This window comes from Emys orbicularis, chromosome 2, assembly GCF_028017835.1.
Source record: "Emys orbicularis isolate rEmyOrb1 chromosome 2, rEmyOrb1.hap1, whole genome shotgun sequence".
In the NCBI taxonomy this organism is placed as follows: Eukaryota; Metazoa; Chordata; order Testudines; family Emydidae; genus Emys; species Emys orbicularis.
In genome coordinates, this window is record NC_088684.1 from 146365087 (window position 1) to 146436436 (window position 71350).

The window sequence follows — 71350 nt, forward strand, 5'->3', positions numbered from 1 at the left end:
CTTAGATTACTCAAACTGCAAGAAACTGTAAGAGTCCGACTTCCTATTCATGCTATTTACTTTTTCTTTGCATTTCAGTTCAGATAATAAGAAAAGACTAGTCAGTTACACATTAGTAACAAATCAGTTTCAAGCCAATTGCATCTTCAGGTTTTCAATTCCCTAGACACCAGTGCTGGTTGCAAATACTGCAGGAGCTGGTTTATTTGCTTATAAGTACCCTCCCAAAAAACCTGTTTCCACTGGAATTTTAAAAGAAAATTTTTTTTTCTGTTGATATTTTGTAAAAAAATATTTAAAAACCCAGAAAACCTAACAATATTAGAGGCAGGAGTTGATCTAACAGTGTCCCTATAAATGATCAGGGAATAAAACTATATGTATAGTGCCTAAAGTAATGAGACATCCCATTGTGGCTGGTGCCTCTAGATGCTACCGTAATAATAATAATAATAATAAATAAAACTGAATTAATATGGAATTAATGCTAATGTTTAAAATCAAATTTACACAAGTTAAGAGGGAAGGTACTGTACATCTGGGGTCAGGCTTGAGTTATGAGAGATTACAAGTATTGGTTACAAAGTTCACAAGATACATATAGTACAATTCAATTCATTAATTTAAATTAATAATTTAATTAATAAATTAATTTTAAAAACAGAATTAATAAAAGTGAATTAATATGGAATTGCTGAGATCCCATAAATAGTTATGCTCCTACTGTATGTAGTACATACAAGCATTTAGTTCTAAACCAGTAACTGCTGGCTAGGGATTAGATTTCAACCAAATAAAAATCAGTGATGTCCCGCTCTCCGGTTTGATTCACCATCCTGACGGATTTGTCGTTCAGTTTTGAGGTGCTGAGGAACCAGCCTGGATGGGCAGCTGATTCAAAGCTGCAAGTGGAACCAGAACTGGTCTTGAAAAAGATGAAACGCTCCTTATCCCCGGTCCTGATGTCTTTCATAGGCCCCTTCACCTTCTGTGAGAAATAAGAGAGCCCAGTTAGAAACAGGGATGCTCTTTGGAAGGCTTTCATCCTGCAATGGGATGAGTATGAGAAGGGGCTTCTACTTAGGACACAGAGCTAGTGTCCACTCTCACTTGTGCCTGTGCAACTGTTATGTGGGTATCTATCCCTGAGCAGAATTTGCTCCAAGGAAGCACTGAGCTTGACTCTCCCCTGCCTTCCACTTTGGGCTGTCATTTACACCAGTGAAAAGTGGGTGTGAAATGCTGGCCCTCTGAGTGTACTGAAAACACCTGGTGCACATAGACAGGAGAATCTGGCACGGACACCACAGGTGTTTCATACACCTGAGAAAGACTGTCCACCAAACAAGGAACCTATTCCTGCTCCTATTGAATGGGATTTCAATGTAAGAGGGATCAGACCCAATGGTAGACAATAACTACATGGAAGCTGCAAAAGCATGGCTGCAGTTTTAATCCTTGATCACTAACGATACGTTTTCATTGCAGCTGGGAGCAAGCCCACCAGTACGGTAGACAGGCTTGCACTAGCTCTGCTCAAACTACCACTTTAAAAATAACTGTATGAACATGGCAGCACCTCAGAGACTTGGGCTAGCCACCTGGGCTCAGAACCAGGGGGGCAGCTGGGTTTGGAGGCCCGAGCTCTCTTTTTTAGCGGAGTAGCTCAAGCCCTGCTTGGGCAAGTCTGTCTACCCACACAAGGAGGCTCGCTGCCAGCTGCAGTATAGACATACCCCAAGGGCACAAGAGACTGGGATTCAGGAGACCTGGGTTCCTGGGCAAGTCACTTCTTATCTCTGCTTCTCCTTCCACTCTTTGTCTTCTGTATTTAGATGATAAAATCTTTGAGGAAGGAACCTTCTTATTACGTGACTGCATAGTGCCTACCACAACACGGCCTTGATCTCGAATGAAGAATCAAGGCGCTACTGTAACAGCACTAAATGATAATAGTAATCATAAACTGTATCGGAGGGAAAACAGTGACTCCCATGTAAAGGTATCAATAAAAACCAGAGATGTGGATTGAATTTCAGTCGCTGTGGGGTTTGTGATGATGCTAAAGGTCTGCTAATCCCACTCACCTCCAGCTGCAGCACAGGGCTGCCTTTATCCTTCACACAGCACAGATACAGATTGTTTTCCGCAGCGTTGCTTTCCACAATGTTCATAGCAACAGGACTGATGCGCTTTGGGGAGATGTGTGGTGAGCGATATAAATCCAGCTTTAATTTCACTAGGAAGAGAAAAGCAAGAAGAAATCCAGACTCAATTACAATAAAAAAGGCAGCCCGTCTGTCTGTGAAGATCTGGGAAGCACCATCACTTATAAATAGTGAGTGAGGAACCTGAAATCCATGCACAATAGCTGCCATATCACTTTATCGGTGACACTGATGGCTCTTTTAAAAATAACTGCACATCAGAGATTCAGTTGTGCACTTTTACTCACCTGAGTAATGCCATCCACTTCAGTGGGACTGTGCCTGAAGACAAAATACTCCCAAGAAATAGGGGTTGGAAAATCAGATCTTAATAATTACGTGCAGAAAATGACATTAAAAGAACATTAGAGGTGGCAAAGTCAAGCACTCCAAAGGTAGGAAATGCCAGAATGCCTGTTGCAATCTTAATTCGACCCCTGTGCCCATATCCCTTATGATAGGCTTTAATTACCTGATCACATACTATTTTTTCCACAGGAGTCTTGCCTCATTCAGTACACAGGATGGACCTACTCTGAAGATTAATCAGGGCTGTGAATGACCCTTGTCCAGCCAGACCTTACTTTCCCACAGGAGACTGCTGCTCAGATAGAAGCTGATCAGAGTGCAGCTGTGCAGCAACCAGGAGGTGTCTGAGCACCAGGTTGTTATGGACTGGGATATAGGCTGTCTGGCCTAGTAGTCAGAGCAGGAGTCAGGTTCGGTGGGCAGAGCAGCCACACAGGCTGGGGAATAAAGCCAAGGGCACCAGAGTCAACTGCCAGTTATCAGAACCAGGGGGTCAAGCCTGAGTCAGAACTGGACATCGAAGTTGAGGGTCAGAGCCGGGGTCAGATACCAAATGTCAGAGTCAAGGGTCAGAAGTCAGAGGCCAGAGCCAGGACTGGTCACCGAGGATTGGAGGCAAGGTGTGAGGGCAGGAACTGGAGGATAGGTGAGGATTGAGTGTGCAGCAGCCTGGCTGGGGAGCCAGGAGCAGGGCTTTCTTGTCAATTTCACGGCTCGGAGCCCATGTAAGGAACACAGTGTCTACACAGACACTGCGTCGCCCTAACGACACCGACATAAGCCCTACGCCTCTCATGGAGGTGGAGTTATTATGTCGGTGTAGTAGGGCACTTACGTCGGCGGGATCAAGGCTGTAGTGTAGACACTGACATAATTAGGTCAACCTAAGGCCTGGTCTACACTACACAGTTAGGTTGACATAAGGCAAGAGCAAAGGTAGGAACCAGGAGCAGTGCAGGAGACAGGCACAAGCAGTGTCCAATGTAGCCACAACAGGAAACCACCTTGTTTCTCAGACAAGCTTCCTGTGCTTCCTTCTGGCTTAGCATGGTTGGACCACATGGTGGAGCCAGCCGAGCCTCCAATCAGGGCTCCCATGGGTGGAGTCTTGGCTGAGCTTATAGCCCTATTAGCTCCTTGGCCCACATGGGTTCAGTGGACTCTGGGTGGAGGCCAGGATGCAGCAGCTGTCTGGGCCTCCCAGGCCCGGCTTTGAGACCCGGCACATCATAGATTAATAGATTCTAGGACTGGAAGGGACCTCGAGAGGTCATCGAGTCCAGTCCCCTGCCCTCATGGCAGGACCAAATACTGTCTAGACCATCCCTGATAGACATTTATCTAACCTACTCTTAAATATCTCCAGAGATGGAGATTCCACAACCTCCCTAGGCAATTTATTCCAGTGTTTAACCACCCTGACAGTTAGGAACTTTTTCCTAATGTCCAACCTAGACCTCCCTTGCTGCAGTTTAAGTCCATTGCTTCTTGTTCTATCCTTAGAGGCTAAGGAGAACAAGTTTTCTCCCTCCTCCTTATGACACCCTTTTAGATACCTGAAAACTGCTATCATGTCCCCTCTCCATCTTCTCTTTTCCAAACTAAACAAACCCAATTCTTTCAGCCTTCCTTCATTCTAAACAAGACCTTTAATCATTCTTGTTGCTCTTCTCTGGTCCATCTCCAATTTCTCCACATCTTTCTTGAAATGCAGTGCCCAGAACTGGACACAATACTCCAGCTGAGGCCTAACCAGCACAGAGTAGAGCGGAAGAATGACTTCTCGTGTCTTGCTCACAACACACCTGTTAATACATCCCAGAATCATGTTTGCTTTTTTTGCAACAGCATCACACTGTTGACTCATATTTAGCTTGTGGTCCACTATAACCCCTAGATCCCTTTCTGCCGTACTCCTTCCTAGACAGTCTCTTCCCATTCTGTATGTGTGAAACTGATTGTTCCTTCCTAAGTGGAGCACTTTGCATTTGTCTTTGTTAAACTTCATCCTGTTTACCTCAGACCATTTCTTCAATTTGTCCAGATCATTTTGAATTATGACCCTATCCTCCAAAGCAGTTGCAATCCCTCCCAGTTTGGTATCATCCGCAACCTTAATAAGCGTACTTTCTATGCCAATATCTTGCATTGCTCCTTCATCAATTCGGAGGTGAAGTTCTCCCTTGCTCTCTTAGTATTTCTCTGGGGAGCCCCACTTGGGCAAATACTTCTGTGAGTTCATTAGCATTGACAGCCACTATTGCTGGGAATGGGAATGGCCTCAGGGTAGCTGGTAGCATAGTCTAAAATTACAAGGCTATATTTGTGCTCCACTGCAGACTTCTCTAATGGGCCCCCCAGATCAGAGGGTACCCTACAATGGGTAGTGGTACTGGGGGGAACCTTTTTCTGACCCATCCACTGGCACTCATGGAATGATGCATAATAGTCCCACACCTCTGGATGGACGCCCAGCCAGTAGAACCTCATGGTCACTCTGTTACGAGTCTTCTGCCACCCCAATGACCCCCACATGGTGCTGCATGGCCAGTTGAAGCACCCCTCTTTGAAACTTCCTTGGCCCTCAGAGCTGCATTCTTACCTCCCCCGACTTGGGATCTTTCAATACCCGATATGCCCCCTCCTCTACCAGTTCGAAATGGGGCCACTGAACTTGGGTGAACTGCTCCATGACGCTCTTCCCTGCTACCTGAACCCCTAGGCATCCCTTGGGCTGGAGCCAGCGCCAGCCAACATCCTTCAGATTATGGGCGACAGTCCGGGGTCAGGCTTTGGCTGGGAATTTCTCGCTGCAGAACTGCTACTGGTAGGTTTCAGGTGAGATGTTAAGGGTGCCTAGGATGGCTGCCTTGACATGAGTGTAGTCCTGTGCAGCTGCCGCACTGAGGCCCCAGTATGCTGCCTGGCCCAACATGCTGTCAAGTAGTAGGCCAATAGGTTGGCCCAATTTCCCTTGAGGCATCGGGCTATGATGGCAACTCTCTCGAATGTGGCAAGGAATGCCTCTGGGTTGTCTACGGGACCCATTGTTGTCAGCTTTACTGGGATGGCTGGTATTGGGACAGCAGCTCCCTCTCCCATGGTTAGACTCCATGGCTGTAGGAGAGTCGCCATCTGCTGGATGAGCCGCTGCTGTGCTTCTACCATTTCCTTAATCAGCTGCTCCTCCCGCTGCTGGGCCACCTGCTGCTGATGGTTCAGGAAAACCCACTTCAGCAGTTTCTCAAAATCCACCTCTGGTTTTTGGTTTTTATCTCCCTCTTTCTCTGGCCTACCATCAGTGCCTAGTGTGCCTGCATTCTCCACCAGATGTAACAGAGTCCCCAGAAGACCAGGTGGCCTAGTGGGTAGTGCACCCAGTTTCCAGTCTCAAACCTCCCAGCAGGAAGGGGTTTCAGTCCAGTTCCTTACTATGGATGTGGCTTCACCTCAGGGTTTTCAACATCCTCACCCTCTCCTTTCTTGGCGGGGGTAGAAATGAGATTTATGCCCCTCCAGCACCAAATGCAGTTGGCAGGGGAGCCTGGGCCCTCCCACTCCCAGGGCCCCATGAGAGACAACAATGTCCAGAACTCTGGAGTGCCCTCGGAGCTGCCTGACTGGGTCACTTCCATCTCCCCCACACCTCCAAGTCCAATATAGGATAGCAAAAGAAAAGGAAAGATAACTAAAGCTTCAGCCCCAATGGGCTCAGCACACAGTTGTCTTTCTCATGGGTGGCTTCTTTGGTACCCTCAGAGTAGGTCCATCTTCCTCCCCAGCCTCCCCCTTCTGAGCTAAGTTGCGCCCTTGTATGTTTCCTCTCCAGTCGGCCCATGCTCTGGGCCCAGTATTGCCCTTTAACCCCTTCTGGTCCAGCATGGGGTATGTACACCTCGTCACATACCCCAAGGGGAGAACAAGAGGGCTGAACCCCAAAGAATAAGCAATTGAATCAACTGGTTGTGTGCAATGACATTGTGTGTAAATATATGTCAAGCAAGATCTTTTATGAAAGCCTGTAATGTTCCTAACTTGGTGGTCATTAAGAGATCTATAGCCAGGTTATGGCTGTGAATGTAACTGTGGTGCAGCTACAGCATCACCTCACCACATGCAGTGAAGCAAGCAAGCAGGGCAGGGCACAGGGCCAGCGCTTCCACTAGGCCACCCTAGGCGGTCGCCTAGGGCGGCAGGATTTGGGGGGTGGCATTTTGCCATCCTCGGCGGAAATTCAGTGGCGGGGGGTCCTTCCGCTCCAGGTCTTCAGTGGAAATTCAGCGGTGGGTCCTTCACTCGCTCCGGGACCCGTCGCCGAAGTGCCCCGAAGACACGGAGCGGAAGGACCCCCGCCGCCGAATGCTCAGAGGAGGAGTGCTGCCGCCTAGAGCGGCAAAAACCCTGGCGCCGCTCCTGGCAGGGCACCCCCCAGGCTAGTTGTTTACACAAAACCAATATCAAGTACCCATCCATTGTCCAGCCAGGAAGACACAATGGTGGGCCATTAAAGTCAATGGAAAGTCATTGAAGCCGAAAAGAAAATCATAGAATCATAGAATATCAGAGTTGGAAGGGACCTCAGGAGGTCATCTAGTGCAACCACCTGCTCAAAGCAGGACCAATTCCCAACTAAATCATCCCAGCCAGGGCTTTGTCAAGCCTGACCTTAAAAACCTCTAAGGAAGGAGATTCCACCACCTCTCTAGGGAACCCATTCCAGTGCTTCACCACCCTCCTAGTGAAAAAGTTTTTCCTAATATCCAACCTAAACCTCCCCCACTGCAACTTGAGACCATTACTCCTTGTTCTGTCATCTGGTACCACTGAGAACAGTCTAGATCCATCCTCTTTGGAACCCCCTTTCAGGTAGTGGAAAGCAGCTATCAAATGCCTCCTCATTCTTCTCTTCTGCAGACTAAACAATCCCAGTTCCTTCAGCCTCTCCTCATAAGTCATGTGCTCCAGCCCCCTAATCATTTTTGTTGCCCTCTGCTGGACTCTTTCCAATTTTTCCACATCCTTCTTGTAGTGTGGGACCCAAAACTGGACACAGTACTCCAGATGAGGCCTCACCAATGTCGAATAGAGGGGAATGATCACGTCCCTCAATCTGCTGGCAATGCCCCTACTTATACAGCCCAAAATGCCGTTAGCCTTCTTGGCAACAAGGGCACACTGTCGACTCATATCCAGCTTCTCGTCCACTGTAACCCCTAGGTCCTTTTCAGCAGCACTGCTGCCTAGCCATTCGGTCCCTAGTCTGTAGCAGTGCATGGGATTCTTCCATCCTAAGTGCAGGACTCTGCACTTGTCCTTGTTGAACCTCATCAGGTTTCTTTTGGACCAATCCTCTAATTTGTCTAGGTCCCTCTGTATCCTATCCCTACCCTCCAGCGTATCTACCACTCCTCCCACTTTAGTGTCATCTGAAAACTTGCTGAGAGTGCAGTCCACGCCATCCTCCAGATCATTAATGAAGATATTGAACAAAACCGGCCGCAGGACCGACCCTTGGGACACTCCGCTTGATACTGGCTGCCAACTAGACATGGAGCCATTGATCACTACCTGTTGAGCCCGACGATCTAGCCAGCTTTCTATCCACCTTATAGTCTATTCATCCAGCCCATACTTCTTTAATTTGCCGGCAAGAATACTGTGGGAGACCGTATCAAAAGCTTTGCTAAAGTCAAGGAATAACACGTCCACTGCTTTCCCCTCATCCACAGAGCCAGTTATCTCATCATAGAAGGCAATTAGGTTAGTCAGGCATGACTTGCCCTTGGTGAATCCATGCTGACTGTTCCTGATCACTTTCCTCTCCTCTAAGTGCTTCAGAATTGATTCCTTGAGGACCTGCTCCATGATTTTTCCAGGGACTGAGGTGAGGCTGACTGGCCTGTAGTCCCCAGGCCTTGTCTACACTGCCACTTTACATCGCTGCAACTTTCTCACTCAGGGGGGTGAAAAAACACCCCCCTGAGCGCTGCAAGTTTCAGCACTGTAAAGTGCCAGTGTAGACCATGCACCAGCGCTGGGAGCAACTCCCCTCCTGTGGGTGTTTTTTTTACAGTGCTGGGAGAGAGCTGGCTAGTCTTGCGACTACACACCCATGCGCTGCCGCGGCAGCGCTTTAACGTTGCTAGTGAAAACATTCCCTCAGTCTTGGAAAACTGAGAAAGCAGTTATTTCACGCTGAATAACCATGAGTCATCATGCCAGAAGGAAGAGAAAAAATGGGGGGGAAAGAGAGAAAAGACTGGGCTGCATTACACAGTTAGGTCGGTGTAAGGCAGCTTAGGGCATGTCTATATTAGAAACTTAAGTTGACCTATATTAGGTTGATTTACAGCCAGCACACTACCCTCCTTGGGTCAGGGGTGTGCGTCCTCACCAGGAGCTCTTCCACCAGCTGAAGAGGGGCAGTGTGGGGAGCTGAGAGCATGGTCTCTCAGCTCCACTGGCAGCTCCCTGCCAGGAGCCTGGCTGACCTACAGGCTCCTGGGCTCCCGCCCTCTTCCCTCCCCATCCCTGCACTCGCTCCCGCTGGGAGCCAGGCAGCCATGTCAATTTCAGGAAGCAGGGTCTGTGATGTTCTGTACCTCGTGGGAACACCCTGCACCCCATGTTCATCCTTATAAAGTGATTGTGGGATCCACCTAACAAAGAGAAGGAAGAGCTAGTGAGGAGGGCTTTAAACTAGGTTCGCCGGGTGATGGTGACCCTGAGGTAAGTGGGGAAGAGGGATACTGGGAGGAAACACAAGGAGGAGGGTACAGGACGGGAAGCCTCCTGATTCATACTGAGAAAGCAGGGCAATCGACTAGTTATCTGAGGTGCATGTACATGAATGCAAGAAGCCTGGGAAACAAGCAGGAAGAATTGGAAGTCCTGGCACAGTGAAGGAACTATGATGTGATTGGAATAACAGAAACTTGGTGGGGCAGTTCACATGACTGGAGCACTGTCACGGATGGGTATAAACTGTTCAGGAAGGACAGGCAGGGGAGGAAAGGTGGAGGAGTTGCATTGTATGTAAGAGAGCGGTATGATTGCTCAGAGCTCCGGTATGAAACTGGAGAAAAGCCAGTTGAGAGTCTTTGAGTTAGGTTTAGAGGCAAGAGCAACAAGGGTGATGTCGTGGTGGGCATGTGCTATAGACTACCAGATCAGAAGGATGAGGTAAACTTCGGATAACTAACTGAAGTTTCCAGATCACAGGCCCTGTTTCTAATGGGGGACTTCAGTCACCCTGACATCTGCTGGGAGAGTAATACAGCAGTGCACAGACAATCCAGGAAGTTTTTGGAGAGTGCTGGAGGAACCAACTAGGGGCCGTGCTCCTCTTGACCTGCTGCTTACAAACAAGAAAGAATTGGTAGGGGAAGTAGAAGTGGGTGGCAACCTAGGCAGCAGTGACCATGAGATGGTTGAGTTCAGGATCCTGACAAAAGGAAGAAAGGAAAGTAGCAAAATCCAGACCCTGGACTTCAGAAAAGCAGATTTAGACTCCCTTAGGGAACTGATGGGCAACGATCCCCTGGGAGGCTAATATGAGGGGGAAAGGAGTCCAGGAGAGCTGGCTGTATTTTAAAGAAGAATTATTGAGGGCGCAGGAACAAACCATCCCGATGTGCAGAAAGAATAGCAAATATGGAAGGCGACCAGCTTGGCTTAACAGTGAAATCTTTGGTGAGCTTAAACTCAAAGAGGAAGCTTACAAGAAGTGGAAATTAGGACAGATGACTAGGGAGGAGTATAAAAATATTGCTTGAGCATGCAGGGGTGTAATCAGGAGGGCCAGGGCATGATTGCAGTTGCAGCTAGCAAGAGATCTGAAGGGTAACGAGAAGGGTTTCTACAGGTTTCTGTAAAGGGAAATCGTGTCTTACTAATCTATTAGAGTTCTTTGAAGGGGTCAACAAACATGTGGACAAGGGGGATCCGGTGGACATAGTGTACTTAGATTTCCAGAAAGCCTTTGACAAGGTCCCTCACCAAAGGCTCTTACGTAAATTAAGCTGTCATGGGATAAAAGGGAAGGTCCTTTCATGGATTGAGAACTGGTTAAAGGACAGGGAACAAAGGGTAGGAAATAATGGTAAATTCTCAGAATGGAGAGGGGTAACTAGTGGTGTTCCCCAAGGGTCAGTCCTAGGACCTATCCTATTCAATTTATTCATAAATGATCTGGAGAAAGGGGTAAACAGTGAGGTGGCAAAGTTTGCAGATGATACTAAACTACTCAAGATAGTTAAGACCAAAGCAGATTGTGAAGAACTTCAAAAAGATCTCACAAAACTAAGTGATTGGGCAACAAAATGGCAAATGAAATTTAATGTGGATAAATGTAAAGTAATGCACATTGGAAAAAATAACCCCAACTATACATACAACATGATGGGGGCTAATTTAGCTACAACGAGTCAGGAAAAAGATCTTGGTGTCATCGTGGATAGTTCTCTAAAGATGTCCACGCAGTGTGCAGAGGCGGTCAAAAAAGCAAACAGGATGTTAGGAATCATTAAAAAGGGGATAGAGAATAAGACTGAGAATATATTATTGCCCTTATATAAATCCATGGTTCGCCCACATCTCGAATACTGTGTACAGATGTGGTCTCCTCACCTCAAAAAAGATATTCTAGCACTAGAAAAGGTTCAGAAAAGAGCAACTAAAATGATTAAGGGTTTAGAGAGGGTCCCATATGAGGAAAGATTAAAGAGGCTAGGACTCTTCAGTTTGGAAAAGAGAAGACTAAGGGGGGACATGATAGAGGTATATAAAATCATGAGTGATGTTGAGAAAGTGGATAAGGAAAAGTTATTTACTTATTCCCATAATACAAGAACTAGGGGTCACCAAAAGAAATTAATAGGCAGCAGGTTTAAAACAAATAAAAGGAAGTTCTTCTTCACGCAGCGCACAGTCAACTTGTGGAACTCCTTACCTGAGGAGGTTGTGAAGGCTAGGACTATAACAATGTTTAAAAGGGGACTGGATAAATTCATGGTGGCTAAGTCCATAAATGGCTATTAGCCAGGATGGGTAAGAATGGTGTCCCTAGCCTCTGTTCGTCAGAGGATGGAGATGGATGGCAGGAGAGAGATCACTTGATCATTGCCTGTTAGGTTCACTCCCTCTGGGGCACCTGGCATTGGCCACTGTCGGTAGACAGATACTGGGCTAGATGGACCTTTGGTCTGACCCAGTACGGCCTTTCTTATGTTCTTATGTTCTTAGGTATGTTAGCAACAAGAAGGTGGTCAGGGAAAGTGTGGGCCCCTTACTGAATGAGGGAGGGAACCTAGTGACAGCTGATGTGGAAAAAGCTGAAGTACTCAATGTTTTTTTTGTCTCGGTTTTCACAGACAAGGTCAGCTCCCAGACTGCTGCATGGGCAACACAGTATGAGGAAGAGGTGAGCAGCCCTCAGTGGTGAAAGAACAGGTTAAGGACTATTTAGAAAAGCTGGACATGCACAAGTCCATGGGGCCGGATCTAATGCATCTGAGGGTGCTGAGGGAGTTGGCTGATGTGATTGCAGAGCCATTGGCCATTCTCACTGAAAATTCGTGGCAATCGGGGAATGATTGGAAAAAGACAAATATAGCGCACATATTTTTAAAAGGGAAGAAAGAGAACCCGGGGAACCACAGACCGGTCAGCCTCACGTCAGTCCCCGGCAAAATCATGGAGCAGGTCCTCAAAGAATCCATTTTGAAGCACTTGGAGGAGAGGAAGGTGATCAGGAACAGTTAACATGGATTCACCCAGGGCAAGTCATGCCTGACCAACCTGATTGCCTTCTATGATGAGATAATTGGCTCTGTGGATATGGAGAAATCGGTGGATGTGATATATCTTGACTTTAGCAAAGCTTTTGATACGGTCTCCCACAGTATTCTTGCCAACAAGTTAAAGAAGTATGGATTGGATAAGCTGAGCTTCTAAACAAGGTTTGAAATCTAGAAGCTGTTGTTCATTGGCTGAGCCTTAGTCGGGGGCGGGGCTATCAGGAAGGCCAGGGCTTTATAAAGCCGTGAGCAAGCGACCAGGGGCCGCTAACAGGGAGTTTTGAGAGGGAGTTGGGAAGGGGGCGAGGTACACTTGCCATTCTTTAAAACTTTTAAACTAAACAATAAGCAAAACTTCTTGATTTAAACAAAAACCCTGTCAGTAACCTAGGCAGCTGTGGGAGAGAATGCAGGCAGAAGCCCAGCAGCAGAGTGGGGGCTATCCAGTTTATTGCACTTAGTGTAGCATGTATGATTACCTGCCCTGTGGGCGGGTGGCGTATGTGTGCATTTGGTGCAAGGAGCTCCTGGCCCTCAGAGACCGCGTGTGGGCTTTGGAGGCCAGGGTGGCGGAACTGGAGGAGCTAAAGGAGGCAGAGAGGTATGTTGATGAGGCTTTCCGGGACACTGTAGATTTGTCCCACCTCCGGTCAGACAGCCCCTGTGCTGTTAAGAAGGATGAAAGGCTCAGGGAAGGATAGCAGTCAACGGGAGCAGAGGGAAACCTTCCCATAGTTGGGACCCTCCTTCCAGATGATGTTGGGGTATCCTCTGGCACTGAGGTTACCTCTCCGGGGGAGGGAACTCCAGTCATTAGGAAAAGGCAGGTGTTAGTAATGGGAGATTTGATCATTAGAAACATAGATAGCTGGGTTTGTGATGACCGGGAGAACCATATAGTGACTTGCCTGCCTGATGCAAAGGTTGCGGATCTCTCAAGGCATCTAGATAGACTTATGTGTAGTGCTGGGGAGGAGCCGGTGGTCATGGTACATGTAGGTACCAATGACATAGGGAAGGGTAGGAGAGACGTCCTGGAGGCCAAATTTAGGCTGCTAGGAAAGAGACTGAAATCCAGTCTCAGAATGCTTCCAGTTCCACGCGCAGGGCCAGGTAGGCAGGCAGTGCTTCAGAGTCTCAATGCGTGGATGAGACGATGGTGTAGAGAGGAGGTGTTTAGATTTATTCGGAACTGGGGAAACTTTTGGGGATGGGGGGGGCCTATACAGGAGAGATGGGCTCCACCTCAACCAAAGTGGAACCAGACTGCTGGCACTAAACATTAAAAAGGTTGCAGGGCAGTTTTTAAACTAAGAGATGGGGGAAAGCCGATTGCTGCAGAGGAGCATGTGGATCGGACAGAGACTTCTCTTAGGGGAGAGTCTGATGATAGAGAATCTGTAAGTTTTAGTCAGGAGCAGAGGATAGAAGAGGATAATGCAGGGGTCAGACCAGATGAGAAACATTCACATAAAAAAGAATCGGACACATCAGAAAAGGGCAGACAAATAAACAGTGACAAGTTTTTAAAGTGCTTTTACACAAATGCTAGAAGTCTAAATAATAAGATGGGTGAACTAGAGTGCCTTGTGATAAAGGAGGATATTGATATAATAGGCATCACAGAAACCTGGTGGAGTGGGGACAATCGATGGGACACAATCATTCCGGTGTACAAAATATATCGGAAGGACAGAACAGGTCGTGCAGGGGGTTGGGGGGGGGGGGGGTGGCACTATATGTGAAAGAAAATGTAGAATCAAATGAAGTAAAAATCTTAAATGAAGCCACATGTTCCATAGAATCTCTATGGATAATAATTCCATGCTCTAATAAGAATATAACAGTAGGGATCTATTATCGACCACCTGACCAGGACAGTGATAGTGACGATGAAATGCTAAGGGAGATTAGAGAGGCTATCAAAATAAAGAACTCAATAATAGTGGGGGATTTCAATTATCCCCATATTGACTGGGTACATGTCACCTCAGGATGAAATGCAGAGACAAAATTTCTCGATATGTTAAATGACTGCTTCTTGGAGCAGCTGGTACAGGAACCCACAAGGGGAGAGGCAATTCTTGATTTAGTCCTGAGTGGAGCACAGGATCTGGTCCAAGAGGTAAGTATAACAGGACTGCTTGGAAATAGTAACCATAACATACTAACATTTAACATTCCTGTGGTGGGAAGAACACCTCAACAGCCCAACACTGTGGCATTTAATTTCAGAAAGGGGAACTATGCAAAAATGGGGAGGTTAGTTAAAAAGAAATTAAAAGGTACAGTGACTAGAGTGAAATCCCTGCAAGCTGCATGGACACTTTTCAAAGACACCATAATAGAGGCCCAACTTAAATGTATACCCCAAATTAAAAAACACAGTAAAAGAATTAAAAAAGAGCCACCGTGGCTTAACAACCATGTAAAAGAAGCAGTGAGAGATAAAAAGACATCTTTTCAAAAGTGGAAGTCAAATCTTAGTGAGGTAAATAGAAAGAAGCATAAACACTGCCAAATTAAGTGTAAAAAATGTAATAAGAAAAGCCAAAAAGGAGTTTGAAGAACAGCTAGCCAAAAATTCAAAAGGTAATAACAAAATGTTTTTTAAGTACCTCAGAAGCAGGAAGCCTGCTAAACAACCAGTGGGGCTCCTGGACGATCGAGATACAAAAGGAGCACTTAAAGACGATAAAGTCATTGCAGAGAAACTAAATGAATTCTTTGCTTCAGTCTTCACGGCTGAGGATGTTAGGGAGATTCCCAAACCTGAGCCGTCCTTTGTAGGTGACAAATCTGAAGAATTGTCACAGATTGAAGTGTCATTACAGGAGCTTTTGGAATTAACTGATAAATTTAACATTAACAAGTCACCGGGACCAGATGGCATTCACCCAAGAGTTCTGAAAGAACTCAAATGTGAAATTGCGGAACTATTAACTATGGTTTGTAACCTGTCCTTTAAATCGGCTTCTGTACCCAATGACTGGAAGATAGCTAATGTAACGCCATTTAAAAAGGGCTCTAGAGGTGATCCCAGCAATTACAGACCGGTAAGTCTAACAGTACCGGGCAAATTAGTTGAAACAATAGTAAAGAATAAAATTGTCAGACACATAGAAGAACATATAGTGTTGGGCAAAAGGCAACATGGTTTCTGTAAAGGGAAATCATGTCTTACTAATCTATTAGAGTTCTTTGAAGGGGTCAACAAACATGTGGACAAGGGGGATCCAGTGGACATAGTGTACTTAGATTTCCAGAAAGCCTTTGACAAGGTCCCTCACCAAAGGCTCTTACGTAAATTAAGTTGTCATGGGATAAGAGGGAAGATCCTTTCATGGATTTAGAACTGGTTAAAAGATAGGGAACAAAGGGTAGGAATAAATGGTAAATTTTCAGAATGAAGAGGGGTAACTAGTGGTGTTCCCCAAGGGTCAGTCCTAGGACCATTCCTATTCAACTTATTCATAAATGATCTGGAGAAAGGGGTAAACAGTGAGGTGGCAAAGTTTGCAGATGATACTAAACTGCTCAAGATAGTTAAGACCAAAGCAGATTGTGAAGAACTTCAAAAAGATCTCACAAAACTAAGTGATTGGGCAACAAAATGGCAAATGAAATTTAATGTGGATAAATGTAAAGTAATGCACATTGGAAAAAATAACCCCAACTATACATACAATATGATGGGGGCTAATTTAGCTACAGCTAATCAGGAAAGAGATCTTGGAGTCATCGTGGATAGTTCTCTGAAGACGTCCACGCAGTGTGCAGCAGCAGTCAAAAAAGCAAATAAGATGTTAGGAATCATTCAAAAAGGGATAGAGAATAAGACAGAGAATATCTTATTGCCCTTATATAAATCCATGGTATGCCCACATCTTGAATACTGCATACAGATGTGGTCTCCTCATCTCAAAAAAGATATACTGGCATTAGAAAAGGTTCAAAGAAGGGCAACTAAAATAATTAGGGGTTTGGAATGGGTCCCATATGAGAAGAGATTAAAGAGGCTAGGACTTTTCAGCTTGGAAAAGAGGAGACTAAGGCGGGATATGATAGAGGTATATAAAATCATGAGTGGTGTGGAGAAAGTGAATAAGGAAAAGTTATTTACTTGTTCCCATAATATAAGAACTAGGGGCCACCAAATGAAATTAATGGGCAGCAGGTTTAAAACAAATAAAAGGAAGTTCTTCTTCACACAGCGCACAGTCAACCCGTGGAACTCCATGCCTGAGGAGGTTGTGAAGGCTAGGACTATAACAGGGTTTAGAAGAGAACTGGATAAATTCATGGAGGTTAAGTCCATTAATGGCTATTAGCAAGGATGGGTAAGGAATAGTGTCCCTAGCCTCAGTTTGTCAGAGGATGGAGATGGAGCATTATTGTTATAGTAATGTTGTAGTAACTGTTGTTGTTATAGTAATGTTATAGGTTGTAATTTCATGTATCTAGTTATGAGGCTCAAAATGTGTCCTCATGGCTTAAAAACAGCCCAGGCAAAACTCTCCAAGAGCAGAGAGCAGTTCACACCTCATCAGGGCATGGATGGGACAAACCCAGCCCAGTCTCACAGGAACAAAGGACACTGGCCTAAGTAGCAACAAAAGATCTGTTGGACTCTCAAGTGAGTCACCCCCCCACCTTCCTTTGGTCAGTTTGGGACTACAATGAGGTAATGCTCACCTGACTCTGAAGGGGGCGGAGGGTGGGGGACAAAGCCAAGAAGGAAGAAAGAACATGATAAAAGGGAGAGATGTTTTCCATGCTCTCTCTCTTTCACCTACATGTACAGACACCACACAAAGCGACTGAAGCGCTGATCAAAGGGGAGAGCCTGGCTGAAGGGCAACCAGCCAGCCTGTGGTGAGAAGCATCTAAGTTTGTAAGGGAACAGAAAGTGTTAAGATCAGCTTAGAATGAGTTTTGCTTTTATTTCATTTGACCAAATCTGACTTGTTATGCTTTGACTTAAAATCACTTAAATCTACCTTTATAGTTAATAAATCTGTTTGTTTATTCTACCGGAAGCAGTGCGTTTGGTTTGAAGCATGTCAGAAACTCCCCTTGGGATAACAAGCCTGGTACAGATCAATTTCTTTGTTAAATTGACGAACTCATATAAGCTTGCAGCGTCCAGCGGGCATAACTGGGCACTGCAAGACGGAGGTTCCTAGGGTTGTGTCTGGGACCGGAGATATTGGCTAGTGTCATTCGGTTGCAAGTAGCTGAGAACAGCTTACATGCCAGAGGCTGTGCGTGAACAGCCCAGGAGTGGGGTTCTCACAGCAGAGCAGGATAAGGCTGGCTCCCAGAGTCAAGGATTGGGGTGACCTAGCAGATCATCGGTCCAGATAACACCAGGGGAACGTCACATGGTCCTACTAGAGCAACTGGGTTCTAGCTGCCCCACTTCCTTGTCAGTTTCAGGGCTCCTGCTGTGAAATTGACAAGACGACCAACAGCCAATTTAAGGCTGTCTTGAAGACACTGACATAATTAGGTCCACATAAGCTGCCGAGAGGCGTAGGGCTTATGTCGGTGTTGTTAGGGCGACGCAGTGTCTGTGTAGACACTGTGTTCCTTACATGGGCTTGGAGCCATGAAATTGACAAGAAAGCCCTGCTCCTGGCTCCCACTGCTGGGTCTCCGCTCCAAGCCAGGCTGCCACCTAGGGTCCCGGTTTGGGCTGCCGGCCAGGATCCCCACTGGGAGCCCTGCTGAGCACTGGGCTCTCGGCTCCCCGCCAGGAGCATGGCAGCCAACTGGACTCTGGATGCAGATCTCCCCACTGGAGGCGAGAAGCCCTGAGCAACTACCCCCCAGTTCCCGGCTGGGAGCAGAGAGGCAAGAAACCCAGGGGGCAGCTGGGCTCCCAGTGGGGAGCTGCATGGAGCTGACAGCTCTGGATCTCAACCCCTCCCCCATTGCCCCTTTTCAGTCAGTGATAGTGCTCCTGGTGAGGATGAACACCACCAACAGAAGGAGGGTAGTGTGGATATCAGCCACCACAACTGAAGGTAACATAGGTCGACTTAAGATTGTAGTGTAGACATGCCCTTTTTATAAACAGGTTTGGGTTTGAGGTTTTTTATCCCGAAAGGGAGGGCTAACATTTAAGTGGGGTGCTGTCCACGAAACACTGGATCCTTTCTAGGACAGAGGGCACACTGTGAAAATGTTCAGAGGCACCAGGTAACTTGGATTAGAAAAGGGAATTGAGCCAATGTAGAAGTATAAAGCCCGAGATTGCGTCTTTATGTTTGTTTTCTGTGTAACTTGTCTGTGTTTGCTTTTCCGCACTATTCCATCTAGGAAGCTATGATTTTTCTATTCCATAAGCTGTTTGTTTATTTCTACTCCAGGCAGGTCTCTGGTGTTCAAACTGTGTGGAGTGTGGGTGTCCCAGAGTGAACTGATAATTGGGGGCGAGTTTTCACTGGTTGATGAACCAGAGTGGAAAAGTCCAAGTGTCTGTAATTAAGAACTCAGGGAGACGGATGTGGGGAAACTTGGGACCAGAAGGGGTTGCTGAGGTCACCCTGCAAGGAGTAACTAGGCTGGTGGAAGTGAGTAACTAGGCTTGTGCTTGCAGGCCAGCTACTGGTGTCAGACCTCTCACCCATATCAGCCAGCATTAAGGCCCCCAAAATTACCCAGGCAGACGGTGACTGACTCCCTCGCTGGTCTGAGTGATCCCCAGAACCTCACACCTATATCAGCAGGTAACTGAGCAAGAGGAGATAAACTGGGGGCGGCCCAGAGGAAAGAACTATTTTGTAATTTACCTGCTTCACTGCTATTGGGGCCTTGTAAATGCACCGCCATCAGCTGGGCCTGGCCGGTGTGACGCCACAGGACAAAAGTCTTGTGTTCCTCGTCTTGGACTGTGTACAGCCTGGAGCGGGTGTATTTGTAGATGAAGGTCTCTGCATGCGTGAAGGAGTTGTTGCTGAAGGATACGGGATCTGAAAACATCAAGTGTATGCAGTACCGGGTTTACCATGGCGCTGGGCCCAGAGTCAGAAGGTGCCCCGGCCAGCCAGATCCCCCGGCCAGCAGAGCCGTCCAGGAAAGCTGGGGCCAGGTTGCTCCACTTCCCACCGCTGGTGAGTGCTGGGGGGCGGTTCCCCCCTCCCCCAAAGTCCGGGAGCCAGGGGAGCAGAGCAGAACGGGCTGGGGTCGGGTCACTCCACTTCCCGCCGCCCCATGAGTGCGGGGTCGGGACCACCCTGCAATCACCTGGCGGCAGGAAGTGGAGCGACCCGGCCCCAACCCGCTCCACTCCACCAGATCGTGCTGGGGGGTGGTTTCCCCCCGGTCCCCAAACCTGGGGAGGAGATGGAGCGGTGGGGAAAGGACATGGGATGGGGAAGAGAAGGGGATGGGGGGAAGCGGGAGCGGGGGGAAGCAGGGGCGGGGGCAAGGAAGGGGGTGGGGTGGGGAGGAGATGGAGTGGTGAGGAAGGGGCATGGGATGGGGAAGAGAAGGGGATGGGGGGAAGCGGGAGCGGGGGGAAGCAGGGGCGGGGGAAAGGAAGGGGGTGGGCTGGGGAGGAGATGGAGTGGTGAGGAAGGGGCATGGGCTGGGGAAGAGAAGGGGGCTGGGGGAAGCGGGGGTTGGGGGAAAGAGGCAGTGGGGACAAAGGGGATGGGATGGGGAAGAGAAGGGGATGGGGGAAGTGGGGGCAGGGGGGAAGCTGGAGCCCAGCATGTGGCATCCCCTTGGCAGAAGCTGGGGCTCCCGTTGAACCCTCACCCTGACAAGCCCCACCTCCCCTGCATCTGTACCTCCCTGATGAGCCCCCCCAGACACCCTCCCCACTGAGCCCCACCTCCCCTGCACCTAGACCCCCCCCTGCTGAGCCCCAAACACCTTCACCTGGATCCCCTGCAGAGTCCCATTGCCCCTGCAACTGGAACCCCACAATGAGCTTCTGTGCATCCAGATCTCCCACTGAGCCGCCCGCACCCAGACTGCCCCACAGAGAACTCTCTTACCCCCACCTGGATCCCCCCACACTAAGTCCCTCTGCACTTGGATCCTGCTGCCGGGCTGAGCCTGCTCACCCACACCTGGTATGCCTGGCACATGGGGGCAGAGCCCCAGGGTGTTTCTGGGGCAGGCCTGGCCCTTGCACTGTGTCAGGGTCGGGTGCTGCCTCAATGCCGAGTCCCTGTCCCGGGGTGGGGTGGGGGGAGGCTGCAGAGTGATCTCCCACCTCCATGCAACCAGTGGCCTGTGCTCCCCACTGCCATGTTGGAGCATCCACATTTATTTATTGACAAATAAAATTTGCAGAATTTTAAAATATTGTGCACAGAATTTTTAATTTTTTGGTGCAGAATCCCCTCAGGAGCATGGGGTGCTGTGCAGCTGTGATGGTGGGACTGTGAGGAAGGTGGTGGGCAGTGGGGAGGTCTATGGGCGGGGGGCATTGGGCGACCAGTGTGGTGTGCACGGTGCTGTGCAGTTGTGGTGGGAGGCCAGCGGGGGAGATCTCTAGGAGGGGTGGGGGCTGGGCATAGAGATCTGTGGTGGAGGTCTCTGGGCGAGGGGGCACTGGGCATAAGGGTGGGGCACTGGGCAGGAGGGCGGTGTGGTGCGGGCCCGCCCTCAAGGGGAAGGGGCTGGCAGCACAGGGCTGGGCAGGCCAGTGTGTGTCTGACAGCTGCAGGTTTGTAAACAGTGCCCTCCTGCTGGGCTGCGCAGAGTGGGGCTGCTCCCGCCGCGCTGTGCCTTATTGCCCCCAGCCCGCCCTTCACTCTGGAGACTGACCAGCCTGCCCCCCGGCACCTTGCCTCCTGGGGGCCCACAAATATGTTTGGCGCCAGGCCCACAAAAAGTTATTCCGCCCCTGAATGTATGAGGACCAAGATCACAGAGTCACACGGACAGCAACTGCCAGATTCAGAGTTTACATCTGGCAAGAGGCACTTGTATCTGCTGCAGGGGCCCCAGGTTTCAAACTTGGGAGGCCCAATTCTTATCCCACTTAGCCCGGTAGGAATCTAGGAGCAGCTTGACTGAAGTCCATGGAGTCTGCATCGGTGTAAAATAGGTTTGAGGAGAGAATCAGGCCCTCCCCCCGGTTACCCATAGCACAAGAGCTGCAGAATTCCACACTTCTTTGGTCACTAACGAAATCAGTGGAGTCTGAGTTTAGATCGAAGCTTCTCTGAGGCCTGGGAGTGCACAGATTATCTCTACTCAAACAGCGCGCAGAAAAGGAAGCAGACTATATCCGTACCTTCCACCAGGGCACTGTTCAGCATCCTCATAAAGTCAATGTCCGTGAATGATCTGGCAAGCCGGTTCATCCCCCTTCTTGTCTCCCCTTGAGGCACCTCTGCAGCCCACCTTAAGGGCACTGAGTTGACTTCGTCAATGGCCTTCCAATGGCTGTCCAACTCCGGCAGAGAACGATTCCTGGGGAAGGGACAAGGGCTGGAGTCATAGAAGGAGCTTTGTGGGGCAACGAAGCAGTGATTTGAACAGCTAGAAAACAAGACACATCCCCTCACTTCTCTGGTGTGTGCGCTCATTCCGCTGCCTATGTGAGCTCCAACTAAATTTAATCTAGATATGCCCCAAGCCTCCCAGTCTCATCCACTATTTAGAGCCTTCCTTGCCTTTGATATCCACAGGGACAACCGACCTTCATCCGCAACAGCCTGCAGGGCTGAGACTGTCCCAGAGATGGGCCAGCAGAACACCTTAATCTCTGCCACCAGGGGACCAGGATGACTGTGATCACTGCAAAGCTAACTAGCTACCCCGGTTAACCCTTTCATAGAATCCAAGACCAGAAGGGACCATTGTGAGCCTCTAGTCTGAGCTCCTGGATCACACAGGCCAGAGAACTGCGCCATTTGCTGCTGCTTCAGAGTGTTTCTGAGCATAGAGCCTCGAGTCTTCCTAAGACCCCTTTACTGCTCCTAAACCTTCCACATTAGGCAACAGCGTAGCATCAGTCTGGGGACCCCTTTGCAGGATAAGTGGGCAGCTCCTTCAGACTGGGCCCTGGTTCTGGTTCCTGGGAGGATGGGAATCTGCACATCGTGCTCTGTTGCTCTGGATTCTGATCTAGTCACGGAACCATTTGTTTCTGTCCTCGTGGCTCTTTCGTTACTGTTAGTGTCACCTTGTAAATCTAGCCCAAAGACAATCCCATGAACTCCCAGTGCATTGCCAAGCACTCGCAGACTGGAAGGAACAGATAAGACCCTTCATGTAGCAGAGACAGCTACAAACAGTGGAGACCGCCCAAGGCACATGAAAGGCCTGAGCAAAACTGTAAGAGTCGAGGGAATTCCCTGATTGCAAACACAAGGGCTAGGTTACTGGTTTTGCAGCCTGTGTGCTTGTCTAATCCAGGCTAGCTATTCCTGAAAGTGGATTAAACTAAACTGGAACAAGGCACTCACATGGAGTTAATCAGGAATAGTTATTGCATTTTAAATTCACACCCTACCTTAATCTGAATTAACTTTCAAGTGTAGACAAGCCCTTTCTTTTGTAATAAAGGGACTGCTCAGTGCACAAGAAGCATACCCAATAACTAAACAGGAAGTAAGTGAGAAGTGGAGTGTGACTGTGCTCTGACTAACCCAGCAAACCCCTTGATGACCACTTCACTACACCCTTCAAGGCAGAAAGCCTGGAGAAGCAGTCATAAGCGTGATTCTGAGAAGAAGCAGAGAGCAGAGCTTCTTGGGCACAGAGCTCACTGGAGGGGCAGACTTGGGAATTTCTCAGCAAGGAAGCTGCCTGCTTCCTTTTGTTTCTGTGGTGTTCAGGGAAACAGGAGTTTGGGTCCATTCTTTGAAAATATCCCAAATTACACCAAAGAATATCCTGACTCGTATCATCCATTGCTCATCTTAACAGAAACAGTCCTGCATGCCCCCGAATATTGGCTACCATTCATGCCAAAGGGAGAATATTATTATTTATTGTGGTAGCACCCAGAAGCCCTCCTTGGGAGTTGTCATGTGGGTGCTATACACACACATCAGGCCCTTCCCTGAAGCTAAATCAGAAATCACCCGGGATATCGAATCTTACAATCATCTTGGAATTAAATTTGGCTCTTTACCTCCATCTGGCAGGGACAGTCAACTTCATGGTGGTAACTATGGGGGGAAAAAAACAGACAAGCCACAGCACGGTCTGTGCTAGCCTTGCTGAAATTGGCAATAAAAAAAGATGGTTTATTCTTCAAGGTTTTATCCATGTGGATCAAATGGGATCTACACATAGTGGGGCTCAAAGAAGAACCACAGTGACTGTGATATAAGTAACTGTTCTTTTTATCATCCAGACATTCGGGACATTTGAATGGAGTCATCATTATTCCAGCACTGGAATGGGTTACCTGGGGAGGTGGTGGAATCTCCTTCCTTAGAGGTTTTTAAGGTCAGGCTTGACAAAGCCCTGGCTGGGATGATTTAGTTGGGGATTGGTCCTGCTTTGAGCAGGGAGTTGGACTAGATACCTCCTGAGGTCCCTTCCAACCCTGATATTCTATGATTCTATGATTGAGCACTGACAGGGAGCTCATTTCTGGACAAGACCAAATGGAGACAACTACCTGTCTAGACAAGAATGATACAAAGATGGCAGAGTGCCCTGAGAAGGCGGGCTTCCTGTGGGTGTGATGGGAAGAGCTTGGCTCTTCCCAGTCTGTAGCCGTAGGGCCTTCAGTCACTCATCATGCCCCAGCGTATTAAGGAGAGGCAATTTAACCTTAACCACAAGGCTCAAATTGGTGGCGTTTCCTTGTTGGATTCATGAAACCAAATTACCCCAATTAATTGAGTACCACTCCGTGACTTCATCGGCGTTCCACCCACATCACCCAAGTGGGATCTGACCATCGACTGCTACAGCGGCTAATTGGCGTGCTCATCTAATGGTGCGCACAGCAACACAATTCCCATCAAAGGCAACGGGTCACCTTAATTCCTGTCTGTCCCTGGGTGAAGGCTGTTTATAGACTCTACGCACAACATCTGCTCATGGATGCAATGCCAGATCCTAATCACAACTGCACCAGTGTAAATCCAGAGTGGCACCAATGAAGCCCATGGAATTACTCCAGCCTCACCTTAACCGAACTAAGAATCCGGCCCATAAACTCCTCTCTAAAGGCAGCCCAGCAACGACAGGGCAGACCTGAACCTGCAGTTTCTGAATGAGTAGGAACCAGTAATTACCTGTCATATCCTATCAGTTCAGTGAGCCGGTCGAATACTCTGGCCATGGCTGCTCCTGGAAGAGGAAAAACATTAGACTCAGCTCTAGGTATAACATTCCCATCTGAACAAGCTCCATCTAGTCCTCCTCATGCTATTCGGGAGCCAGACCAGCAGGAAAACCTCCTCTAGTCGATTGGCTTCTGGTTGGGAGCTACCAGACAGGCAACACTAAGTAACATTGCTATAACTAGAAATCAGGCTGTTCTCTGTTTTAACCTTTCAGTGGGAAACTTCCTCAAAAGACTGCACCACACAGACAACCAAGGGAGAAGAAAGGAAGAGGCCGCTGTCTGATGCACAGATGCCTCAGCTGAAGGGCACCACGGCAGAGAAATGTGATGACAATACCTGCGTCTGCACAACTTCTTCATGCAATTCAGGGTGTCTTCTGCTCCCTGTGGTTCTGAATGATTTCTTTGGAGTATGTCATCCAGCTTTATAGTGTCTCTAAAACTGGGAAATTCCCGGGGCTCAGTCTCTGACGCAATCTCTCAGATTGCCTAATCCAAATGGGGCTGGATCTCCCAGTCTATTCCAAAAGGGCGAATCCAGGGCCATCCTTAGGATTTATGGGGCCCTATGCACTAGCGTAGCTGCAGGGGAGCAGGGGAAGCGGCCGCTCCCCCACTGAGCACATATCCAAAAGTGGCGCCTTAGGCGCCGACTCGTGGGTGCTCCAAAATTTGGTGGGTGGGTGCAGAGCTGCAGGTGGCCGTGCCTGCAGACGGTCAATGTAAACACTGTCTCGCGGCCCGCCAGCAGATTACCCTGACTGGTCGCGTACGGCTCGCGGGCCACAGGTTGCCCACCACTGGTCTGGGCCCTTCCTGGAGGGATGCGCTCAAGGAGCAGTGATGGGAAACTGCATCTCCACACCCTTTCCTTGTGGAGTCCCACCTGGATCAGTTCTCTCTCTGGTCCTATTCAACCTCTGCATGCAGCCATTAGGTGGCCTGGTCGGACGACGTGGACTCAGGTACCAGCAATATGCAGATGACACACAGCCCCACCTATCCGTCACCACATACAACCACACTGCTACCATCACGACGGATAAGATCAACTCCTGGCTGCAGAACAGCTGTCTGCAGCAAGGGAGAGGTGATACAGCTGAGGAGTTTGCAGCCACTGTGCAAGCTTCCTTGGGTGAAAGGTTCACACCCACAATTGGTCAGTTCAGTCCACAGTCTAAGAGGCCCGTGGATTCCTCGCTGATGCTCAGCTCTCACATCACTGCAGCTGTGAGTAATACGTTACCATTCCCAACTGTCTAGGAGACTCTATCCCATCTTGGTGGACCATGACCTGGCCTCAGTTCTTCACATCTTCATCACCTCTTGGCTGGACTACAACCAGTGGTGCAAGTAGAAATAATTTCTTGCTGGTACACTGCACTCATGGGAGGGACACAAGGGGGGGGCACATGATCTCCCCACATGACCCCCCACGTGACTCCTACCACCAGTCCGGGGCCTCTGCACTTTCCCCATCCCCTCCCCATGATCCACATCCATCTCAGGTTACCTGGGGGCTCTGTCCTCCTCCTGCTGCGCGGGAGACTTCTGCTGTACAGACCCCAGGGAGGAGGACTCAGGAAATGCAGCTGCATGGAAGGGCTGGGGGTGGGCCCCTCCTGTGTTTTTCCAGTATGCCGTGCTAGCTATAAATATCTTACTGCTATGGTGTACCGTACCACCATACTTGCACCCAGGGCTGTCCCTAGGGGGGTGCAGGGTCTGGGGCGGAAGTAACAGATTCGTCTCTTCCAGGACCGACCATGCCAGCCAATCGCACCAGCCCACGGGGCCCCCCAAAGCACGGGGCCCAGAGCGGTTGCCCCGATTTACCCTATCCAAGGGACAGCTCTGCTTGCACCACTGACTACAACAGTGTGACATACCTGGGCATGTCAACACAGAACACTTGAGAGCATCGCCTCAGCAACACAGGCTACTGGGAACACCTCACCCTTGTTCTTCACTCCCTACGCTGGATTCCCCTAGAATATGGAATCAAATTCAAGGTCTTAGTCCTTATCTTCAAGGTGCGCCACAGCCTCAATCCAGATTAATGAATTGCCATTATTATATAGTATGATATTAAAATTAAAAATATCCAAGTTATTTTTATATTATTTTAAAATTAGGGTTTCTTAATTCTTTTTCAATTATAAAATTAAATTAAATTAAAAATACAATAATTAAACCAATAGCATCCAATTAAATAAATTTTTAAGCAAAAAGATCATTTAAAGATAGAAAATCAAAATGGTCCCTTCAGAAAAGCTTCACTGTGATTTTTGTTCCCACAGAATCTTTTGCTCTCCCCCTCCCCCTGTTGCTGTCATCTACCGTCCGCCAGCTCCTCCCCAATTTTGACTGCTGGCTCCCTTTCTTCATAGAATCAAATGTCGGGCTGGAAGAGACCTCGAGAGGCCATCAAATCCAACCCCCTGTGCTGAGGCAGTACCAAGTCAATCTAGACAAGGGGTTCTCAAACTGGGTGTCGGGACCCCTCAGGTGGTCTTGAGGTTATTACATGGGGGTCGCGAGCTGTCAGCCTCCACCCCAAACCCTGTTTTGCCTCCAGCATTTATAATGATAAATATATAAAAATGTGTTTTTAATGTATAAGGGGCGGTCGCACTCAGAGGCTTGCTGTGTGAAAGGGGTCACCAGTACAACAGTTTGAGAACCAGTGATCTAGACCATCCCTGACAGATGTTCATCCAACCTGTTCTTAAAAACCTCCAATGACAGGGATTCCACAACCTCCTTTGGAAGCCTGGTCCAGAGCTTAACTATCTATAGAGTTAGACAGCTTCTCCTAATATCTAACCTAAATCTTCCTCGCTGCAGATTAAGCCTCTTTCATCTTGTCCTGCCTTCAGTGCACATGGAGAACAATTGATTGCTGCCCTCTCTATAACAGGCCTTAACATGTACTTTCCTAAAAGTAGTACTTTGCACTTGCCATTATTGAATTTCATCTTGCTGAATTCAGACCAATGCTCCAATTTGACAAGGTCACTTTGAATTTTAAAGTGGCTGACTTAGAACAACGCTTCCTCAGCTCTCGTCCCCTAGTGCCCCTCCTCTACTTGCACTACATTGATGACATCTTCATCATATGGACCCATGGGAAGGATGCCCTTGAAGAATTCCACCTGTATTTCAACAATTTTCACCCCACCATCAACCTCAGCCTGGACCAGTCCACACAAGAGATCCACTTCCTGGACACAACAGTGCAAATAAGTGATGGTCACATAAACACCACCCTATACCGGAAACCTACTGACCGCTATTCTTATCTACATGCCTCCAGCTTCCATTCAGACCACATCACACGATCAATTGTCTACAGCCAAGCCCAAAGATTCAACCGTATTTGCTCCAATCCCTCAGACAGAGACAAACCCCTACAAGATCTTTATCAAGTATTCTTAAAACTACAATACCCACCTGGGGAAGTGAGGAAACAGATTGACAGAGTGAGACGGGTACCCAGAAGTCACCTACTACAGAACAGGCCCAACAAGGAAAATAACAGAACATCACTGGCCATTACATACAGCCCCCAGCTAAAGCCTCTCCAGCACATCATCAACGATTTACAACCTATCCTGGAAAACGATCCCTCACTCTCACAGAGCTTGGGAGACAGGCCAGTCCTTGCTTACAGACAGCCCCCAACCTGAAGCAAATACTCACCAGCAACTACACACCACACCAGAGAAACACTAACCCAGGAACCAATCCCTGTAACAAATCTTGTTGCCTACTCTATCCCCATATCTACTCTAGCGACACCATCAGAGGACCCAACCACACCAGCCACACCATCCGGGGCTCATTCACCTGCACATCTACTAATGTTATATATGCCATCATGTGCCAGCAATGCCCCTCTGCCATGTACATTGGCCAAACCGGACAGTCTCTATGTAAAAGAATAAATGGACACAAATCGGACATCAGGAATGGTAACATACAAAAGCCAGTCGGAGAACACTTCAATCTCCCTGGACATTCTATAACAGATTTAAAAGTAGCTATCCTTCAACAAAAAAACTTCAGAAACAGACTTCAAAGAGAAACTGCAGAGCTACAATTCATTTGCAAATTTAACACCGTTAATTTGGGCTTGAATCGGGACTGGGAGTGGCTGGCTCACTACAAAAGCAGCTTTGCCTCTCCTGGAATTGACACCTCCTCATCAATTATTGGGAGTGGACCACATCCACCCTGATCGAATTGGCCCTGTCAACACTGGTTCTCCACTTGTAAGGTAACTCCCTTCTCTTCATGTGTCAATAAATAATGCCTGCATCTGTAATTTTCACTCCATGCATCTGAAGAAGTGGGTTTTTTACCCACGAAAGCTTATGTCCAAATAAATCTGTTAGTCTTTACGGTGCCACCAGACTCCTTGTTGGTTTTGAATTTTAAACCTGTCCCCTGAAGTGTTTGCAACCCCTCCCAGCTTGGTGTCATCTGCACATACTCTTCACTCCGTTGTCCAAGTCATTAGTGACAATATTGAATCGTACCAGACACAAGACTGAACCCTGCAGGAACCCACTAGAGATGGCCTCCCAGTTTGACAGTGAACCTTTGATAACTACTCTTCAAGTGTGGTCGTTCAACCCGTTCTGCACCCACCTTATAGTGATTTCATCTAGACCAGTGCTTCTAAAAGCAGGTCCGCCGCTTGTTCCGGGAAAGTCCCTGGCAGTCCGGGCCAGTTTGTGTACCTGCCACATCCGCAGGTTTGGCCGATCGCGGCTCCCACTGGCCACGGTTTGCCGGGAAGCAGCGCGGGCCGAGGGATGTGCTGGCTGCCCTTCCTGCAGCCCCCATTGGCCTGGAGCGGCGAACCGCGGCCAGTGGGAGCCGCGATCAGCCAAACCTGCGGACGCAGCAGGTAAAGAAACCGCCCGGCCCGCCAGGGGCTTTCCCGGAACAAGTGGTGGACTGGCTTTGAGAAGCACTGATCTAGACCCCATTTCCCTAGTTTGTTTATGAGAATGTCTTGTGGGACTGTGACAAAAGCCTTACAAAAATCAAAACATATCACGTCGTTCGCTTCCCCCCCCAGCCACTAGGCCAGTAATGCTATCAAAGAAAGACATGATTTTTTCTTGCTGACTATTCCTTATAGCCCTATTATCCTCTAGGTACTTACAAATTGACTGTTACATTACTTGTTCCAGTATCTTTCCAGGCATTGAAGTTGGGCTGACCCGTCTATAATTTTCCAGGTCCTCTTTGTTCCCCTTTTTAAAGATTAGTCCTGAGTGTGCCCTTCTGAGGCCAAACAAACACAATCCCCACAGGGTGATGAAGAGTCAGTAAACCATCCTTATTTCTCAGTGAGTCAGGTTCACTTCTTTATTTTTGTGGTGTCACGAAGCTAAGTCCTGAAGTTACTACATGGAACCTTCTAAGAAAATGAGAGGTCAGGTCAGACTAGCTGTAAAGGCTCCTTCTGGCCTTAGAATCTATGCAACAAAAAAATGGTAAAGCTCACAATTTCGAAGATAAAAACAAAAAGGAAGGCAGAAATAAAATCCATTCAGTCCTTCTTTATCCTTTATCAGACGTAAGGAAAGAGGCCTGGGCTGTTTATTTCCTCATTGCAGTTCAGCCTACAGGCAGATTCCACAGTGTTTCCCTTTGCCAAATACATTTGCATTTTTCGTCATAGGAAGGAACAACAACATGCAAAAACAGGAAGCAGAAACAAAACCCGGATGCTTCAACATGTCACAGACCGCGTCTGCATCAACTCTCATTGGGCTTCCCTGATTTCCCTGTGGCAGGCATAGTAAAGATCTGGGGGGGCGGAATTTCCCCGGGGCATAGCATGTTTCTGGAGAACCCATGATTTTGCTCAATGAAAATATTTATAGCTATGGTGAGGGCATATGCCTCTAATTACCAAATTGCACTGCTTTGATTAAGGGTGTGGTTTAAAACAGTGCAAGTTTGCATATGAATAGGAGTGGCTTATTTCCATTCAGCTTAATCTGACAAGAAACCCCTCACCCCTGGAATTATTTAAATCAGATCCGTTTTCTTGTGTAATAAATTATAAATAATAGTAATAATAATAATACCACACTCTTTTATTGCACTTTTAGCCATAGATCTCAAAGCATTTTGCAAAAGTGGGTCAGTAGAACTATCCCCATTATATAGATGGGGAAACTGAGGCACAGAGCGGGAAAGTGACTTGCCCACAGCCACCCAGCAGGGCAGTGACAGAGTTGGAAATAGAATCCAGGTCTCCCGTATCCCCACCCAGTATAGTTAAACCTAAGGTAAGGCCCGAGATAAACTGGGGAAACATCTGTGTGTAGACACAGCAAAGTGCTCCTTTAAACCACCAGAGCACTGGGGCAAGCAGAAAAGGGATAGAGGGAGAGACGCTTTGAACTGGGCTGTGCTTGGGAGAAAGTTTGAACAATGGGACATGCGGATCCCCTGAGAGTGGCAGGGATCACTTGGGGCATATGGCTTCATGCACGATGGTTCAGTGCCTCCTCCTTGGAGCAGCTGTTGCCCATGATCGTGGGGTGGGGGGCTCAGGGGTCAGGGCAGAGAGCTAAGGGGTGTGGGGGTGCAGGGCAGAGGGCTGGGGTATGTGGGGGGTGCAGGACAGAGGGCAGTGGGGGTGTGGGGGGGTTCAGGGGTCAGGACAGAGGGCTGGGGTGTGTGGGGGTGCAGGGCAGAAGGCTGGGTGTGTGGGGGGGTTCAGGGGTCAGGGCAGAAGGCTGGGTGTGTGTGGGGGGTTCAGAGGTCAGGGCAGAGGGCTAAGGGTGTGGGGGTGCAGGACAGAAGGTTGGGGTGTGTGGGGGGTTCAGGGGTCAGGGCAGAGGGCTGGGGTGTGTGGGGGGTGCAGGACAGAGGGCAGTGGGGGTGTGGGGGGGGTTCAGGGGTCAGGGCAGAGGGCTGGGTGTGTGTGGGGGTACAGTGCAGAAGGCTGGTTGTGGGGGGGGTCAGGGCAGAGGGCTGGGGTGCTCGGCTCATGGGGGTGCTCCCAGCCCCCTGCCCTGAGCGGCTCATGGCAGGGGGCTTGAAGAGATATGCCCTGTTCCACCCCCTTCCCCAAGGTCCCGTCCCTACCTCTTCTCTGCCTCCTCTATGGAGCGGGGAGCATGCTGCCACTCGTCCCCCTCCCCCTCGCAAGGGCCATCAGCTGATCAGCGCAGGGAGAGGGAGGGGGAGGAGGAGGGGCAGGAAAGCACCACGCTGGGGGAAGAAGCGGGGGAGGGGGGAAGCTTGACTGCCGCAGGACCAAGCTTCTGCCTCCTGCCCCCGCAGGGGAGAGCAGTGGGCGGGGGGGGGGGCTGAGTGGGGCTGGGGACCAGGACCTCGGCAGCGTGCCACTCAAAATCGGCTTGCGTGCCGTAGGTTGCTGACCCCTGGACTAGTGTGTGGAGAGCTGTGGGATCCCAAAGGAAGAATGGAGTGAGAGAAATGAGTGTGCGTCTGCTGGATGGGACTGCTGGTCATTGGTATGTCACCCAAACCCTTGCTGGTGTAGGGGGCTCTCCGTTAGCTGCATTGATTGGAGGAAAGGCTTTGAGCCGGGCCAACTGCTTTGAGCCAGCAGACTTATAAAAAGGCAGCCAGTTGCGAACTGCGTGAGCGGCGAACAGAGGGAGTTTGCCTGGGAGTTCGCCTCAGGGGAGTTCCCACAGAGTTTTTTTCCTTTCAGGCTTCTGTGAGCAGTAAATACAACATCTGAAGAGGCACTTAAAAGGAAGACAATATGCATAGTGAGCTATCAGCTGTTGTGACCTGCACAGAATGTGCCATTATGGAAGCAGAGAAAGAATTGACAGGAAGGGGATTGCAATGCATGATAGTTTGTTAGCAAGAGTCAGGCTAATTGTAACCCTAATAACATGAGATTTGTAGAAGAGAGGATTGTGTGAGGCGAGTGGGAAAGAACTGTGTGAGAAGTTGTTGCGACCTTGTGTAGATAATGTGTAGATAAGATGGAATGTAGACTAGAGTCTAAATAAGTGAGAAAAATAAGATATCAGGATGACCTATGTACAAACAAAATGCAGCTGTTGTTTATTATTGTCTGTAACAAAAGGTATAAATGCTTGCTGTAATTGTTTACCTGTAGAGAGACCTGCCTAGGAGGGGGAGACCCTGTGTCCTAGTGCACTGTCTCCCTCTACGCAATTGCTTGAGAAAATAAAGTATCTGACTTTGCTGTACCCAACCAAAAGAGTGAGAACTGTGTTATTCTCTGACACCATGTTTGTCTTTCTCCCAGAGGATAGAAGTGACTTCGTCTGTATGTCTGTACGAAGTGCAAGCTAGCCTCCATATTGGAAGAGAAGGTTAAAGGACTAGAGACCCAAGTACAACCCTGCTTTGCATCAGAGAAAATGAAGACTTTCTGGATAGAAGTCAGCGTTTGGTTCTGGAGGCATAACATGCTGAAGAATCAGAGAGGGCAGTGCAGAACGGGGAAGAAAATTAGCAGCATGTGACCTCCAGGAGAAGAATGAGGAGAACCCATGTACCCCTTATGCAGATAGAAATAAGAAACTGTTTCAGGCTCTCTGCACAGGTACTATTATGGAGAATGACTTGGAAGAGCCATCTGAGGGAAGAGATCAGAAGGAGACCCCGTTGACCAGAAGGCATGAGATGCATTAAAATAATATAAAATATAAGGAGGTATACCAATCTTGTAGAACTGAAAGGTCATTGAGTCCAGCCCCTTGCCTTCACCAGCAGGACCAAGTACTGATTTTGCCCCAGATCCCTAAGTGGCCCCCTGAAGAATTGAACTCACAACCGTGGGTTTAGCAGGCCAATGCTCAAACCACTGAGCTATTCCTCCCCCCTACTTTATCCTATGGATGGGGGTTCCACAACCACCACTCCCAAGAGAAGGAGACGGGTGGTGGTGGTCAGGGACTCCCTCCTAAGGGAGATGGAGTCATCCATCTGCCAACCAGACCGAGAGTCTCGAGCTAGAAATCAGGATGTGACGGAGTGTCTGCCAAGACTGATCAAGCCTTCAGACTGCTACCCCTTCCTACTTCTCCACATGGGCACCAATGATACTGCCAAGAAAGACTTTGAGCGGGGTCACTGCAGACTATGTGGCTCTGGGAAGAAGGATAAAGGAGTTTGAGGTGCAAGTCGTGTTCTCGTCCACCCTTCCTGTTGAAGGAAAAGGCTCAGGTAGGGACCATTGAATTGTGGAGGTAAATGCGTGGTTATGCAGGTGGTGTCGGAGAGAGGGCTTTGGATTCTTCAACCATGGGAAGTTGTTCCGGGAAGGATTGCTAGGAAGATGGGATCCACCTAACAAAGAGAGGGAAGAGTATCTTCGCAGGCAGGCTTGCTAACCTAGTGAGGAGGGCTTTAAACTAGGTTCGCCGGGGGACCGTGACCTAAGCCCTGAGGTAAGTGCGGAAGTGGGATACCGGGAGGAAACACAAGGAGGAGGGTGCAACGGGGGGGCCCTCCTGATTCAGACTGAGAAAGTAGGGCAATTAGCTAGTTATCTTAGGTGCATGTACACAAACGCAAGAAGCCTGGGAAACAAGCAGGAAGTCCTGGCACAGTCAAAGAACTATGATGTGATTGGAATAATGAGACTTGGTGGAGTAGCTCACATGACTGGAGCACTGTCATGGATGGATGTCACTACAGGCATCTGACAAAGTGGGCATTCACCCACGAAAGCTTATGCTCCAATCTGTCTGTTAGTCTATAAGGTGCCACAGGACTGTTTGTCGCTTTTTACAGATCCAGACTAACCCCTCTGATACTTGTCATGGATGGATATAAACTGTTCAGGAAGGACAGGCAGGGGAAGAAAGATGGAGGAGTTGCACTGTATGTAAAAGAGCGGTATGATTGCTCAGAGTTCCAGTATGAAACTGGAGAAAAGCCTGGGAGGCTAATATGAGGGGGAAAGGAGTCCAGGAGAGCTGGCTGTATTTTAAAGAAGCCTTACTGAGGGCGCAGGAACAAACCATCCGGATGTGCAGAAAGAATAGCAAATATGGCAGGCGACCAGCTTGGCTTAACAGTGAAATCTTCAGTCAACTTAAACACAAAAAGGAAGCTTACAAGAAGTGGGAACTTGGACAGATGACTAGGGAGGAGTATAAAAATATTGCTCGAGCATGCAGGGGTGTAATCAGGAAGGCTAAAACACAACTGGAGTTGCAGCTAGCAAGGGATGTGAAGGGTAACGAGAAGGGTTTCTACAGGTATGTTAGAAACAAGAAGGAGGTCAGAGAAAGTGTGGGACCCTTATTGAATGGGGGAGGCAACCTAGTGACAGCTGAGGTGGAAAAAGCTGAAGTACTCGATGCTTTTTTTGCTTCGGTCTTCACAGACAAGGTCAGCTCCCAGACTTCTGCACTGGGCAGCACAGGATGGGGAGGAGGTGAGCAGCCCTCAGTGGTGAAAGAACAGGTTAAGGACTATTTAGAAAAGCTGGACATGCACAATCCATAGGTCCAGATCTAATGTATCCGAGGGTTCTGAGGGAGTTGGCTGATGTGATTGCAGAGCCATTGGCCATTATCTTTGAAAACTTGTGGCGATCAGGGGGAAAATTAGCAGGTGCTCGGCACCCACTGGTAGCCAAGCTCCCCCCTCCCCCTCCTCACCTCCTCCCCCCTCCCAAGCGTGCCGCGTCCCCGCTCCTCCCCCTCCCTCCCAGCGCTTCCTGCCCCCCCACCGCCTAACAGCTTTTGGGCAGCATTTAGGACTTTCTTGGAGGGAGGGGGAGGAGTGGGGACACGGCACACTCAGGGGAGGAGGCAGAGAAGGGGCGGGGACTTGGGGGAAGGGAGTGGAATGGGGGTGGGAAGGGGCGGGGACTTTGGGGAAGGGGTGGAATGGGGGTGGGCGAGGGTGGTGCATGGGTGGGAGGAGGAGGGACAGGGGCGGGGACAGGGTTGGTGGGAGGGTCAAGCACCCACCAGGCAGAGGGGAAGTCAGCGCCTATGTCACTGGCCATTATCTTTGAAAACTCGTGGCAATCAGGGGAGGTCTCGGATGATTGGAAAAAGGCAAATATAGTGCCCATCTTTAAAAAAAGGAAGAAGGAGAACCCTGGGAACTACAGACCAAAAATCATGTAGCAGGTCCTCAAGGAAACCATTTTGAGGTACTTGGAGGAGAGGAAGGTGATCAGGAACAGTCAACATGGATTCACCAAGGGCAAGTCATGCCTGACCAACCTGATTGCCTTCTATGATGAGATAACTGTTTCTGTGGATATGGGGAAAGCAGTGGACATGATATATTTTGACTTTAGCAAAGCTTTTGATACGGTCTCCCACAGTATTCTTGCCAGCAAGTTAAAGAAGTATGGATTGGATGAATCGACTATAAGGTGGATAGAAAGCTGGCTAGATTGTTGGGCTCAATGGGTAGTGATCAACGGCTCGATGTCTAGTTGGCAGCCAGTACCAAGCGGAGTGCCCCAGGGGTCAGTCCTGGGGCCGGTTTTGTTCAACATCTTTATTAATCATCTGGATGGTGGGATTAATTGCACCGTCAGCAAGTTTGCAGATGACACTAAGATGGGGGGAGAGGTAGATACGCTGGAGGGCAGGGATAGGGTCCAGAGTGACCTAGACAAATTGGAGGATTGGTCCAAAAGAAATCTGATGAGGTTCAACAAGGACAAGTGCAGAGTCCTGCACTTAGGAAGGAAGAATCCCATGCACTGCTACAGGCTGAGGACCGAATGGCTAAGCAGCAGTTCTGCAGAAAAGGATCTGGGGATTACAGTGCATGAGAAGCTGGATATGATTCAGCAGTGTGACCTTGTTGCCAAGAAGGCTAATGGCACATTGGGCTGCATTAGTAGGAGCATTGCCAGCAGATCGAGGGAAGTGATTATTCCCCTCTATTCGGCATTGGTGAGGCCACATCTGGAGTACTGTGTCCAGTTTTGGTCCCCCCACTACAAGAAGGATGTGGACAAATAGGAGAGAGTCCAGCGGAGATCAACGAAAATGATTAGGGGGTTGGGGCACATGACTTATGAGGAGAGGCTGAGGGAACTGGGCTTGTTTAGTCTGCAGAAGAGAAGAGTGAGGGGGGATTTGATAACAGCCTTCAACTACCTGAAGGGGGGTTCCAAAGAGGATGGATCTAGACTGTTCTCAGTGGTAGCAGATGACGGAACAAGGAGTAATGGTCTCAAGTTGCAGTGCGGGAAGTCTAGGTTGGATATTAGGAAACACTATTTCACTAGGAGGGTGGTGAAGCACTGGAATGGGTTGCCTGGGGAGGTGGTGGAATCTCCTTCCTTAGAGGTTTTTAAGGTCAGGCTTGACAAAGCCCTGGCTGGGATGATTTAGTTGGGGATTGGTCCTGCTTTGAGCAGGGGGTTGGACTAGATGACCACCTGAGGTCTCTTCCAACCCTGATATTCTATGATTCTATGACTTGGGAGCAGGAGGAGCTGGGGTCTGGCCCTGCTGCTACAATGCTCTATGTGAATCCAAGGGACAGCTGGGGAGTTCAGGCATGCGCAGATTTGCTTCAGAATTCTTAACTTAGTTCTGCTGCTTGGAGCTGCTTTATACACAAGGGAGTTCACCATTGCTGCTTCTGAACATTGCTTCTATTTCCGGATGCCAGATATTTTGTTTACATGGGGGGGGGGGGGCTTTCTTGCCCGTATGTTAGGAGTTTAATAACCCTGCTCCATCCCTCAAACTCATGGCCCCATGACCATCAGCGCACGCGACAATCATTAACGTGCACTTTGTCTCGGCACGGTAGGGAAATCTCATCAGCCCCATCTTACAGAGGGGGAACAGAAGCACTGAGGTGATGTGCCCAAAGAGTCTAAGACAGAGCAGGAAAATAAATGGGTTTCCCAAGCTGCAGGCTAGTGCTCTAACCACTGGGACACTTTTCTCCCCTTCAGAGCAGATGTTGGTCTATTGTCTGTGATGGCACCATATTCTGTGTTTGACAGCACCTAGCACAATGGGGCCCTGGGCCATGGATGAGATTGCTGGACACTGTCACCAAAATAAACAAGTACCATTGATAATCACACATTGAGGCAAACAGCCCATAACTATCTTCTTTCATGGAGTTTATGTGAAACAATAAAGGTGACACCTGCAAATGTCATTAATTACAGCAAGGTGGTGAAATCATCAAACAGACAATAACGATCGCCATTCCAAATGTAACGGTTAAACAGACCCCAATGACATATGCACATGAAGTAGATAGTTAGCACGTTCACTAATAAATAGCCATATTGTTTAGCACATAATAAATACCATGCATTTAAAAATCCAACATGATACATCTCAGGAAGAAGTGACATGATTTTAAGTTAGCAAAAATATATAAATATCATTAAATAATTAGATAATAATTAATACTATTTTTGTAAGGTCCCGTCTCATCATATATCTAAGAGAGGGACAGACAAACAGAGGCAGAGACAGTCAGCTCAAGACCATGAAAGTTCTGTAGTTTTAATTTTGTTGTAAAGGTCAGGAGAATAGGAGACTACTGACTTAGCAGAATATTTGCCAGGTCATTTCTGTGATGAATTTTGCAATATTTTTCTAATAAACAATTGGACAATTTTTGCTTATTGGCATGCTAGGAGCCAGGCCGATAGTTCACGAACACCAGGACAAGGATAGATTTTGCACAATTTCCCCACAAAAATAGTCACCGTTTTTTTTGGGTGGGGGGGAGTTGAGGGGTTGGTTCATTATTCATCCAATGCCACAAAATACACTTGTGGGTCCTGTAAAGAGCTTGCTGCTAGGATAGCTACAGCCACCAGGTGTCCCCATGGGAGATGGCAGCTTCGGAAGTGATGAGGAGCTGAGAAATAAAGATCAAGGGAAACTGGTTTTCTAACTTGCACATAAGGAATGGATAATGGCCCCTAACATCTGTATCTTAGATACTTGCATGATCCCCATTGCTCTGGTATCTGAGTGCCTCATGATCCCCTTATGAGGTATAGAAGTACCATTATCCCCAGTGGGAAATAAGACAAGTCACTAATGCCTGGTCTACACTACAGAGTTCACTGTGGACAGTCGCTACGTAAAAGGATAAATGGACACAAGTCAGATATCAGGAATGGCAATATACAAAAATCTGTAGGAGAACACTTCAACCTCCCTGGCCACACAATAGCAGATGTAAAGGTAGCCATCTTACAGCAAAAAAACTTCAGGACCAGACTCCAAAGAGAAACTCCTGAGCTTCAGTTCATTTGCAAATTTGACACCATCAGATCAGGATTAAACAAAGACTGTGAATGGCTATCCAACTACAAAAGCAGTTTCTCCTCCCTTGGTGTTCACACCTCAACTGCTAGCAGAGGACCTCACCCTCCCTGATTGAACTAACCTCGTTATCTCCAGACTGATTCTTGCCTGCATATTTATACCTGTCTCTGGAAATTTCCATTACATGCGTCTGACGAAGTGGGCATTCACCCATGAAAGCTTATGCTCCAATACATCTGTTAGTCTTAAAGGTGCCAGAGGACTCTCTGTTGCTTTTTACAGATCCAGACTAACACGGCTACCCCTCTGATACTTGACTACAGAGTTCGGTGGACATAAGGGAGCTTATGGAGACCTAACTATGTCAATGTCAGTGTCGGTGTCATTAGGGTGTAGCACACAGACACTGTTCTTTACATCCCCTGTTGGCTGTCATTCTTGTTAATTTCACCGCTCTGCTGAAGCTGTGAAATTGACAAGAAAGCCCTGCTCCTAGCTACCCAGCTGGCTGCTGCCCGGTCTCCGCTCCAAGCTGGGCTGCCCCCCATGCTCCCAACTTGGGCTGCCACCCGAGCTCCCCACTCCCTACTGGGAGCCAGGTATGGATCTACCTACCGGAGGTGAGAAGCCCTGGGCATTCCGCCCCCCACCCCCCTGCAGCTCGTGGCTGTGAGCAGGAAGGCGAAAAGCCCCAGGGGGCAGGTGAGCTCCTGGGGGGGAGCTGTGCAGAGCTGAGAGCCCCTCCTTCAGTCAGTGGAAGTGCTCTTGGTGAGGACATGCACCACCAACAGAAGGAGGGTAGTGTGGACATCAGCCACCGCAGTAATTACTGCAGTGGCTGTAAGTCAACCTAACCTAGGTCAATTTAAGATTGTACTGTAGACATGCCCTTAGATCCAGACCCTCCAAGGTATTTAGAAGGCCAACACCTATTGATTTCAGGATTTTGAGGATCTGGGCCTAAGTAGCTCTGTCCGGGCCGGCTGTAGCGTTTTTGCCGCACCAAGCAGCAAAAAAGATCGCCAGCAGCTCTACCGCCACTTCATTCTACGGCGACAATTCAGCGGCAGGTCCTTCGCTCCCAGAGGGAGTAACGGCCCCACCGCCAAATTGCCGCTGAACAGCCAGACGTGCCGCCTCCCTCTTCATTGGCCGCCCCAGGCACCTCCTTGCTACGCTGGTGCCTGGAGCCGGCCCTGATCTCTGTACCTTAGTTCCTCATCTGTAAAGTGGAGAGAATAGCACTGCACTGCTCACTCACTCTAGCAATCGGGGCTATATAGGCCCCAGGCACTCAGATACCTCAGAATATGTTCTGAGGAGAAATCTGGGATACACCCCTTAACACGGTTAAAGCCGCCCTCACCAAACCAGGACACTCCACCAGAGAAGTAGGTCACATCATGGAACGAGCCATCCAAATATCCTGAGAGAACCCGCTTCAATACGGGGGGAAAAATCCATCTGACTGCAAATGCCTAATTATCACCTACCATCCCATACAGGACCCATATGGCGTATCATTAAACTATTACAATCCATACTCAATGGGGGACCACATCCTGAAAGAGATCTTCCTTGAACCCCCTCCGTGGCCTTCAAACAACCCCAAACATCGCCAGGCTTATCATTAGAAGCAAGCTCCCCACAGACCAGGATCCACCAACTCAAAGCGGCACCAGACCCTGCTAGAACAGCTGCAAAAGCTGTAGACATATCTCCACTGCTACGATGATCAACAAGCCCCACAACACACCACTCAAGATCTGTGGGTCCTACACATGCCAATCACAATATGTGGCTTACCTCATCCCATGCACTAAATACCACACTTACAGCTATGTGGGTGAAACCAGCCAGACAATCGCTCTGCTCTCAAATGAACTCACACAGGAAAATGATAAAAAACAAAAACACCAGATCATCCATGGGCGAATGCTCTTCACAAAAAGATGACTTCATATCTGACCTCTCAGTCCTCATCCTCCAGTCCAAGGAACTCTGCACACCACTTTCAAACAATGAGCCAGGGAGCTTACATTCATAACCTTGCTAGACACTATTAATACAGACACTGGATTTCTGTCTTATTAAAACACTCTGTAACCCATTAACCCCCCTTTTTTGTCCGATGGCTGCAGGGGTGTTAACTACCCACTTCACCTCAAATTCACTCCTTATGCTAAACAATCTGGTCCACCTTGAATTTAGCTGTGACACTCTGAGTACCTTCCCAGCCCTGAAGAAGAGCTCTGTGTAGCTCGAAAGCTTGTCTCTTTCGCCAACAGAAGTTGGTCCAATAAAAGATATTACCTCCCCCACCTTGTCTCTCTAATCGATAGACAAATTCAGGCTAGAAATAAGGAACAAACATTTAACAGTGAGGGGTAATTAACCATTGGAGCAGCTTACCTAGGGATGTGGTGGTATATTTGTCACTTACACTATTTAAAACAAAGTTGGACATCTTCCTGAAAGCCATGCCGTAGCCAAACCAGGCGTTCTGGATGCAGGAGTCACTGGGGGAGGTTCTCTGAGCTGGGCTCTGGAGGTGGTCAGACCGGGAGATTGGAATGGATCCGTCTGGCCTTGATTGTGACTCTGATGGTCCCCTTCGTTTGGCTTCAGGAGGATAAGGCTGGGACTGATTTCTCTGCAGCTCATGGCCTGCTTTTATAGCCCAAAAAATAAATCTGATTCTTTCACAACCGGAAACACTGTGATGGGTTTATTCACCCTTCCCACAACAGCTGCAGATGTGGATGTCACGTCAAGACAAAAGACACGCTGTTACGAGAAAGAACTCACTATGTGACCTTTGCAAGTTTAACGTGTGCCAGGGACCATATGTTATGAACTATGGATGAAGTACATGTAGGCTGGGACTGAACCCACAACCTTCAGCTCCAAAGGCATCTGAGCTGCTCATGTGCCATGGGTAGATTACCAGATTTTTGAGTGGATTGTGGGAGGAGAATGCTGGGCAGGATGGGCTGGGCAATTCATTTGCAGTGCCAAAAATACTTCACAGGCCCCTTTGCGTGATGGATAGGAAACTGTGTTAAAATGACAAGTTGTTGCTTTAAGTCTATAAGGGGATTCCTGGTCCTGCTGGCAGGTAGAGTGGTCTGCAGGGAAGCCTGTGATCGGGATCTCATACAGTCAGTATGCAAAGAACCAGCCTAGAGTAAGGCAGGGTGAGTTGAGCCTCCCCACTGTAGGGAGCAGCCTGCTTTGTCTCCTCCTGCTTTTGCAATGACTGGGGCGTGGGTCATCAGGCCTACTGGTTGGAGCAGAAGTCAGGCCTAGTGGTTGGAGCAGAGGGTCAAAACCAAAGACAGCATCAAATACCAAGCCGAATGTCAGAGCCAGAAGCCATGCCAAGGGTCAGAGCCAGAGACAACATCAAGTACCAGGGGTAAGGCAGAGGAGCAGGAGAGCAGGAACTGGGTGTAGATGGGTGTGACGTTCCCCTCTGGTGTTGTCTGGACTGGTGATCTGCTAGGTCACTCCAATCCTTGACTCTGGGAGCCAGCCTTACCCTGCTCTGCTGTGAGAACCCCACTCCTGGGCTGGTCACGCACAGCATCTGGCATGTAAGCCGCTCCCAACTACTTGCAAGTGAATGACACTAGTCAATATCTCCGGTCCCAGACACAACCCTAGGAACCTATGTCTTGCAGTGTCCAGTTATGCCCGCTGGACACTGCAAGCTTATATGAGTTCATCAACTTAACAAAGAAATTGATATGTACCAGGCTTGTTATCCCAAGGGGAGCCTCTGACATGCTTCAACCCAAATGCACTGCTTCCGGTAGAACAAACAAACACATTTATTAACTACAAAAGATAGATTTTAAATGATTATAAGTCAAAGCATAACAAGTCAGATTTGGTCAAATGAAATAAAAGCAAAACTCATTCTAAGCTGATCTTTCAATGACCTTACAAACTTAGGCCTTGGCTACACTGGCAATTCACAGCGCTGCACTTGCTGCGCTCAGGGGTGTGAAAAAACACCCCCCCTGAGAACAGCGAGGGCAGCGCTGTAAAGTGCCAGTGTAATCAGCGCCTGCAGCACTGCACGCTCGCTCGCAGCGCTGCAAGCTATTCCCCTCGGAGAGGTGGAGTACTTGCAGCGCTGCAAGAGAGCTCTCGCAGCGCTGGCGGCGCGACTACACTCGCGCTTCACAGCGCTGCCGCGGCAACGCTGTAAATCCGCAAGTGTAGCCAAGGCCTTAGATGCTTCTCACCACAGGCTGGCTGGCTGCTCTTCAGCCAGGCTCTCCCCTTTGATCAGCGCTTTAGTCGCTTGGTGGTGGTGTCTGTAGATGTAGGTGGAAGAGAGAGCGAGAGAATGGCAAATGTTTGTCCCTTTTATTATCTCCTTTCCTCCCCTTTGGCTTTGCCCCCCCCTTCAGAGTCAGGTGAGCATTACTGAGTCTCTCCAAGCAAGGTTGAGCAATTCCCCAGGTGTGGCCTCATGCAGGTGAGTCATTTAATTGTAGCTCCCTTGCTGGACAATGGCTGTTGATGGGCTGTTTCACACCCCGCCCGGGCGTTGGTTACTTTCCTTGCTGTTGGCTCTGGAGAGCTAGTATCTGGCTGATTCCCCCAACTTACAGCATGTTTTAGTGACAACCATACTACACAATTCTCGTAACTTCATATGCATGAATGATACACATATATGGATAGAGAAATGACTTTCAGCAGATCATAACCTTTCCCCTGATACCTTACAAGGCCTGCTTTATACGTAAGATCACGATTATATGAAAATGAGGAATATAGGGGTTATAGCACGCTCCCCCAAGGTATAGGATGTCACACCTCCCCCCTTAGTTTACTGCAAGAGGGTTAGTCACTGACTATCTCAAAGGCAGTTTTTTGTTATAGTTCTCTTGGCATCCAGCCATTAAGGCCATGAGGCAGCGTGCCTCAGTTTCCCCATTCACACACAGCAAACCAGGTTTTTATGGTTTCTAGCTTTAAAGCTGTTTACATGTATTAACTGAGAACTAGCGTTACCATAAGGTTTAACATCCATGTCAAAATTCTTATCCCCAAAACTTAACATTAATACCAAAATTTTTATCACAGATGGGTGTTTACAAGTATCTTTATGATACCACACCCTCTGTTCAGATAGTCTAGTTTGAGGTTAGTTTGTTCATTACCCAGGGTGTCCTTTGACTTTCTCCCATATAATCCGTCACTGGCTTTTCCTTCCCTCCAGTGTTCCCTTCTGTGTTGGCTCTTAATTTAATCATGTTTCTGGCATTTTGATATCTCAGGGTCTGGCAAGATAAGGGTCCAGGGGGATCCTGCACATTGGCTGGCCCTTTGGGGAGTGGTCTCCCAACCCCAGGACTGTACATATGTTGAAAATCCAGCTCCCCTTTGGGGTTACCCGGTGTTTTCCCCTCCCAGCACTGAGTCCTTCCCTGCCCCCTAGAGGGCTGTGATCTGTGCTCTGTGGGCGAGGTGTGTTTACCCTTTGATCAGATTCATCTTTTCCCAGCAGCTTTCCCATAACTGCTCCCTGTGTCTCACCAGCCTGGGAGAAGATACAAACACCCCCCCGCCCCCGCGCCAGTTGGATCATTTGTATTCTGGCAAACTACCACCTGGCCATTTCCTGGTCCCAACGCCTTTGTTATCACAGGCATTGGAGCTGCATCTTGATGTAAAGAGACACCGTTACTTTCCAAAAACTTCTCAGAAATAGCATCCTGAAAAATTGGGACCTGGATTGGGGTACCTCCGCCACCCCTTTGTCTGTCCCCGAGAAGTCAGCTGTGTGACTGCTCCCCTCCAGGAGGCCGGTTACACAGTTCCTTCTCAAAACCTGGGTCATGGGCTGAGTGCCTGGGTGCACAGATGCTGACCCAGCCATCCTCCTAGTGTCCTGGGCATCCTGCCCCAAGTGACTAGTGTGGAGACATTCCTGTACCCCCACTATTCCTTCCCCAGTTTCCTCCTCTGGGCCCCCGCCCTAAGACCCGTTTCTCTGTGCTCCCTAGGGAGGGTTTGGTCTTTTGTTTAGCTACAGAACTCTGCCAGCTAACAACTGGGACAGTTTCCTTAGTCACTGACAGGGCTGCCCAGAGGATTCAGGGGGCCTGGGGTCTTCGGCGGTGGGTCCCGGGGCAGAAGAACCCCCTGCCACCGAATTGCCGCTGAAGACCCGGAGCGGAAGAAGCTCCAGGGGCCCAGGCCCTGCGAGAGTTTTCAAGGGCCCCCGGAGCGAGTGAAGGACCCCGCTCCAGGGGCCCCAAAAAACTTTCGTGGGGGCCCCTGCGGGGCCCGGGGCAAATTGCCCCACTTGCCCCCCTCCCGGGCGGCCCTGATCACTGACAATACCTCTCCCGCCCCTGCGCCCGAGGGCATGTTATCTTCTGCTAGACAGGAGTTGGTCTCAACCACCCTCCTACTTGGAAGCACGCTGCTTCCCTGTGTTACAGAGTCACAGGAACCCTCACCCACCTCAGTGGTTTCTGAGATTCCCTGTCCCTTCTCTGGGCTCTCCTCTGGGACTTGCTTTCTGCTCCCTAGAGCCGGGTTTATCTCTGGTTCAGCTGTGACCTGCTGGCAGCTAACAACCTGGACAGGTCTCTCCCTGGCCGGCATCACACCCCCATCCCTTCCCGATGTGGTGTTGCCTCCAGCTGCAGTGCAGGAGTTGGTCTCAACCACCCTCCCACCTGGAAGGATGTGGCTTCCCCCAGCTGCAGAAGAATCAAGGAGACTCTCTCCCATTCCTCAGCAGTTCCTGGGGCAGAGGGGGGTCCACCACCCACCAGCGCCAGTAGAAGTCAGCACCTATGCCTGTATCCCTCTGCCCCAAGTATTCCCTGCCATCAGTTTGGACAGCCTTAACATGTTCCATATCTGGTTCTGCAGAGGCTAACTTTACAGAACCAATAGATAAGTTTCAATTGCTTGGGGGGTTTCTGTGTTGAGGACAGCAGAACTAACATGAGCTATTGTTTGTCTGCTTCCTCCTAGCACAGGGCATTTATTCCTCAGGTGATCAGTGGAATTACACTGATAACACCTGGGCTCTTCTGCTTTAACAGGAGATTTGGGATGAGAGTTACCAGTAGAGGAATGTTTTGGGGTAAGAGAGTGTTTTGGCTCCCAAGCCCGTTCTCTCTTCCCAGGGGCAAAATGGGATCCTCCCTTCCCACCAGTTTTAAACCCCTCTTTTTGTGGCCTGCCCTCAATAGATGCCTGATTCTGTTTGAAGGCATCAGCTAAAAAAGCCATCTCCTCCACAGACTTTACATCTTTGTCCCATAGACACTGCTTTACATCTGCCTTACATATGCTTAGGAAATGCTCTTGAGCAACAAGATCCAACATTCCCTCAAAACTTGCCGCCTCCTTACCCCTCACCCATTTTCCCAACAAATCTTTCATTTTGTTCACCTATTCCCCATTACTCATCCCAATAGCCCTCTTCAGATTCCTAAATGTAACTCGATATGTTTCAGGGGTAATCTGAAAACTTCGCAAAACAGTATCTTTAAATTTACAATAGTCTAAAGCATCTTCAATAGGCATTCCACTGACTACATTTCGAGCTTTGCCAGTTAATTTCACAATCAGGGTAGGAACTCTCTTATCATCAGGGATTTCATGTATTACACACAGCCTTCGAAGGTAGTCAGATATTCAGCAATATCATCGTCCTCACTGTATGCAGGACATAAGTGTTCCCATTTGTGGATTTTTGGAGTGATGGGAGTCGTTGGGTCGGGAGGGGGAGGGGGGAGTTCTGGTTCTGCTTCTCTAGCTGGTCCAGTTGGTGTTTTCGCTCTCTTTCCCTTTCTTCCCGCTCTCTCTCTTTTTCTTCCATGGCCCTTCTGTGTGCAGCCGTCTCTCTGGCTGCTTCCCTGGCTGCCTCTGCCTCCATAGTTTCCCTGGCCACAGATGCTTCTTTGAGCAGAGGGACATTGCTGGCACATGATGGCATATATCACATTAGTAGATGTGCAGGTGACAAACCTGTAACAAACCCCATTGCTTCTGCCCCCAGTTGCCTTCTCTGTTCCCATATCTACTCTAGCAACACCATCAGAGGACCCAACCCAGGGCTGGTGCAAGGATGTTTTGCGCCCTAGGCGAAACTTCCACCTTGTGCCCCCCTCCTCCCTGAGCCCTGTGGCAGCTATCTGCCCCCCCCCCCCCCGAGGAGCCGGAATAGGGGCTGCAGCCTGGCGCACTCCAGGTAAACATGCGCCAGGGTCTCCCTCACGCCGCAGAAGGGGCAGGTGTCTGGAATAGGGGTAAACCGCCCCAAGTACATGCCCGTACTCACGGCCCCGTGAAGGAGTCGCCAACTGATGACCGCGGCGGGCCTCGGGATCAAAGTAGAGTAAAGACTGGCCCACCGAGGCTCCTTACCCTCCAGAGGTGGCAGGAGGTCCCGCCACTTTGTGTCGGGGCGGGATGCAAGGGTGAGGACATGAAGGACATGGAGCACGAGCATGTATAGATGTTTCCTTGGCGTGGTCTGGAACAGAACCGGCTGCAGATCATGCAGCCGGCTCATGGCGAAGGGACCGGGGGGGGGGGGGCGGTTGGGTCCATGGGGCAGGGGCCCGATGAAAAGGTCTGGAGGGCTTGGAGTGGAGGGTGGGCGGGGCGTGCCCTCTCGCAGGACCCGGTCGAGATAGACCCGAGCAGCGGGCGGCAAAGCGGCCTTCACCTCCTGAAGTACACGCCAGGGAGTACAAGGTCTGGAGATCCCCATGCGCCGAGCGAGCGTCAGGGGATCCAGCCAGTCTCCAGGAGGTACGTAGTCCAGGAGGTCTCCGACTTCAGTGATTTCTGCCAGGACCAACCTCTGTTGCACCGAGGGGGACTCCGCCACCTGCACACGGAGCTGGGGGTTGTGTAGCAGGGGCTCCGCGAGGAGATCTGCCCCCACGATGGCCGCCACGGACCTGGTCACTAAGAACAGTTTCCAGGTCCGGAGGAGGTCCTGGTAGAAGACCGGCAACCCGGAGAGGTCTCGCGGAAGACCTCTCGGATGGAGACAAAGGAGCTGCCGGTCATATCAGAGCCCTCGGAAGCGGTGCAGGAAGGCGTGCGCCAATACGCTCCACACCGGACTACCTGCACCATAAAGGAACCTCTGCAGGGCCTGGAGGCGGAAGACGTGGACCTGAGCGTGCAGACACTTCAGGCCCTGCCCTCCCTCCTCCAGGGGTAGATGGAGAACCCCCGCAGAGACCCAGTGCAGTCCTGACCAAAAGAACTCCAGAATCGATGTCCGGAGGTTGGCCAGGAAACCCGGGGCCGGGACCAGGGTGTTGAGCCAGTACCAGAGCATGGACAGGACTAGTTGATTGAGCACCAGTGCTCTCCCTCAAAGGGAGAGACACCGGAGTAGTCCTGTCCATTTCCGGAGCCGCTCCGACACCCTGCCCTCTAAACCTTGCCAGTTCTCCGGCGGAGACGGATGCGTGGCAGAAAGGTAAACGCCGAGATAGAGCAGCGGACCCGTGCTCCACCGGATGGCCTGAAGTGCGGGTGGGAGGGAGCTCGCCTGCCACCCGTCCCCTACCACCAGGCCAGAGCTCTTGACCCAGTTGACCCGGGCGGAGGAGGCTGCCGAATAGATGGTCTGGCAAGCCTCCACCCGCACCAAGTCGCCCGGGTCCTGGACCACGTCGTCAGCGTACGCCGACAGGACCAGCCGCAGCTCTGGCTCCCGCAGCACCAACCCCGTCAACCTCCTACGGAGGAGACAGAGGAAGGGCTCGATCGCCAGAGCATACAGCTGGCCCGAGAGGGGGCACCCTTGACGTACTCCTCGCCCGAAGCTGACCGGTTTGGTCAGGGTCCAGTTGAGGGTGACCAAACACTCTGCGGAGGCGTACAGCACCTGGAGAAAACCCACAAACTGGGGCCCGAAGCCAAACGCTCGCAGAGTGCCCAGGAGATACCCATGGTCCACCCTGTCGAACGCCTTCTCCTGATCCAGGGACAGGAGGGTGAACGACAGACCATCCCTACACCCGAGTTCCAAGAGGTCCCGGACCAGATACAAGTTGTCAAAGATGGTGCGGCCCGGGACGGTGTAGGTCTGGTCTGGGTGGATCACGTCTGCCAGCACGGACCCTAGCCGCAGCGAGATGGCCTTCGCTACGACTTTATAGTCCGTGCTGAGGAGCGAGATGGGACACCAATTCCGTAAATTGCGGCGGTCCCCCTTCTTCGGCAAGGTCGCTCAGATCGAGGCCCGCTGGCAGAGGGTCGTCCTCCCCCTGGGTAACCGGGGTCAGACCCAGGGCCTCAATCTCCTCATAAATGGAGGGGAGATCACCTTCCACCACCCCATGGCTCTCCCCGCCAGCACCCGAAGCGACGCTCGCCTCGGTGCTTGCAGGGGCTGCAGATTGTAAGGGGGCGAGAGGGGCTCCATCAGGGGCTTCCATAGGAAGGAACTCCGGAGGAGGGGCAGTGCTATCCTCCGATGTTGCCATGTCTTCCCCAGCCGGCAATGGTGGACAAAATCCACCCGGGGGCAAAGCAGAAGGCTCAGCAGCAATGCCCCCTTTCCTGGTCTTCCGGGGGGCTTCCGCACCAGATGGGAGGAGCGGAGCCCGAGCCTTCCGCTTGCCCCGCTTCCCCTGTGCTAAGGACCAGCCCTCCATGGCATCATCTGGGGGCTGGCTAACAGGGGTCGGGTCAGGGAGCAAGGGCGAAGGCTCAGGGACTCGGGGAGGCAATGGTGGGGCACCATGTAGGAGGGAGGATTCTCCCTGGGGCGTGCCCTCTTCTATGCCTGGTGGTATCCCTACCTCACCCTCCTCCACAGGCCCCGCCAGATCGCAGGCAGCAGAGGCGGGGCCCTCCCGCTCGTCTGGGCGCACTGGGGGAGATACCCCTTGGGCCCGAGCGGGAGCATTGGTGGGCCGGAAAGGAGGAGGGGCGGCTTCGGGCGCCGGGCAGCCAGGGGCGCCGGTGATGACGGGGCCAGTGCCCTGACGGGGCTCGGGGGTCCCAGTTGCCCCTCCGTGCCGGGCCAAGGGGCAGTCCTGAGGAGTACAAGTGTTATCAGACACCAGGAGGAAGATCCTGTGGTGAGAATAAGGAAGGTGTTTGGAGGAGGCCATGGGGAAGTAGCCCAGGGAGTTGTAGCTGTCATGCAGCTGTTACAGGAGGCACTATAGACAGCTGCAATCCACAGGGCCCTGGCCTGGAACCCGGAGTAGAGGGTGGGCCCGGGTTCCCCCCAAACCTCCCAAATCAGACACAGGAGGAGTTGACCTGGACTGTGGGTTCCACCAGAGAGGAAGATCTCTGAGGTGAGCAAATCTGCCAATAAGTGCAGGACCTACCAAGGTAGAGGAGGAACTTTGTCACAGTAGCTATCCTTCAACAAAAAAACTTCAGAAACAGTCTTCAAAGAGAAACTGCAGAGCTACAATTCATTTGCAAATTTAACACCATTAATTTGGGCTTGAATAGAGACTGGGAGTGGCTGGCTGACTACAAAAGCAGCTTTGCCTCTCCTGGAATTGACACCTCCTCATCAATTATTGGGAGTGGACCACATCCACCCTGACCAAATTGGCCTTCAACATTGGTTCTCCACTTGTAAGGTAACTCCCGTCTCTTTGTGTGCCAATATATATTGTGACAGACCCAGACCAGTGGGGTACAGGAGTCTGGTAGAGGGCAAATATACTGGTCACTGGTTGAGTAGTTTTCTGTTCCCTGAGTGACCAGAGCAGGGGCTGCACTAGAGTAATCAGGAACCTCCTAGAATCAATTAAGGCAGGCTAATCAGGGCACCTGGGTTTTTAAAAAGGAGCTCACTTCAGTTTGTGGTGTGAGTGTGAGGAGCTGGGAGCAAGAGGTGCAAGGAGCTGAGAGTGAGAGGGTGTGCTGCTGGAGGACTGAGGAGCACAAGCGTTATCAGACACCAGGAGGAAGGTCCTGTGGTGAGAATAAGGAAGGTGTTTGGAGGAGGCCATGGGGAAGTAGCCCAGGGAGTTGTAGCTGTCATGCAGCTGTTACAGGAGGCACTATAGACAGCTGCAGTCCACAGGGCCCTGGGCTGGAACCTGGAGTAGAGGGTGGGCCCGGGTTCCCCCCAAACCTCCCAATTGACCTGGACTGTGGGTTCTTCCAGAGGGGAAGGTCTCTGGGTTGTTCCCCAACCCACATGGTGAATCTCTGAGACAAGAAAATCCGCCAATAAGCGCAGCAGGACCCACCAAGATAGAGGAGGAACTTTGTCACACTGGTGTCAGGGGAGGGATATGTGAGGTGCACAGTGCGGCGGAAGAAGGAGGGTGATTTAAAAAAAAAAAAAAGGAGAGGGTTTATTTTTTTTTACCACAATGGATGACGTAGTGCGGGCACTGATAGAAGCTACGGCGGCCCAGCAGGAGGCTACCCGTGTCCAGGCAGCCGCCCAACAGGAGGCAGTGCGGCTGCAGCAAGAGACTAATCGCCTGCTGATGGACCAGGCTGCTCAAGACCGAGCTATGTTGCGGGAACTGGTAAACCAGGTAAAGTCCCTTACAGAGCTGAATCGCGGCCATGATGGGACGCGGCTCATACGGGCCAGCCATTGGCTGCAGAAAATGACATGGGAGGATGATGTAGAGGCATACCTTCTGGCCTTTGAGAGGACAGCCCTACGGGAGGCCTGGCCTCGAGATCAGTGGTCTGGCATCCTTGCCCCATTCCTGTGTGGGGAGGCCCAGAAGGCCTACCATGATCTGCCTGAAGAGGCTGCGGCAGAATACCCCCAGCTGAAAGCAGAGATCCTGGCCAGATCTGGGGTAACGACAGCAGTGCGGGCCCAGCAGTATCACGGTTGGAGGTACCAGGAAGACAAAACCCCGCGGTCCCAATTGTATGACCTCATCCATCTCTCATGAAAGTGGTTGCAAACGAAGTCCCGGAGTCCGTAAGAGATACTAGCAGTTCTGGTCATCGACCGATACATGAGGGGACTACCACCAGACCTTCGTGCCTGGGTAAGCCAGAACGAACCCTCCACCTATGACGAGGTTGTCGCCCTGGTAGAGAGGCGAAGGATAGCGAGGGAGCTGACCCGACCAGTTAAGGAAGAGGCACTCCGGGTTAAACTAGCAGCACCAAGCCCTAAAGTTCGGGTGACTGGGCCACCAGGAGGGCCCAGGTGGAAAAAGAGAGAGGCTGAAGGCCCATCAGAGGCCATAAAGAGTCGGAGCACTGAGGGAGAAGAGGATCGTGATGTTAGACTGCCCAAACCAAGAGACCGGGGAACGTCTAGGGCTCCATACAGATGTTATGCCTGCGTGGAGTGGGGACACATAGCTGCACAGTGTCCCAATGCTGAGGAGCCTATGCAGTGTAACCTGGGGAACTGGGCAGATCCATGCTCCCTAATCCACCTTGTGGGGGTCTCACTAACCCCACATATGTATACCAGACCAGTGAAACTAAATGGGGTAGGGACCACGGCACTGGTTGATTCGGGGAGTGCTATCACGCTTATCTCAGGGAAGTTCGTGAAGTGTAGTCAGCTGCTACAGGCTAAACGTACGGGGATAACATGTGTCCATGGGACAGTTAGTTACTACCCCACCATCCCAGTAAAAATCGAGATCCAAGGGAACACTACTGAGGTAGCAGCAGGTGTAGTCCCTAAACTCCCATACCCGGTGCTCATAGGGAGGGAATTCCCAGGGTTTGGAAACTTACTCCCAGTAGGGGGATTGGAGAAAGATGGGGACCCTAAAATTGGTGAGGCATCCACAGCAGACTGTCAACCCCCAATCTTCTCTGAAATATCCCCAGATTTGTTCTCCACTCCAAGACAGGGTAGAAAGACAAAAAGGGAAAGAAGGGCAGCTAAGGCCTTGGGAACCCAAATACTGACCCAAAGCCAGAGGTTCGCTCTTGTATGTAGGCGGACCCACGCAGCTGAAAAGGAGGCCATGCAGGAAGGAGAAGCACCTGAGTCTGACCCCCACCCTAACGCTTCTGAACCAGTAGAGGCAACAGAGACTGGGCCCCTAGATCTTGGGCAGATTAGCCCCGGGAGAGGAAATTTTGGACGGGACCAGGCAGAAGACCCAAGGTATGACAACATTAGGAAGGAGGTGACTGAAATAGATGGGGTCCCCGTGGAAGGGAAAACCCAGGGACCAGGACCCTACTTCATAATGAAGAAGGATCTCTTATACCGGGTTGCACCAGTACAGGGGCAGAAGGTACAGCAGATCCTAGTACCTCAAAAACACCAGAACGCTGTATTAAGTCTTGCTCATAGTCATCTTTTTGGGGGGCATTTGGGGGTAGAGAAGACCCTGGCACGAGTCCTACGACGGTTCTTCTGGCCTGGAGTACATGAAGAAGTGCGGAGGTACTGTGCCTCCTGCCTGGAGTGTCAGCTGCACAGTCCCCGTCCCCACTTGAGGGCACCTTTAGTACCCCTTCCCATCATAGAGGTCCCCTTCGAGCGAATAGCCATGGACCTAGTGGGACCCCTGGAGAAGACGGCTCGGGGCCACCAATATATACTTGTTGTTTTGGACTATGCTACTCGCTACCCAGAAGCCGTCCCCCTGCGGAACACGGCCTCTAAAACTATAGCCAAAGAGCTGGTGGGGATCTTTGCCCGAATGGGGCTACCGAAGGAGATATTAACCGACCAAGGAACCCCATTTATGTCGAAGCTAATGAAGGACCTCTGTACGCTGCTCCATATACATACCCTGAGAACTTCGGTCTACCATCCGCAGACTGATGGGTTGGTAGAAAGGTTTAACCGAACCCTCAAGGCTATGATAAGGAAGGTGGTAAGTCGGGATGGGAAGGATTGGGACACCCTACTACCCTACCTTATGTTCGCTATCCGGGAGGTACCTCAGGCCTCAACTGGGTTTTCCCCCTTTGAGTTATTATACGGGCGTGTGACGATGCGGTTCTGGCGAGACCCAACTGAGAGTGCCAATTCAGGACAAATTGCTAAAACAGGGCAGTTACAGCCCAAGGCTGGGGTTTCTCCACCTCTAAGGCAAACCAAACCAGCCAGACAAAGAGGACTTTGGTTTCACCCCACTGGCTAACCACAAGTCATACAAACAATTCCCTTAGACACTCCAGTTTCCCAGTATCACCACCAGTGCCACTCGTTATGGGGACAAATGGTTATGAAAACCAATATCCCAATATACACAAAAAAGGTTCTCTCGATCCCAAAGGACCAAGTCCCAGACCCAGGTCAATATACAACTCAGATCTTTCCCACAAATCACGCTGTTGCCAATCCTTTAGAATCTAAAATCTAAAGGTTTATTCATAAAAGGAAAAAGATAGAGATGAGAGTTAGAATTGGTTAAATGGAATCAATTACATACAGTAATAGCAAAGTTCTTGGTTCAGGCTTGCAGCAGCGATAGAATAAACTGCAGGTTCAAATCAAGTCTCTGGAATACATCCCCCGCTGGGATGGGTCATCAGTCCTTTGTTCAGAGCTTCAGTTTGTAGCAAAGTCCCTCCAGAGGTATGAAGCAGGATTGAAGACCAGATGGAGATGAGGCATCAGCCTTATATAGTCTTTTCCAAGTGTAAGAACACCTCTTTGTCCTTACTGTGGAAAATTACAGCAAAATGGAGTCTGGAGTCACATGGGCCAGTCCTTGCATACTTTGCTGAGTCTCAAGGCATATTTGCCGTCTCTCAATGGGTCCATTGTATAGCTGATGGTCCTTAATGGGCCATCAAGCAGGCTAAGCAGAGCTAACACCAGCTTGTCTGGGATGTCACCCAGCAGCATAGCATAAGTTTGAAATACAGACAGTATAGAGCCAATATTCATAACTTCAACTATAAAATTGATACACACATATAGACAGCATAATCATAACCAGTAAACCATAACCTTGTCTAAGACACCCCATTTGACCCCCTTTATACAAGATTTGGGTGCCACTACAGGACCTTGGTTGCAACAATGATCTATATGGTCCCAGATTATATCAATAACGTCACAGGGCGTCACCCCCGTGGCATACTAGATATCGCCAAAGAGATCTGGGAAGAGGAACCCAATGAGGGGAGAAATATAATCGAGCATGTAATGCAGATGCGAGACCGGATAGCCCGGGTTACCCCTATTGTACGGGAACATTTGGAGAAGGCACAGGAGGCCCAGCAAACCCATTACAATCGCCAGGCAAAAGTGCGACAGTTCCAACCAGGGGATCGGGTTATGGTGTTGGTACCCACGGCAGAAAGCAAGCTTCTGGCCCAATGGCAGGGGCCCTATGAGGTGGTTGAACCCGTGGGAGAAGTAACCTACAAGGTGCGGCAGCCAGGACGCAGAAAACAAGAACAGATTTATCACGTTAACCTTCTGAAACCCTGGCATGCACAAGAGGCATGCACAACGGTCCAAAAAGACCTAACCCAGGAAAACAAGCCTTCCAAAGGGGTGAGAGTGTCTCCCGATTTAACACCAGACCAGAAGAATGAGATGTCTGAGATGATCTTCCGGAACCAAGATGTGTTCTCGACAAAACAGGGTCGAACAACCGAGACCTATCACCACATCGTCACGAACCCTGGGGCCAGAGTAACAATGAGGCCCTATCGGGTGCCAGTGGCAAAAAGGGAGGAAATAAAAGCAGAAGTAAAAAAAATGCTGGAGTTGGGGATCATCGAAGAATCCCACAGTCAGTGGTCCAGCCCAATTGTTCTGGTGCCCAAACCTGATGGCACCACAAGAATTTGCAACGACTTCCGGCGACTAAACGAAGTATCCCAGTTCGACGCTTACCCCATACCTCGCATAGATGAGCTAGTGGACCGTCTGGGTAATGCCCGGTACTTGACTACCCTAGACTTGACAAAGGGGTACTGGCAGATTCCCCTTGCAGAAGACGCAAAGGAAAAGACTGCGTTCTCTACACCAGAGGGTCTTTTTCAATATACTGTCCTCCTTTTTGGACTACATGGGGCCCCAGCTACCTTCCAGCGCCTCATGGACAAGTTATTACGCCCGCATAACAGTTATGCTGCTGCCTACTTGGACGATGTGGTCATTCATACCCCAGACTGGGAAACCCACCTGGAGAAGGTGGAGGCAGTCCTCGATACCTTCAGGCGAGCTGGCCTTACAGCAAACCCTGCCAAGTGCGCTGTAGGGTTTACGGAGGCCAAATATCTTGGCTACATTGTGGGAAAAGGTTTAGTAAAACCCCAAGTGAACAAGTTAGAGGCCATCCAAAATTGGCCCCGACCAAGTCGCAAGAAACAAGTCTGGGCGTTCCTAGGTGTGGTGGGGTATTACCGACGATTTATCCCCCACTTTGCCACAAGGGCAAGCCCCCTGACAGACCTAGTGAAAGCCCGTGGACCTGATCTGGTGAGATGATCTGAAGCAGCAGAGGAAGCATTCACTGCCCTCTGCAGTAACCCCGTACTGATAGCCCCTGATTTCACCAAGGAGTTTATCCTGCAGACGGATGCATCGGAAGTAGGGTTGGGGGCCGTTCTAGCACAGATGGTCGGGGAGGAGGAACACCCAATTCTAGACCTCAGTCGGAAACTCCTTCCAAGGGAACAAAAATATGCAGTGGTGGAGAGAGAATGCCTCGCTGTAAAATGGGCCATGGAAACAGTGCGCTACTACCTGCTCGGGCGCAGATTTGTCCTTGTGACCAACCATGCCCCTCTTCAATGGATGCAGCGGAACAAGGAGAAGAACACAAGGGTGACCAGATGGTTCTTATCCCTCCAACCTTTCCAGTTCCGTGTGCAACACAGAGCAGGGAGCCGTCATGGCAACGCCGATGGCTTGTCACGTGTGCACTGTCTGGCGTCCCAAGCTGCCCAACCCCTTGGCGTTGAGCAGGGGGGAGGGATATGTGACAGACCCAGACCAGTGGGGTACAGGAGTCTGGTAGAGGGCAAATATACTGGTCACTGGATGAGTAGTTTTCTGTTCCCTGAGTGACCAGAGCAGGGGCTGCGCTAGAGTAATCAGGAACCTGCTAGAACCAGTTAAGGCAGGCAGGCTAATTAGGACACCTGGAGCCAATTAAGAAGAAGCCGCTAGAATCAATTAAGGCAGGCTAATCAGGGCACCTGGGTTTTTAAAAAGGAGCTCACTTCAGTTTGTGGTGTGAGTGTGAGGAGCTGGGAGCAAGAGGCGCAAGGAGCTGAGAGTGAGAGGGTGTGCTGCTGGAGGACTGAGGAGCACAAGCGTTATCAGACAGCAGGAGGAAGGTCCTGTGGTGAGAATAAGGAAGGTGTTTGGAGGAGGCCATGGGGAAGTAGCCCAGGGAGTTGTAGCTGTCATGCAGCTGTTACAGGAGGCACTATAGACAGCTGCAGTCCACAGGGCCCTGGGCTGGAACCCGGAGTAGAGGGTGGGCCCGGGTTCCCCCCAAACCTCCCAATTGACCTGGACTGTGGGTTCTCCCAGAGGGGAAGGTCTCTGGGCTGTTCCCCAACCCACATGGTGAATCTCTGAGGCAAGAAAATCCGCCAATAAGCGCAGGACCCACCAAGATAGAGGAGGAACTTTGTCACACTATTTATGCCTGTTTCTGTAATTTTCACTCCATGCATCTGAAGAAGTGGGTTTTTTACCCACGAAATCTTATGCCCATATAAATCTGTTAGTCTTTAAGGTGCCACCAGACTCCTTGTTGTTTTTATAAAAGATGGCACCAGTTCCCTGGACATGGGAGAACTTTCACTCTGCTGAGCTGTGAAAAACAGCTGACTGAACGTGTCCGGTCTTGACAGCCTAACTCCAGAGATGGGCAGGGTCTGTTGCCTGGCTGATGGTGTTTGTAGGAACATGGAAAATGTGCCAGTCACTTCCTGTGCCCTCAGGATGGGTGCGTGGGAAGGGGAAATGAGGCATCTTTGACAGTGAAGGTTTAAATAGATGAATGAATGTCACACATACTTTTTGACATGTAAATTAATGGAGTACAGCCTGCAAGGCTGGGCCTGCGGAGCTAAAATCCCTGAAGTCTTTACTCAGGGCTGGTCTACCCTAGAAACTGAGGCCAATCCAGCTACATCGCTCAGGGGATGAAAAATCCACCCCGCTGAGTGCCGTAGTTAAGCCGACCTAACCACCAGTGCAGGCAGCACTAGGCTGAGAGAAGAATTCCCTCCTCTTGAGGAGGTGGATTGACTCCGTTGGCCAGAGACCCCTCCGGTCGGCATCAGTATTGTCCACACTGAAGCACTACAGCGGCACAGCTGCTGTGTTCCTAGTGTAGACACAGCCTGAGACTCTAACTTTGATGGCAAGTTCTGTGGGGCAGGACCGTCTGTTTGCTCTGTGTTTGTACAGCAGCTGGCACAGCAGGGTCCTGGGCCATGTCAGGGGCTCCCAGGCCCTAATGCAATCCCAGTCATCATCCTAATGAACACTAATAATAAAGCCACTGTGATCATCTGGTCTGACCGCTAGAATAACACAGGCCATAGAACTTCTCCAAAATAATCCCTGTCTGAACTAGAGCAGATATTTTAGAAAAACATCCCATTGTGATTTAAAAATTGCCATGGATGGAGAATCCACCATGCCCCTGGGTAAGTTGTTTCAATGGTTAATTACTCTCACCATGAAAAATGTGTGCCTTATTTCCAGTCTGTATTTGTCTAGCTACAACTCCCAGCCACTGGATCTTGTTTGACCTTTCTCTTCTAGATAGAATAGCCCTCTATTGTCAAATTTCTGTTCCCCATGTAGGTACTTATACATTGTGATCAAGTCCCCCCATAACCTTCCCTTTGTTAAGCTAAATAGATGGAGCTCCTTGAGTCTCTCACCATAAGGCAGGTTTTCTAATCCTTTAATCATTCTCGTGGCTCTTCTCTGAGCCCACTCCAATTTACCAACATCCTTCTTGAATTGTGGGCACCAGAACTGGGCACCAGATTCCAGCAGCGGTCGCACCAGGGCCAAATCTGGAGGTGAAATAACCTCTCCGCTCCTACTCGAGATTCTCCCGTTTATGCAGCCCAGGATCACCAATGAAATAGGCTGTAGCCCACGAAAGCTTATGCTCTAATAAATTTGTTAGTCTCTAAGGTGCCACAAGTACTCCTGTTCTTTTTGCGGATACAGACTAACATGGCTGCTACTCTGAAATTAGCTCTTTTAGCCACAGTGTCATACTGGGAGCTCGGGTTCAGCTGACTCTCCACCATGCTCCCCTAGTCCTTTTCAGACTCGCTGCTTCCCAGGATAGAGTCTCTCCCCCTCTTGCTGTGCAAATATCTGTAACATTTAGTGTTTAAATGAGCCACTATGGGCACATCATTAGGTCTGAGCTGTAACTCTGAGACGGGTTTGCAATTGGAGGGTAGACATGGTTGGCTCTGATTAAATCTGTATCTGCACATCACAGGCTTACTAATTAACCAGGCCAAGGACAGTGTGTCACTCCTGCTAATGGCCAGGGCTGGAGCATGGGTATCACAACCAAGCACCATTGCAACACTATTTTGCTTTGTAGACAGGAGCGCTTAATCGCAGCTGTATAATCAATAGTCAGGAAGGATGACCTAGTGGTTAGAGCACTAACCTAATCCATGGGAGAACCAACTTCAATTCCCTGCTACTCTGTGGTCTTCTTATATGACCTTAGGCAAAGCCATTTACCCCTCAGTGACCATCTGCACAATGGAGATAACAGCCCAGACCTGCCTCCTGGGGTATGGGAGGGAAAACTACATCCAAAGCCTGTGCCATGCCCTGAGATTGTTATTTTAACAGAGCTGGTCAGGAAACCTCCTTCCAAATGCTTTTTCCATGGGAAAATTTTGCTTTGATTTTTTTCCTCAATTTTCCCAGCAAGAGAATGGCAATGAAATATTGCATCATGGCTCAAGTTGCTAGTCATATGTTGTGACATTCTGGGGATCACCCAGACCAGCAAGGGGGGGGGGGGGGTCTCAGACACCACCTGCCTGCGTAAATTTGGGGGTCTTAATGCTGGGCTGCTATGGGTGAGAGCTCTGACACCAGTAGCTGGCCTACAAGCATCGTGGCCTCACCCTCACTTCCACCAGCCTAGTTACTCCTAGCGGGGTGATCCCTGCTCCAGAGTCTCCTCTGATCCATCTCCCCGAGTTCTTAACTAGCAGTCATCCGGATTTCTCCCCTCTGGTTCAACACCCCCATGAAACCTGCACTTAATTACCAGCTCGCTCTGGGATACCTCCACACAGTTTGCACCCCAGAGACCTGTCTAGGGTAGAAACAAACAAAATGTTTATTGAATAGAAATAGCACAGCTTCCGAGATGAAATGGTGCAGAAAAGCAGACAAGTTACACAGAAAACAAACGTATAGATGCAATCTCAGGCTTTACACGTCTACATTGGCTAAATTCCCTTTTCTAATCCAAGTTATCTGGGGCCTCTGACCAAGTTCCCAATATGCCCTTGGTCCTGGAAAGGATCCAATGTTTCATAGACAGCACCCACGCCACTTAAACACTGCCTCCCCCCCGCTTTCTGGATAAAAAAACCTTTCCGGTGTGATGAGTTATGACTCATGGTTATTCACAGCTGGGGAAACTCTCTCCTTTTTTTAGTTTATGGAGACTGGGGTTTTCTCATCAATGGCGTTCCATTAACTTTGAGTCTGAAGAAGTGAGGTTCTTACCCACGAAAGCTTATGCTCCCAATACTTCTGTTAGTCTTAAAGGTGCCACAGGACCCTCTGTTACTTTTTGAGTCTTGTAGTTGGTTTTGTGGGAGGTGCCCCTCCTTGCCAGATTACTTCACCCCCTTGCTAGGCGGTGATACTGTAGTTGCATCACAGAAACTTTGTACACACATACACACATGCAGTCATGGACATTCTTAGATGTGGTATATCTTGACTTTAGTAAGGCTTTGTCATATTGTCTCGCATGACCTCATAAGCAAATTAGGAAAATGCAACCTAGATGGAGCTACTATAAGGTGGGTGCAAAACTGGTTGGAAAACCGTTCCCAGAAAGTAGTTATCAGTGGTTCAAAGTGAAGGTAGAAAGGCATAACGCGTGGGGTCCCACAGGGATCGGTTGTGGGTCCAATTCTGTGCAATATCTTCATCAATGAGTTAGACAATGGCATAGAGAGTACACTTATAAAGTTTGTGGACAATACCAAGCTGGGAGGGGTTGCAAGTGCTTTGGAGGATAGGATTAAAATTCAAAATGATCTGGAGAAATGGTCTGATTTAGATAGGATTAAATTAAATAAGAACAGGATGATTTAGTTGGTGTTGGTCCTGCTTTGAGCAGGGGGTTGAACTAGATACCTCCTGAGGTCTCTTCCAACCCTGATATTCTATGATTCTAAGGACAAATGCAAAGTACTCCATGTAGGAAGGGACAATCAGTTGCACACATACAAAATGGGAAATGACTGCCTAGGTAGTACTGCAGAAAGGGATCTGGGGGTCATAATAAATCACAAGCTAAATATGAGTCAACAGTGTCACACTGTTGCAAAAAAAAAAGCAAACATCATTCTGGGCTGGATTAGCAGGAGTGTTGTAAGCCAGACATGAAGTAATTCTTCTGCTCTACTCCATGCTGATTAGGCCTCAACTGGAGTATTGTGTCCAGTTCTGGGCACCACATTTCAGGAAGTATGTGAACAAATTGGAGAAAGTCCAGCAGGGCTGGCTCTGGCTTTTTTGCTGCCCCAGGCAAAAAAGCCTCCGGCTGCCCCCCGCCCCTGCGGGGGGGAGGGGGAGGAGGAAGGGCGGCCGGAGCCCTGGGAGGAGGGCGGCGAGCCCCATCCGGGGCTCCGCTCTCCCCCCGGCGGCCAGAGCGCAGGGGGCAGGGCGGCGAGAGGGCCGCGAGCCCCGGCTGGGGGGAGGGCGCCGGGGGGGAGGGCGGCCAGAGCGCCGGGGGGGAGGGCGGCGAGCCCAGTCGCGGCCCCGCTCTCCCCGGCGGCCGGAGCGCCGCGCCGCCCCCCTCCAGGTGCCGCCCCAAGCACAAGCTTGGTGGGCTGGTGCCTGGAGCCGGCCCTGAAGTCCAGAGAAGAGCAACAAAAATGATTAAAGGTCTAGAAAACATGAGCTATGAGGGAAGATTGACAAAATTTGGTTTGTTTAGTCTGGAAAAGAGAAGACTGAAAGGTGACATGATAACAGTTTTCAAGTACATAAAAGGCTGTTACAAGGAGGAGGGAGAAATTTTTTTCTCATTAACTTCTGAGGATAGGACAAGAAGCAATGGGCTTAAATTGCAGCGAGGACGGTTTAGGTTGGACATTAGGAAAAACTTCCTAACTGTCAGGGTGGTTAAGCACTGGAATAAATTGCCTAGAGAGGTTGTGGAATCTACATCACTGGAGATTTTTAGGAGCAGGTTAGACAAACACCTGTCACGGATGGTCTAGATAATACTCAGGGCCGGCTCCAGGCACCAGGCAACCAAGCACATGCTTGGGGCGGCACCTGGTAAGGGGCGGCCAATCTTGGGGTGGCGGGGGGCAACGCGGCGCGGCGCTCGGCGGGGGAGGGGGGGGTTCCGGCAGCGCGGCACTCAGCGGGGGGTGTTTGGCGGTGCGGTGCTCCTCGGGGGGCGGGAGTGTTCGGCAGCGCGGCGCTCAGCGGGGGGTGTTTGGTGGTGCTCCGCGCGGGGCGGGGGGGGGGGGGCCTTCAGCAGTGCAGCGCTGCGCGGGAGGCGGATGTGTTCGGCGGCGCTCGGTGGGGGTTTCGGCGGCGCGGTGCTCCACAGGGGGCGGGAGTGTTCGGCAGCGTGGCGCTCGGCGGGGGGCGAGGGGTGTTCGGCAGCGCGGCGGGGGCTGTTCGGCAGTGCTCCGCGCGGGGGGGGGGGTTCAGCAGTGCGGCGGGGGGCGGGGGCTGTTCGGCGGCGCTCGGTGGGGGTGGTTTCGGCGGCGTGGCACTCGGTGGGGGGGGGGTGTTACGGCGGGGCAGCGCTTTTTTTTGCTGCTTGGGGCGGCAAAAAAGTTAGAGCCGGCCCTGATAATACTTAGTCCTGCCATGAGTGCAGGGGACTGGACAAGATGACCTCTCGAGGTCCCTTCCAGTTCTATGATTCTATAACCACAGCCTGTATTCAGATCTCCTAATGACCATCAATTTCAGAACATTACAAGCTTTCGTTGATGAGGTTGTGAAATTGATGGTCATTAGGAGGTCAGTATACAGGCTGTGGTTATGAATGTATGCATGTGTGTACAAAGTTGAAGTTGTAACTGTGATTCAATAAGCAATTGAATCAACTGGTTATTCTTTGCCGTTCAGACGCGCTGTTTTCCCCTTAGGGTGTCTGGACCCTGATTGTCATATTCGTGTGCACCAGAGCCGCTACAGTGACTCATGGGAGTTGTAGGTTGCATAGGTGCCGGCTTCTTCCTTGCCCCGGAGGTGCTCAACCCCCACTATGCACCACGCCACCCCTTCTCCTAAGCCCCCACCCCTGCCCCACCTCTGGGATTCCCCGACAGGTGGAAGCTTATTGCTTTTTAACTCTGTTGGGCCCGGACCTGCTGTCGCTTACACCAGTGTAAACCAGGTGTCAATGGTGCGTGGCGTGCAGCTGGTATACGAGAGAGGAGAGGCGGGCTGGGGTGTGTTATTTTGGCCAAGAGACCAAATACGATGCTGCTGAAGATTGCAGTCCCATTGTGCTAGGTGCTGTACAGACAAATAGCAAGGGATAGTTGGGAGAACTTAAGAGTCTAAAGAGACAACAGGGGGCGTGGGGAGGAGTGACTTGCCCATACAGAGCTGAGTGGTCACCCTGGGAGGTGAGCTCATCTCCCCTGCTGCCTGTTATATGCCCCAACTGTGGAGCTGCGGAGCTGGTTGTGCCCGGGGATTTTGCTTAGATTGCTTAGCCGGGAAAGGCCCTTGGTGTCCTTTTGTGTCGCTCAGCACCTGACCAGACGCATCCACCTGAGAATTTCCCGAGGAGGAGAGCTCCATGAGTACTGGCACGCTGGCTTTTCAGGGAACGGAATTGCCCAACAGCGCAGGGAATATTCTTCCTAACGGATCGTTCCATCCCTGCTCCTGAAGAATAGCTATAAACTCAGTATGCTTGTTTGCACTCAGGCATTTTTACGCAGCCCTAATGTAAATGGGAATATGGCCCAGGCCAGAAGGGGCCATTGTGGGCTGACCTTCTGAGTAACCCAGGCCAGGGAACCTCGCCCAGTGATTCCTGCAGCCAGACAAATAAGCTGTAGCTGGAGCCTGGCTTCCAGTCTTTGAAGACATCCCAGGACAGTGAATTCACCACATCCATGCCAGTGGTTAATTACAAATCTGTGCCTTATTTCTAGTCTGAATTTGTCTAGCTTCAACTTCGAGCCCTGGGATCTCGTTATGCCTGCACTCAAGGCAGGACTAAGTATTATCATGTATGACCACACTGAGAGGATGGGTTTCTAGCTCCCTCTAGTGTAGAAGAGGTTTATGATTCTGCTATTGCTCTCAGCTAAGGTGCATAGTAGACCTTAAACATATAGTTTAAACATAGCACGGGCTTGTATTTTTATCACTGAAGGTCCCCATAGCAGCACCACCTACCCAGTCTGGCTTTGGACTTGCTGCTGCCTCAGTTTCCCCTTCTTAGGCACCCCAGTAACTTCAGCCTGTGTTGAGCCACACTCCTGCTTGGGGGCGGGGCGCTGGGTTGATTAACCAAGTTCACCAGGAAACACAAGCATGTCCTGTCCCACTCCCCCAGCCTTCCTAATGGGCTCCCACCCCTTGGTGCATGGTGCCTACCCCATCCCTGCTGAGGCTCGACGTTCTCCATGCTCCAGACTTCCTAGCTGGCTCCTGCACCCCCAGGTCCTCAGCCAGGGAGCTCCAGACAGTCTCTGTAGCATAGCACAGCTTATGCAGCCCTCCTGCTCCTTTGTGTCCCTGCCTGCTCTTTGTCGAGCAGCAACTCCCAGGGCTTCCTGCCTGGAGTCTCCCTGCTCTCCGCAGGCTTCACCAGTCTACCCTCCGGCCTGATTTTAACCACAGGACCTGTCTGGACCCACCTGTCCTTAAAGGGCCAGTCACCCTGTGAGAGGCCTGGGTGCAGAGCCTCCCACTGTTGGGGGTGGGTGGGAAGCCCCCTGAGCTGGCCTCTCTGCACACTTCTTGTGTGTGTGGTTCAGGTAGGGGGCAGGTCTGGGAGCATAGCCAGGTTTCTAGAGGTAGCTCCCCCTTTGGGGATCTCTCGTGCTGTGTTCCAGGTGGCTGCCCAATAGCTGCAGTACGGGTTCCTCCCCAGCACATGATGCAGCTAGCATAGAGCCCTCGGTCCACTGATTGTCGGAGGGATGGTGGTGGAGCTGACGTGGCAGGGGGGTGTAATCTTTTAGATGGCTGCCCTTGAATTCAAGTGATGTGGGGGAGTGCCCTATCTAATTGCCAGCAACAGGAACATAATGCTGGAAGCGAAGCCAGGCTGAAGTGGCAGGGGAGAGGGCGTGAGATGGAGGGGAAATGAATGGCCCCAGTTCTGCTTCTAGCGGGGTAAAGGTCAGGTCTGAGAACATTGTGACGTTACACTCCATATTATTTATGGAAATATGCTTATGAGATGGAACTGACAGAACTGAGATGTACTTTATTCAAGATGGCTCATGTAAGGTATCATTGGAAAGGTTCTGATTTACTGAATGTGATTATCCAATTTGTATGCATTCCTGTATCTGAAGGTAGGAATATTGACTATGTATCTGTATTTCAAATGGGTTACTTTGGATGTCACCCCAAACTAGCCCTTCAGGTACAACAATGAGAAAGCCAGACAGTGCTTAATGGCCCATTAGCAAAGACAATGGTCTGTAAAAGAGCTCAGTCTTCAGCCTACGAGCAATGGCTGCCACAGCCCTGCAGAGACATGGACCTGAGTCACCTGGTACTGGATACTCCTCCTCCCCTTTTGGAATGCCAGTGTTTTTCCACTGGAAGACAAAGGGTTCCTGCCTTACACAAGAGCTATATGAGGTAGGGGAATGACATCATCATGGTTCTCCTCTGCCTCCCCACCCAAAGACACTGAAAAACACCTGGAAGGAAGAACTGAACTGGGGGGGGAGAAGGGTTGAGCCCAAGCTGGAAGGGCGTCTAGCTTGTGAGTAATAATATCTGAGGTCTCAAGCTGCAGACCGGAGCAGCTGCCTTTTAAGATTTTCTGCAATCTGCCTGTAACAATATCTAGGGTGAGAAATTACTGAACCAATTTCTTTACTGAAACAAGCTTAGTTTGCATGTTTTGTTTTATTTGCTTAGTAATCTGCTTTGTTCTGTTTGCTATCTCTTTAACCACCTTTTGTAGTTAATAAATTTATTTCTTGTTTATAATATAACCCCGTTTGTGCAATTCATAATATGGGGTAGGGGGGAAGAGACTGTGCATTCCTTCCACCACATTGAGGGAGGAGGTGGATTTCATAATATACCTTTGGGTCAGCACTCCAACGGAGGTGGACACCTGAGTGCTGGGGCAAGTCCCTTAAGCTGAGTCTTCCCAGAGCTGATCTCAGTGTGCCTGTGTGTGTGCCAGAGGAGACTTAATAGCCTGGCTCAGCAAGCCAGGTAAAAAGGTGTACAGGCTGGCAGAACAGGCAGGCTCAGTGGTATTCCAGCACATTAGGTGGCATCTTAAAGGGGGGCAACCCGCCACAAACATGCTTATCACTTGGGCTAATCATGCAATGTCCTCCCCCCAGCTCATCAGTGGGGATCAAACCAGAGACAAGCAACGCCAAAAGCACATGCTTTTAGCACTGGAACTAAAGGAGTAGCTTCATTAGCTCCCAGTAGTAGTAGGCTATTATTTTCTTTGTGCACCAGTCACTCCGCAGTGACATAGGGTACTTAGCCAGCGCCTGACACGCAGGTATCCCCTTTTGGTTAGTGAATCATTCAGGAATTGATACTGATTTCTACAAATTGATTAGAGATGCATCAGTATCATTTGGACAGATTTTCAGCTCTTGGCGAGTGGCTGTTTATCCAAATCACATGGAATTGTTTCTACACCCTGGTTGGATGACTGAACCTTTTGAAACAGAAAAGTAACAAATAGCCAATTGTCACAGAGTCCCCAGGCGATGCTTTGGAACTGCTCCCCACAAAGCCAGTCAGGACTTTGGGGAGCCTCCTCTCCCTTGGAGCAGACTGTCTTCAGGGCAAGAAGCTTACACGGCTTCACCTTCCTGGGTCTGACCTTGGAGCATTCAGCATATGCCCCTCCGTGCGCATCCCACAGCGAGTCCGCCCAGGTGGGGTCCTGGGGAAGCCAGAGGGTCCTGCACCCCCAACTTCGCAGTCAGACGTGACTCAGCCAGCCAGTAAAACAGAGGTTTATTAGATGACAGGAACATGGTCTAAAACAGAGCTTGTAGGTACAGAGAATGGGACCCCTCAGCCGGATCCTTTCTGGGGCCCAGCGAGCCAGACAATCCCATCTGCCCTCACTTCCCATCCCCAGCCAGATCCAAACTGAAACCCTCTCCAGCCCCACCTTTCTGGCCTTTGTCTCTTTCCCGGGCCAGGAGGTCACCTGATCTTTGTTCACCTTTAGCTATTCCCTTGCAGGGGGGAAGGGCCCCAGCCATTTGTTGCCAGGATACAGAGTGTGGCCATTTATGCACACTGGAGACTTAAGAAATGCATAGGGGAAACTGAGGCACCCACACAGTATTCAGAGGAAACATTAAGAACAGTCGCACTTCATCACACCAATAATGAATTTTTCACTAGGGATTTTTGGCTGTGGAATCATCTGTGCTAAAATTCCCCAAAATTCACCTTCCAGGAGCATTTTGACAGCTGTCCAAACACTCACAATTAGCAAATGCTAGAACCCCATGAAATGTGGCAAATCCTTCATTCGGCACATTGGGCTGTATTAGTAGGAGCATTGCCAGCAGATCGAGGGAAATGATTATTCCCCTCTATTCGACGCTGGTGAGGCCACACCTGGAGTATTGCGTCCAGTTTTGGGCCCCCCCCCACTATGGAAGGGATGTGGACAAATTGGAGAGAGTCCAGTGGAGGTCAATGAAAATGATTAGGGGGCTGGGGCACATGACTTACAAGGAGAGGCTGAGGGAACTGGGGTTATTGAGTCTGCAAAAGAGAAGAGTGAGGGGGGATTTGATAGGAGCCTTCAACTACCTGAAGGAGGGTTCCAAAGAGGATGGAGCTCGGCTGTTCTCAGTGGTGGCAGATAACAGAACAAGGAGCAATGGTCTCAAGTTGCAGTGGGGGAGGTCTAGGTTGGATATTAGGAAACACTATTTCACTAGGAGGGTGGTGAAGCACTGGAATGGGTTACCTAGGGAGGTGGGTGGAATCTCCATCCTTGGAGGTTTTTAAGGCCCCGGCTTGACAAAGCCCTGGCTGGGATGATTTAGTTGGTGTTGGTCCTGCTTTGAGCAGGGGATTGGACTAGATGACCTCCTGAGGTCTCTTCCAACCTTAATATTCTATGAAAATAGCTGGTAATCTGGATTTTCTTTGACTTCCGGTCCGACCCAATTTGTTGACTGCCATGCACACAGGCAACAGAAGTTACAAGCAGAACAATGCGATCACCAGTACAGGTTTGTTTATTAAAAATCAGCCCAGCAATATTAAATTGGTCAATAAATAAATTCCAAAAATACCCTCATTTATAATTAACATGTTAACAGAAGTTACCAACAGTGAAATAGAGCAACTTAATCTTGTATTGAAACAACAACACAATAGCATTTTTACAGGGAAGAAAAATCATGCTGCATGATGATGGCCATTCCTGTCTCTAATATTTATATTTAATGTATGTATATATTAGTCTCACAGCAAAATGACTGACCAAGTATTATTCTTTTATCAACTACAATCAGTTACTAACATAGTAAAAAACATCCTGATTGGTTAATAACTTAGATTGTTAATAATTAAATCACACAGTGTTTTAATATCATGAGCTGAAGAGACACAATAAGAGACACATGTGGCTCATGAGCCTTAGTCTGAGTATCGCTGCTTTTAAACTCATTGGCAAAATTCTGGTTTCCATAGGGAACAGGGGACAAATTCTTAACGCAACTGGGCCCTGATCCTGCAACCAATTGAGTAACTTTACCCAAGTCTCTAAGGCCTGTCTCCTCAAAGGTATTTAGGCACCAAACCGCCAGTGGGAGTTAGGAGCCTACATATCTTTGCGGAGCTGGGCCTGAGTGTTTGCAGATTCAGGGCCTGGTGGTGTGATATGAACAATAATAATTAATGAGGCCCTCCGGGTGCAGCACAGATAATTTACATTAAATTAATATACAATGATCCTCCAACGCAGAATGGAAACCCCCAGCAAATCTGCATGGTTGGGCTGATGCAGCTTATGAGAAAGGAGAGGTTAAAGTGGGTCTGGGGGAGATCCACAAGCCAGGGGCATCGGCGTTAGCTTGGTCACCGAAGCTGTGGAAGGTGGAAGAGAAGAGACAGCCACCAAGATAAGGCTCTAATAAAGAGGGCTCTAATATAGAGCTCCCATGCCAGTAAGAGGTTAATTCTAGATGCTGGGGCCACTGGCCCATGCTCTAGGATAGGGCAGGGCACAAAGCAAACAGAAAGACACAATATATACATGTTAGAGACGTGTTACAATCACGTCTCTGAGCCGTGAGCCAGGATTCACTCATAAATACAACTTTTCCCCCATGTACTTAGTACATACAAAGAGTCTGCTGAAACCAGTAACTGCCGGTTTGGGATGTGCGCTCAGCGCTTGGACTGGGTGAGGAAGTAGTTGGTGATGAACACTTCCCCGAGCCGGTTGGTGACGCCAACAGGCTGGTTGTTCTGGGGGGAGGTGCAAATGTACCAGCCATGGTGGGCGGCCGACTCGAACTGGGCCGTGCTCTCGTTTTCCACCTTGTAGAAGATGAAGCGCTCCAGCTCGGCTCCATCGACGTCCTTCAGGATATCGGCCTCCTGTGGCACAAAGGGACGCCCGGTTAGAAAAAGAGGCCAGAGGAGAGAGCTATGCCAGGCCTCTCTTTTTAACCAGATCTAGCAGGAAGAGCTCTCCTGGTTCCCACTCCAGTGCTCTACCCATTGCCAGGGGAGGAGGAGTGGGCAGGGAGCTCTGGGGCTGGGATCCACAGATATCCAGTGCTGCTGGAGGCTGGGAATGTCCCCCAAGCAGCCTGGGATTATGCTAGTTCTCGCCCGGGGGAAGGGAGACATGGAAGCAATGGGTTTGGGTGCTGGGTGATCCCACAGCCTGTGGGGGCCTGATCAGAGCCAGGGTGAGTCCCGGTCCGATCTGCTGCAGGAGCTGGAATCGAGCCCGGCTCGTGCATCATCCACAGAATGATTTATTAAGCTCTAGCTTTATCGCTGGGGCTGGTGCAGGAGGCAGATGGATCCCCGCTCAGCTCGCAGGGTCCAGCGGTGGTTTATAGGGCTGGCAACTTTGCTGTGGCCCTGCCGTGACGGAAAGAGGATGCCACAAGCCCTCCTCCGAGCAGAGACCCACTTTACTTCCTGAGCAGGCGGTTCTTGGTTTCTCAGAAAGCGAGTGGCGAGACAGATGCCAGAGCCTGGAAACCCCCAACCCCTTACCTCCAGCTGCAGCACTGGTTGCTGGCCATTGTGCACACAGGACAGGTAGAGACTTCTCCCCTTGATGCCCAGAGCGACCGGAAACCTCATGGAGCCCAGGCTGCTTGTGCCGCTTTTCGGTCTGTAGAGAGCCATGTTTAACTTCACTGCAAGATGGAGGAAAATACGGAATCAGCAATGGCACAGAGAACGGCTGTCTGCATTCTGCGGAGAGAGATGCAGCCAGCTCTGGGAGCTAACTAGGGGAGCCACTCCGCAGGCTGCCTTGCCACGTGCTCAGAATGTCCCGGGCCAAAGCCATGCAGCGTGTACGCCCCCGGGGTTCCCCTGGCGTCTCACTGGGGGCTTGGAACATACGAAAGGTCAGATTCTCCAATCTGGCGGCCCCGGGTGGAAATCAGGGACCGGAGTGCAGGATTCAGACCAGCTCCTTTGGCAGATGTGAGGAGCAAGGAGTTCAACATAGAGGAAGGACCCTCTGTTGGGATTGCCGGGGGCCCACCCTGGCCTTTAATAAGGGACTGGCATGGCATGGCTGTCTCTTTGGTTGGCCTTGATGTTCTCAGGGCCAGTTCAGATGGGAAACCAGACCTGTGAAAACTGATCGAGCCTGGAAACTTAATCAGATCAGGTTTCTCGGGGGGCTTCTGGTATCACCCAGAATAGAAATAATGTAGCCCAAAGACGGATGAGCAGAGTGCATGGGAGAGCGCCAGAGATTCGGTTCCTTCATCGGGGGAAAGTCAAAGGTTTGCCTAGCATTTTGGGCGAAGATTTGGGCTAACACTTGGGTATCGTCCAGACCTTACCTTTGTGTCTGATGTTGGGGCCTTGCAAATGCATAGCCACCAGCTGGGCGGGAGCCTCCAGCTTGAAGCACT

General features: G+C 50.0%; 2 protein-coding genes across 2 annotated transcripts in view; both read right to left on the reverse strand.

Annotated features, from left to right (window-relative positions):
* Positions 1-778: 778 nt before the first annotated feature.
* On the reverse strand, positions 779-41357 carry LOC135874551 (interleukin-1 beta-like). The gene is made up of 6 exons (XM_065399425.1): positions 41288-41357; positions 24541-24595; positions 21573-21751; positions 19111-19290; positions 2088-2239; positions 779-988 (listed from the first exon to the last, which is right to left on the reverse strand). The coding sequence occupies exons 1-6, from the start codon at positions 41355-41357 to the stop codon at positions 779-781; spliced, it is 846 nt and encodes a 281-aa protein (XP_065255497.1).
* Positions 41358-69623: 28266 nt separating this feature from the next.
* LOC135874550 (interleukin-1 beta-like) overlaps positions 69624-71350 on the reverse strand; it is a 4117-nt gene continuing 2390 nt past the window's right edge. Inside the window, exons 4-6 of the mRNA XM_065399424.1 lie at positions 71279-71350; positions 70470-70615; positions 69624-69836 (exon numbers count right to left, since the gene is read on the reverse strand). The exon at positions 71279-71350 is cut by the window's right edge and continues 99 nt beyond it. Of these exons, the coding sequence (XP_065255496.1) occupies positions 69624-69836; positions 70470-70615; positions 71279-71350 (431 nt within the window). The remainder of the gene's footprint in view (positions 69837-70469; positions 70616-71278) is intronic.

Excerpts from the sequence above, each read along its gene's own strand:
- LOC135874551 (XM_065399425.1), bottom strand. The coding sequence starts at position 41,357 with ATGGCTTTCAGGAAGATGTCCAACTTTGTTTTAAATAGTGTAAGTGAC. Across the intron at positions 24,596-41,287 it reads ATATACCACCACATCCCTAG|GAGCAGCCATGGCCAGAGTA; the intron begins GTAAGCTGCTCC and ends TTCCTCTTCCAG. Across the intron at positions 989-2,087 it reads GCCCTGTGCTGCAGCTGGAG|AAGGTGAAGGGGCCTATGAA; the intron begins GTGAGTGGGATT and ends TATTTCTCACAG.